Source organism: Apium graveolens, chromosome 10 (assembly GCF_009905375.1).
Source record: "Apium graveolens cultivar Ventura chromosome 10, ASM990537v1, whole genome shotgun sequence".
Classification (NCBI taxonomy): Eukaryota; Viridiplantae; Streptophyta; class Magnoliopsida; order Apiales; family Apiaceae; genus Apium; species Apium graveolens.
The window spans coordinates 174,843,890-174,915,978 of record NC_133656.1 but is presented as its reverse complement, the minus strand read 5'-3'; the positions used below and the strand labels follow the sequence as shown (position 1 = coordinate 174,915,978).

The following is a 72,089-nucleotide window of genomic DNA, read 5'->3' as shown; positions in this document are numbered from 1 at the left end:
TCAACGTTTTTGTGAAAATCTTTATCATCCATAAGATAATCATTAACCAGATATAAGTTGAAAAGATGAAGTTACAAGATACTCCAATATACTTATATCTTTTCCGAATACTACTTGAACTACCACCATTCAAGTTATAATTAGTTCATCCCATAGATGAAGCTACACGACAAAACTTGTATAACATTAATCTTTGAAATATCATCAAAATGAAATGAAGTTACGAGATACTTCATTTGATGAAAACATCATTTTGAAAATTTGACCCTGCCAACACTTAACAATCGCCCAGCCGTAGCCTTTCTATCGAAGTGCTCTGGGTAGTGTTGCAGAAATATCCAATTGGATGATGAACTCATTACGGGAGTTTGCCGCGCCAGGAAGACCACTTACGATGATCAGTCGCAGTAGTGCAACCCCACCATTTTCTACATGTAGAGGAGAACCTGTCGGATTTACTTGTCAACCGAACACTAGACTCCTAAGGAATGGACCGTCTTAGCGGAACTTCCAGGCCATTTGGGCCAATATAATAAGGCTGGGCCGGCGCCACTCGACCACTTATGCCACTCCTAGTTCAGATGAAATCCATGACTCTGAAACGTAAAGCTTGTCCCCCCTTTCCCAAGTAGAAACTTGTTAATACAGCTCCACCAAGAAGTCGTATCTAGTTGGAAAGGAAAACTCACCGATATTTCCCAGGCGGTGCCTGTTAATGGATTAACTTGTTCTAAGAATTTTACTTCCCGAGTGTTGGGTAAGTAATCAAAAACTCTTTTATCAAAACAGCAACCTTGTTGCGAATATAAAACACACCACAGAGCCGGATCCCTCAGGTTTTGAGCGAGTATTTAAATCCCCTTCGAAAGGAGGATCTTAAATATAAAAATGAGTTTTGGGATCCGCCCTAACCTTTAAAAATCATTTTGAAGACTCGAAAACATTTTTAAGAATGTTTGGAGTAATGCTGATTTAATAAAATAAATCAGTCCCAATATATTAGAAAATATCTGAATATTATTATTTAAATAATATTCCCGTAAAGAATAATCTTTATAAAAATAATTGAGGTAGAAGTTTTAAAACTCATACTTGAAATGAATAATAAATAACCAAAGATATACTTATACGAAAGTACGATCTTTATTTGAATAATCGAAAATAAGTTTGATTATCGAAACATTATTCTTTAATAAAATAAAGAATATTATTTAATAAAATAAGCGGAGTCATAAGTCCTCGAATGAATATTCAAAACAATATTCATTAAATAAAATAAGCGGAGTCATAAGTCCTCGAATGAATATTCAAAATAATATTCATTAAGTGAAATAAAGTTATCGAATAAACCTTATTCGAATAATAGTTTTGAAAACTATTTATATATATATAAATATATATATAATATACTCGGGAACATCGTCTCCCGGTTTAGAAAATATGTTCACCTTTGGGTCCCCTATACTAAGGGTATACGCAACTACTGCTTATCTCTAGCATAGGTATTATGCAACTTATAAGCAATTGAATCAACAATTAGATATCAAGATTACGAAACAGACATGCATATATACCATATCAGCATGCTCCAATATATCACAAAATTTGCTATTAACAATCATGCACTTATCACAAGATAATGCATATACATATATTTACATCACAACAACAGTATAACGGGTAGAAAACTTGTCTGAGCGACTGGGGGTGATAAAAGGCTTGGGACGAGTCTGGTAACCTATAAACAACATATAAGTTGGAATTAAACCAAAGTCACTTATGAATCTATACTTTAACCAATTAGACCCTAACGTTCGCTTTTGCGCTTAACGACTCACTTAAGTCGCTCGAGTACCCTCGGCTCCACCATTTTTAATAAATTAACCATTAAGGGTTTTAAGGCGATTCTTTCGCGAGTCCCCTACCAACTGCCTAAACTACTTTACATAATTGTTTCATACTCCAATTAGTCATTTAAGGGCCTTAACCAAGGTTTTAAAGTAAGGCGAGGGGTAATGGTTCGTTCGTGAAACACCGTTACTTAAAATGGTCGTTTCTCCTAAACCGTACATCGGATTCAAGCGAACCACATATCAAAACGAAGCTCGTAACATGAAATATCTAAAAATACCAAAGGTTAGAATCTTTCAGTGAGTTCACGGATCATAAAGTTAAGAACAGAACAGTTAAGGAAAATCGGGCATTATGACGTTTATGTTTACGCGATTTCCATTTTAATTAACACTCTAAATTATCATCAATTCACTCACAACCACCAATACAACAATATTCAACCATCATACTACAAACTCAGTCCCCAACTCCAAGTTTTACCAATTTATCCAACCAATCAAAGATCCAATATTCAAAATCAATACAAATCCACCAAAACTACTTATAATCAAAGATCAAGCCTTAATACTAACAATGCTTCAATAAAACTTAATGGAATCATAAAATCAAAGCTAGGGTTTGAAGTTGATACCTTCCTTGGTAGGTGTTAAGTTGCTAGGAAGCCTTAGGGAGCCTTAATCTAACCTCCTACAAGCTTTATCTTTCCAAAGAAATCAAGAACACAAAGTTAGGTTTTGAAGTTTTTAAAAGTCAGATTGAAATAACTGTCAAAACGAGGGTCTTACCATGCTTATTTCGATGAGACTTGTGAACAAGAGTTGTAGGCCATCTCAATACCTTTCCAAAGAGCTATAGAACATAATATTTGAGTGAGTATTGAAGGAGATATGGTAGTTTGAAGTTGCTGCTCTGGTTTTGGCCGAGAGCTTGCTTCTTTAAAATGAAAAGTCAAGTTTGTGTTTTGATTTTTTTGTTTTGTTTCTTTATTTATGGCTTGGCTAATTTTGAGGATTTACCATGGTAAAAAATGAATGGCTCACAATCAACCAACAACACACTTCTTTTTGTCATGCTTAGGTCATCATTCTTATGTCATCCAATTGCCACATGTCTCTTCCTTGTGGTTTGATGATGTCACAATCCTTGGCTTCTTGTACAAGCTTGTCTCTTGGTCGCTTATTTGTTTTACGGTTCGATTAACTTTCGTTCTCGTTCATCGTTTGAGGGATCATATCCGGGATCTTATTACTTGGGTTCCCCTAAACCTTTCTCAATATTTTATATTCCTTTTTATGATCCCCTCTTAAAATCCTTGAATTTAAATCTTTTTTATCCTGTCACCTTATACTCAATTCTTTCGGTATCTGGTGGATTTTTGGGAAAAAATCAAAGTGTTCGGATTTGGATTCTGACGATCTTTACATACACTTATTTACTTTATGGAGTACTAATACGATCTTAGAATTTCCATAACAGTACTCCTATATAGCGTGGTCTGATAATTTTCCTTAATCATCATCATCAGCAAAAGTTACTATTCATCTGTGTTTCAAAATTTTCCAAAAATTGGGATTATTACATGGATGACAAAGGAGTTAGAAGATTTTTCAGATTAGAAGACCAATTGAGCATCTCTAGCAATGAGACTCTTTTGGAAATGCAAGAAAAGCTAAATCTCTCAGAATCTGATGTGTTAGGTCACACACACTGTAGAAGGGGGTTGAATACAGTGTTTATCACAATCAAATCGAATATAAGAACACAGAGAATAGATTTTATTTAACACAATATGTTAGGTCACACACACTGTAGAGGGGGGTGAATACAGTGTATAATACAATCAAATCGATATTAAGTAACTGAAAACAAACTTTATTGAAACAATAAATTTTGTTACAGTGTGGAACTGTTACCTCTCAGTGATGAACAAATATCACGAGAGCTGCTAGGGTTACAATGAATAATCTTCTCGAATATGATAACACTTATAGTATAAACCCTATGTCTGTGTTTATATACAACACAGTTACAAGATAATCGCTAATTGATATGGAATATAATTCTGCTTCCTAAAATATATCAATCAGATATCTTTTCATCCAAGTATTCCATTCTTCACGGAACTCCTTCTTCATGCATATCTCTTCTTATGTTTATCTCGATCTTCTTTCCTTTAATCAGCTATTGTCCTTATCTGATCGTCCTTCAGCACTTAAGTTCTGATATCTAACTTCTGATGATTATCTCCTGATAATATAAGTATTGATATCCTTAAGTCCTGACTTCCAGTATAAGTACTGATCAACAGTTAAGTACTGATTTGTCCTGTTAAGTAAGATCTGAAATCTAAACATAAATTATATTAGCCATGACATTATCAAATATATCTAACAATCTCCCCCAACTTGTAAATTAGCATAATATACAAGTTTAACAGATATTTGATGATGTCAAAAATATTAAGTACAAATGCATGAGAATTAGACTAGATAACTACAACTTATAGTCCTTAAAGCTTTACCAATATTTAACTTCTGATAACAACTTCAGTTTGTACAAATATCAGAATTTAAGCAGTTGTAGATCTTCGACTTGGCTTCATCATCTGATCTCTCTGATGTCAGGAGTTGTTCTGAGATAGTTCTTCAACAAACATTTCTCAGCATATCTGAGTTCATCAATCATTCTCCTTTTGGCATCTTTAAGCTCTGCAGTATCTTCACCAGTTTGAAAGATTGCAGCTCTGAGATCATTAATCTTTGATTTTATCAACTCCTGATCTAGTCTTATAACATAGGCTTTGTCAGACTCCAGATTGAATTCAAGTCCCTTAATACCAAGATATTTTCTGATCTGTGCAGTATTAGGTTTCATATCAACAATATCACCATTGTGATCTCTGTACTTTGGAACATATGTGTTGTCAGACTTAACAGAATAAAGCCTTTTCTGTCTCTGAATCTGTTCTTTTAAATAGTTTGCAGCAGTCCTTGTTATTCTGTCATCCACTTGAAGTAAGAAAAGTACATGCCCCAATTCTTCAAAATACTTCAATGGAATGGCATTTTATCTTATATGATAAACCCTACCATCTGTCATGAAATACAACATGATGTATTCTTTCAAGTAGGTATGGTAAACCATCTGTACAGATTCCAGTTGATTCAATCTCTCAAGAGTTGCTCCAATACCTGGTTCACTTAAGGAAGTTGGATCATTGGTAGTGTTATGTATTCTCCTTTCATCAGCACTTTCTAATCCAGTTTTATCTCTTGCTTCCTTTCCAGTAACTACTCTTGCTTCAAAACCACTTGCAGTAGTCTTCAAAGGTCGAGTCTGTTTTGCTTTAGTGAATCCTGGTAGGAGTGTTTTTGGTCTATCTTCTGATATCAAGTTAACTTGAGCTATGTCAGAGGTTACTTGCTTCTTCTGAATATCAGAACTTACAATTTCTTGACTCTGAACAACTTGAGCCATGTCAGAGGTTGTTTTAAGAACTTTTCTTGAAGTCAGAGCAAGATTATCCTTTTCATCAGTAATTTCTTCATCCTCAGGAGGCACATAAACCTTGATAGGTTCACCAACTTTTTCTTTACCCTTGGATCTTGGATCTATCTGCGGTTGTGATCTAGCCAATGTTGCTTCAGTAAGTGTCCTTTCTTTGATCACAATGCCTTTGAGTTTTGGAAGTGGCTTTTTACCAGAAGCTTCAGATTTAGATGTGACTTTCTCTGATTTGAGCTTGGCTTCTTCTTTCATTAAACTCTCCAAGTCCATTCCTGGATTTTCCTGAAGAAATAACTGTCTTGACATTTCCTCATCAAGATCTAAAAGTTCATCAGAACTTATCCTTTTACCAGTAGCAGAACTTATTCTGTTCCCAGTATCAGAACTTGTCCTGTGACTAGCTTGTCTTGATGTGAATCCTCTACCTTGACTATGACCTCTACCCATTCCAGAGTTTCCTTGATCATCTTTTTCATTATCCTTTCCTGCCAGTGTCTTATCAGTCTTGCATTTGGACTTAATTACTTTCTCCCCCTTTTTGGCATCAGCAGGTAGTAGAAGAGAGATAAGCAATTCCACTGAGGATTGGATTTCAGTTAATTGTGATTGCTGAGAAGCTTGATTTTTCAGAATTTCATCAATCTGAGCTTGTTGATGATCTTGAGTCTTCTCAATATAAGCAATCCTGTCAATGGTAGGTTGGAAGAACTTTTTCTTATCAATTTTCCAAACTTGTTCCTGTTTGATAAAGTTCTCCTGAATCTTGTGGAGCTCTGCATGAGTAGTTGAATGAAGACCTTGTAGATGTTTAGTACTCAATGCAGTGACTCTAAGCTGGGTTTTGAAATCATCAGAATTTAACATTGCATCAGCTTTAGTCAAGTGCTCAGCAAGACGCTTTTCAGTTGGAACACAGGAAACTGAGTTCCATTCCTTAGTCCACTCCTGACCTGCAGGAGTTTCACTCCAAGGTACTGGTGCTTCTCCGGTAACAAACTTCTTAACCAGTTCAGACTTTAGAATAGTCTGTTGAGGAGCATGTCCTGAAGGACCTGCTGTATCATCTGCAGTTGGAGCAGCATCACCAGTATCTCCAGCATTTGCAGCATCAGAACTTAAAGAATCAGTATCTTCTGATAAGACACAAGACACAAGTAAAAGTTGACTGTTCAAGTACGAGTACCATTAATCCTAACCATAGTGACTATTAATCTTCCACTTCACATGTTCTAGATTGTACCGAGACTGTTATCAAATTTTATCCACAGATAAGTCAAGTAAAGAATTTAGACTGTAATATCAGAACTTAGACTTATTTCAGAACTAACAGTCATCAGAACATAATTTCTTAACTCGAAAAAGGAATGCCTATCTTAGTAAATCCTCATACAAGTGCTGAGTTATACTCTTCAGAACTTAATCGTCAGAATATGCAACCAGAACTTGTCCTCAGAGTTAGTGCAAAATGACACAATGACTGTTTATCTAAAACAACATAGACCACCACAGTAATTTTCATCATTCAGATGGAGTGATTAGTGTGTGCATCAAGCTAAATAGCAGACAAAGAGTAAAGTCTGATTCACTTCAGTATATCTTAGAAATAAGGCATAACTAAAATTTTGCTAAAGAGCTGTCATTATCCTGAAACCTACTGATGAATGAGTTCATGCTTGAGTCCACCTCAACTGTTTTGTGCTAATTTTATGCATCTTTTTAAATTCTATTTTACAGTGGCTTCTCAGTGTAAGTGAGTCACGATTGCTTATCAGAATTTATGCTATTATCAGAGTATTTCTCCAGTAATCATAGAGTGTCAAAAGTCACCAAGAAAATATTTTGCTTTTCTAATGCATATTTACTTAATACCAGCAATGCACTTGGGTCTTCCCTTCCATATTTTTGCTCTAGATCTCAAAGGAGTACCTGGTTTTTATTCTTTGATCCTTTTTCTTTTTATAAGTGAGGTTTATCAGCACTTAGTACATTCAGCAGTTTTACTAGTATCAGAACTTAACAGATGAGTAGCATTATTCTAATTTGTGACTTAGTAATAAGATAAACAAAGTAAACTCAACTAAGCTCAATTATCAGAATTTGCTTGTGTCATAAAATTTCCACAGAAATAATTACTTCTTACATGGGATCATTTGTTTATTAAAGACTACTAGGTCAGTATCTAGCACAGTTATCCTCATAGGACTGAATTGTTACTTAAACAGACAAATCACTTATCAGAGTTTAGAAACATATATCAGACAACAGTCAGTACTTAAAAACATTTAGCAAGTAATCACAGAAAGAGATTAAATTCGGTAAGTATTGATCATAAAGTCTGATAATACAGAACAATACTAAGCAGATTTAGAGAAAGAACCTGAAATCATTCCAAGTTCATTTACCAATCTTGTAAAAGTGGCTTCACACAGTGGTTTTGTGAAGATATCTGCTAGTTGTTGATCTGTTGGAACAAAGTGCAATTCCACTGTACCTTCATCCACATGTTCCCTTATGAAGTGGTACCTGATGCTGATGTGCTTTGTCATAGAGTGTTGAACTAAATTACCTGTCATAGCAATAGCACTTTGATTATCACAGTAAATAGGGATTTTGAAATATGTTAACCCATAATCCAGTAACTGATTCTTCATCCAAAGAATCTGTGCACAACAGCTTCCTGCAGCAATATACTCTGCTTCTGCAGTTGATGTGGAAATTGACTTTTGTTTCTTGCTGAACCAAGAAACCAATCTGCCTCCAAGAAATTGGCAGCTTCCACTTGTGCTTTTCCTGTCAATTTTGCAACCTGCAAAAACTGCATCTGAGTAACCTATTAGTTTAAAATCTGATTCTCTAGGATACCACAATCCCAGATCAGCTGTTCCTTTAAGATACTTAAGGATTCTTTTCACAGCTGTTAAGTGAGGTTCTCTTGGATCTGCTTGAAATCTTGCACAAAGACAGGTAGCATACATGATATCAGGCCTACTAGCAGTTAGATAGAGTAGAGAGCCAATCATACCTCTGTAGTCAGTAATATCTACTGATTTACCAGTATCCTTATCCAGTTTTGTTGCAGTGGCCATGGGAGTGGATGCACTTGAACAATCTTGCATTCCAAATTTCTTCAGCAAGTTTCTGGTGTACTTGGTTTGACAAATAAAAGTGCCTTCTTCATTCTGCTTGACTTGAAGGCCCAGAAAATAGTTAAGTTCCCCCATAATACTCATCTGATATCTTGACTGCATTAGTTTGGCAAACTTCTTGTAAAGTTTGTCATTTGTAGACCCAAAAATGATATCATCAACATAAATCTGGACCAGAAGTAAGTCATTTCCATGGTTGAGGTAGAACAGTGTTTTGTCTATTGTTCCTCTGTTGAATCCACTTTCCAGAAGAAACTGAGCTAAAGTCTCATACCATGCTTTAAGAGCTTGCTTAAGTCCATAAAGTGCTTTATCAAGCCTGTAGACATAATCTGGATGTTTGGAATCTACAAAGCTTGGAGGTTGTTCAACATATACCTCCTCCTCCAATTCTCCATTGAGAAAAGCACTTTTCACATCCATTTGAAAGACAGTAAACTTTTTGTGAGCAGCATAAGCCAAAAATATCCTTATGGCTTCTAACCTAGAAACTGGTGCAAATGTTTCATCATAATCAATTCCCTCTTGTTGAGAATATCCTTTTGCAACCAGCCTTGCCTTATTCCTTGTAATTATGCCATCACTGTCAGTTTTGTTTCTGAATACCCACTTTGTACCAACAACAGATCTATTCTTTGGTCTTGGCACTAGGGTCCAGACTTTGTTTCTTTCAAATTCATTTAACTCTTCCTGCATTGCTTGCACCCAATCAGCATCTTGAAGAGCTTCTTCCACTTTCTTTGGCTCAGTCTGAGAGAGAAAAGAATTGTAGAGACATTCATTTGAAGTACCTGTTCTAGTTCTGACACCTGCATCAGGATTTCCAATTATCAAATCAGGTGTATGTGATTTTGTCCACTTCCTTGCAGATGGAAGGTTTTCTCTAGAACTGGATGCTCCTCCATGATCCATGCTGTCTTCATTTTCATTATCTGATACTCCCCCTGAAACTATGCTCTCTGAGTTCGATTCTTCAGTATTTAGATTTTCAGCACTATCAGAACTTGGCTTATCAGAACTTGACGAATCAGAACTTGAAGAGCCAGATGTATGTTCTGATGTTTCTTGAGATGTGGTAGGATCTTGAGTATGCTCCCCCTGCATAGGTGCATCTTCCTTTGACGTAGTCACCACAGTTTCAATAACATCAGAGTTTAATCCATCAGAGTTTACAGTATCAGGACTTAGACTGTCAGGATTTTCAGTATCAGAATTTGAGTCTTCATTTCCAAATCTCAGCTGATCATGGTCAATGAAATCTTAAAGACCAGTAATCTTCTTGTCATCAAAAGAGACATTGATAGATTCCATGACCACTTTTGTTCTCAAATTATAGACTCTGAAGGCTTTTGTGGAAAGTGGATATCCAACAAAGATTCCTTCATCAGCTTTTAGATCAAACTTGGATAGTTGTTCAGGATGAGTCTTGAGAACAAAACACTTGCATCCAAATACATGAAAGTATTTCAGATTTGGCTTCTTTTTCTTCACCATCTCATATGGTGTTTTTCCATGCTTGTTAATGAGTGTTGCATTTTGAGTAAAATAAGCAGTCTGCACAGCTTCAGCCAAGAAATAGGTTGGAAGCTTTGCTTCTTCAAGCATTGTTCGTGTAGCTTCAATGAGAGTTCTATTCTTCCTTTCAACAACTCCATTTTGCTGTGGAGTTCCAGGAGCAGAAAATTCCTGCTTTATTCCATGGTTTTTGCAGAACTCTTCCATTATCAAATTCTTGAACTCAGTGCCATTATCACTCCTTAAAATTTTCACAGAATCTTTGACCAATTTATCCAAATGTTTGACATGATCAATCAAGATAGATGCAGTTTCACTTTTTGTGTGCAAGAAATACACCCATGTGTATCTGGTGAACTCATCCACTATGACCAATGCATATTTCTTCTTTGTAATAGACATGACATTCACTGGACCAAATAGATCAACATGTAGTAGATGATAAGGTTCAAGAATTGATGATTCAGTCTTGCTCTTGAATGAAGATTTTCTTTGTTTGGCCTTCTGACAGGAATCACAAAGGCCATCAGGAGCAAATACTGACTTTGGCAGTCCTCTCACAAGATTTTTCTTGACCAGTTCATTTATATTGTTGAAATTTAAATGAGAGAGTTTCTTGTGCCAATTCCAACTTTCTTCAATTGATGCTCTACTCATCAGACAGATTTCAGAACCATCAGTACTTGTTGAAAGCTTAGCTTCATAAATGTTACCACGCCTGTATCCTTTCAGAACAACTTTGCCCTTAGATTTACTCACAATTTCACAGTGTTCTTCAAAGAAATCAACATGATAACCTCTGTCACAGATTTGACTTATACTCAGCAGATTGTGTTTAAGTCCTGAGACCAGAGCTACTTCTTTAATTATGACATTTCCAAGATTGATATTGACGTATCCCAATATTTTTCCAATGTTGCCATCTCCATAAGAAATACTTGGGCCAGCTTTCTCCATAAAGTCTGATAGCAGGGCCTTATTTCCAGTCATATGTCCTGAACATCCACTGTCCAGAACTAGAATATTTTTCCTGTTGCCCTGCAATCACAAAGACCACTAATTATTAATTTTAAGGACCCATACTTGCTTGGATCCTTTGGCCTTATTAAGTTTGTTAACATTTGCAGCGGATTTAGCATCAGAGTTTATGTTAACAATTTTCTTATCAGAACTTACACTATCAGACTTTGAATCAGAATTTACACTAGAAGGAACAATGGAAACTTTCTTCAAAGAAGGTTTTATTTGATAATAATCACAGTACAAACTATGATATTCCTTACAAGTATAAATGGAATGCCATAAACTACCACAATGAAAATAAGGATTTTGTGGTTTGTATCTAACAGACTGACTCTTAACTCCTGATTTTGAAGGTAAGGAGTTAATATTCTTATTCTTCCTGCAAAAAGAAGCCAGATGGTTAGAACTTCCACAGTTATGACATATTTTCCTAGGAGCATCAGGAACAGGTTTATAATCATTGCTTTTATTCACACCTTCCTTTCCATTCCTATTTTTCCTAGGTGATTTTACCTTGTTTGCATTCTTGACATCTTTCAGCTTATGCTTAAGCTGCTTCTTTGTCATTAAGCCTATGTTCACTTCAGCTGTCTTTTCCTGTTTTAGTTTGTCAGAAGTTGATTCCTCTTTAACTTCTGATTTCTCATTTTCAGACTTTACAATTACAAGCTTAACAGGTTTTAACTTTGGCTTTTGCTTAACAACAGGCTTAATCTCTTCAGTTCCTTTATCATTCTTATCTTCTCCATAACCTAAGCCTTCTTTCCAGTTTCCACTACTTAGCAAATTTTGAGTTATTTTGCCAGAGTTAGTCCAAGTCCTGATAATCTCTCTTTCCTTTTCTAACTCAGTTTTTAGAGATTCATTCATTTTTAGTACTTCATCCCTAACATAAAAAGCATCATCTCTATCCTTCTGAGTTTGATGGAACATGACTAACTCTTTTTCTAAGAAATTATTTCTTTTCTTAAAAGCAAGATTTTCAGAAGTTAATCTTTCACATGTTAAAGTTTGATCTCTATAACTAACAAACATGGTTTTAAGATATCTTCTCAACTCATTAATATCATCAGTATGAAAAGCATAAGTAGTCTGAGGTACCTTTATTTTAGCAGCTTCAGAACTGCTCTCAGCACTTTCTTTATTAGCATTTGCCATCAATGCATAGTTCTCCTCATTTTCAGATTCTGAGGTGTCTGTCCAGCATTTCTGCTTTGTGACAAGAGCCTTGCCTTTGTCACCCTTTGCCTTCTTGCAATCAGGAGATATGTGGCCTTTCTCACCACAGTTATAGCATTAAACATTGGTATAATCTCCTCTGTCAGACTTTCCTCCTCTGCTTTCAGATCTTCTGAAATTCTTCTTGTCAGAACTTATGCCTTTCCTGGAAAACTTCTTTCCCTTCCTGAACTTCTTGTATGCAATCTTTGTGATTCCTTTCACCATAAGAGCACACAGCTTCATCATCTCCTCATCAGCATCAGTCTCAGGCAAGCTTTCAGAATCTGAGTCATCATCACTTTCAGAACTTGATGACTCAGTTTCAGACTTTATGACAAGAGCTTTACCCTTGTCTTTCCTTGAGGAAGCTGTTTTGGGGGATTCTTCTTCAGCCTTAAGAGCAACTGTCCTTGACTTTCCTCCTTTCCTCTTGCTTCTTTGTTCCATCTCAAGCTCATGAGTCTTGAGCATTCCATAGATTTCATCAAGAGTTGTTTCATCAAGATTATAGTTGTTTCTTATTGTCGTTGCCTTCAAATCCCAGCATTCAGGAAGAACTAACAGGAATTTAAGGTTTGAATCTTCAAGATCATACTCTTTATCAACCAATGACAAATCATTCAAAAGTTTGACAAATCTATCATATATATCATTCAATGACCCATTAGTCTTTGAGTCAAAATGTTCATACTCTTGAGTGAGTATTGTCTTCATGTTCTTCTTAATTGTGTCAGTTCCCTGAAACCTTGTTTCCAGAGCATCCCATATCTCCTTAGCAGTCTTGCAGTTGATTACCCTGTTTGACATTACATTATCAATGACACTATACAGTAAGTGTCGTACCTTAGCATCCTTAGCAATTGATGCTATATGTTCAGCAGTATAATCACTCTTCTCCTTTGGTACGGTCTTTGCTGCTTCACCTGCAACTGCAACAGCGAGCTTGGTTGGTTTGTGAGGCCCTTCCTTGATTCTATCAAGGTATTCTGGATCTGTTGCTTCCAGGAACATGGTCATCCTTACCTTCCATATGGGATATTCAGATGGTCTCAGTATGGGAACTCTGATGGTCTCATACCGACTCTGAATTTGTGTCTTTGGTGGTTCCTCAGTTTTGTTAGGCTTAGTTGGAGTTTCTGTGTCCGACATGATTGTGTTTGGATCTTTAACTGTATGTGTGTTAACAGATAGGCTCTGATACCACTTGTTAGGTCACACACACTGTAGAGGGGGGTGAATACAGTGTATAATACAATCAAATCGATATTAAGTAACAGAAAACATACTTTATTGAAACAATAAATTCTGTTACAGTGTGGAACTGTTACCTCTCAGTGATGAACAAATATCACGAGAGCTGCTAGGGTTACAATGAATAATCTTCTCGAATATGATAACACTTATAGTGTAAACCCTATTTCTGTGTTTATATACTACACAGTTACAAGATAATCGCTAATTGATATGGAATATAATTCTGCTTCCTAAAATATATCAATCAGATATCTTTTCATCCAAGTATTCCATTCTTCACGGAACTCCTTCTTCATGCATATCTCTTCTTATGTTTATCTCGATCTTCTTTCCTTTAATCAGCTACTGTCCTTATATGATCGTCCTTCAGCACTTAAGTTCTGATATCTAACTTCTGATGATTATCTCCTGATAATATAAGTACTGATATCCTTAAATCCTGACTTCCAGTATAAGTACTGATCAACAGTTAAGTACTGATTTGTCCTGTTAAGTAAGATCTGAAATCTAAACATAAATTATATTAGCCATGACATTATTAAATATATCTAACACAATAAACTATGTTACAATATGGAACTGTCCTCTCTCAGTGATGAACAATTTATCACTAGAGCTGCTAGGGTTACAATGAATAATAACTTCGATTATGATAACACATTTAGTGTAAACCCTATGTCTGTGTTTATATACTACACAGTTACAAGATAATCTCTAATTGATATTGAATATGATTTTGTATCCTAAAATATATCAATTAGATATCTTCTTTTCCAAGTCTTCTATTTTCCATAGAAATTTTCTTCATGCATATCTCTTCTTTATTTTGTCTTGATCTTCTTTCCTTTCAATCAGCCTTTCCTTAACTGTTCGTCCTCCCGCACTTAAGTTCTGATATCCATCTTCTGATAATTATCTCCTGATAATTTAAGTTCTGACTTCCAGTAAGTGCTGATTTCAGTAAGTACTGATATTTCCTGTTTGTTAAGATCTGAAAACTAAACATGAAACACATTAGACATGACATCTCAAATATATCTAACAATCTCCCCCAACTTGTAAATTAGCATAATATACAAGTTCAATATATATTTTATGATGTCAAAAATATTAAGTACAAATGTATATGAGAATTTGACTAAGAAACTACAACTTACAGTACTTGTAGCTTTTACCATCCTTAAAGTCTGATATCAGCTTTAGCCTATATGTTCTTCATAATTTAGCAGTTGCAGTCCCTGACTTGGCTTCATTATGTGATCTCTTTAATATCAGGAGTTGTCCTGAGATAATTCTTCAAAAGACATCTCTCAGAATATGCAAGTTCATTCAACATCCTCATTTTGGCTTGTTTTAGCTCAGCTGCATCTTCACTTATCTGAAAGATAGCAGCTCTGAGATCACTGATCTTTGCCTTTCTTATATCCTCATTAAGTCTGATATAATAGGCTTTGTCTGATTCTATGTTGAATTCAACATCCCTATAACCCAGAAAGGTAGTAACAATCTTTGTAGTGTTAGGCTTCATTTCAACAATTTTTCCATCATGAGCTCTGTACTTAGGATAGTATGAGCTGTCAGACTTTATCCTGTAAAGTTTCTTCTTTCTCTCAATATTAGACCTTAAGAATTTGGTAGCATCATCTATAGACTTGTTCTTTACTTGAAGCAAATATAGCACATGTTCCAATTCTTCATAGTACTTCAAGTTAACAACATCCTGCCTAATCTGGAATACCCTCCCATCTGTCATGAAATATAACATAACCTATTCTTTCAGTGCAAAGTGGTAAACCATCTGTACAGACTCCAATTGATCCAATCTTTCAGGAGTTGTGCCTATTCCTGGTTCAGACAGAGATGTAGGATCTAGAGTTGTGTTGCTTACTCTTCTTTCATCAGCATTTCCCAAACCAGTTTTATCTCTTGCCTACTTTCCTAGAAGTAATCTACTCTGAAAACCTCTTGATGTACCCTTCAGAGTTTGAGCAGATTGTTTAGCTTGGGTGAATCCTGGTAGAGTAGTTGAAGGTTTAACATGAGAAATATCAGAGGTTATTCCTTTATCTCCTGATGTCAAGCTAACTTGAGCTGTGTCAGAGGTTGCTTGCTTCCTTGTAGCATCTGAATTTACTAACTCCTGACTTTGAACAACTTGAGCTATGTCAGAGGTTGTTTGAGAATCTTTCTTTTTCTTCAAAATCATATCAGTATCTTCATCAGCATCTATTTGTCCATCCATAGTTGGCATGTAAACCCTTACAGGTTCATCAACTTTACCATTGCCCTTAAACTTTGGATCATACTCCACTTGTGATTTGGCTTTAGATGCCTAAGCACTTGTTCTTTCTTTAATCACAATGCCTTTAGCCTGTGGAGGTTTCTTTGCTGTTGCAGAAGCTTTAGACTTAGATTGTGACTTATCAATTGCAGCTTTCAGTCTAGCTTCTTCTTCTTCCAGCATTTCAAGATCCATCCCTGGATTTTCTTTAAGAAACAGCTTCTTTGAGATCTCTTCATCAAGATCTTCAGGATTGACTAGAACTTGTTTACCTGAGATTGATTTCTTGCCAGCATCAGAACTTAGCCTTTGACTTGTAGTTCTGTCTTTCTGTAATGAAGAGCCTTTGCTTTTTCTTTAACCTCCACCCTTTTCAGAGTTTCCCTGATCTTCATTTTCATCATCTTTTTCTTTCTGTGATTTAGTAGACTTGCATTTGGACTTAATTACTTTCTCCCCCTTTTTGGCATCATCAGGAAGAAGCAGGGAGACAAACAATTCCACAGAATTTTGAAGTTCATTGAGCTGAACTTGTTGAGCAGCTTGATTTTGTAAAAGATCAGAAATTTGAGCTTGCTGCTTGTCTTGAGACTTTTCAATATTTGCTAAATGATCAAACCAACCAAACGGAGTCATTGTTTGAGAGAAGAAAGAATTGGTTTTTACTAAAGGATTATCGGTCAGTTATATAGACAAGGGAAGACCAAGGGATGCAGGGAATGTAAAACGAAAATAAGTAAAGCCTCGTCTCCCTAGACCGATGAGTAATTATGACAGCCATTAGAAGCTTAAAACAGGAGTTAAAGAGCACATGAAACAAGTAAAAATTACTGTGCATATACGAGTCCACTAACCCAAATTATTTTGACTGTTTATATCTCACCCAAACATATTCTGATTTTAAATATGACTGTTTATATCTCACCCAAACATATTCTGATTTTAAATATGACTGTTTCAGATTTAACCACAAATAAGTCAAGTAAATAATCAGGATTTAATATCAGAACTTAGACTTATATCAGAACTTGACAGTCATCAGAACATGGCTCCTTAACTCGAAAAGTGAATGTCTATTTCTGTAATTCTTCACACAAATACTGATTTCGTTTCTTCAGAACTTAATCATCAGAATTTCCATCATAACTTGTCCTCAGAATTTGTGCAACTGACACTTGAACTGTTTATCCAACACAACATTGACCACCACAGTTATTTTCATTATTCATATGGAGTGTAAGTGTGTGATTTAAGCTAAATATCAGATAAAGATTAAAGTCTGATTCATTTCAGTACATCTTAGAAATAAGGCATAACTAAGAACTTTGCTCAAAATCTGTCATTATTCTGAAATCTACTATAGAATGAGTTCATGCATGAGTCCACCTCAACTGTTTTGTGCTCATTTTATGCATCTTTTGAAATTCCATTTTACAGTGGCTTCTCAGTGTAAGTGAGTCACGACTGCTTATCAGAATTTATACTATTGTCAGAGTATTTCTCCAGTAATCAGAGAATGTGAAAAGTCACCAAGAAAATTTTATTTTGCTTTTCTAATGCATATAACTTAATACCAGCAGTGCACTTGGGTCTTCCCTTCCACATTTTTACTCTAGATCTCAAAGGAGTACCTGATTTTTATTTTATTTTCTTTTCTTTTTCTTTTAATAAGTGAGGCTTATCAGCACTTAGTACATCGATCAGTTTTACCAACATCAGAACTTAACAGATAAGAAGCACTATTCTAGTTTTGGACTTAGTAACAAGATACACTAAGTAAACTTTAACTAAGCTCAATATCAGAATTTGCTTGTGTTAAAAGATTTCCACATAAACAATTACTTCATACATGGGATCTTTAGTATATTAAAGATTACTAGGTCAGCATCTAGCACAATTATCCTCATTGGATTGAATAGTCACAGAAACATGCATATCACTATCAGAGTTTAGAAATTCACATCAGACAACAATCAGCACTTAAGCAAATTTCAATTTAAGCACAGAATACACAAAGATAGTAATATTTGTAAATACTGATCATAAAGTCTGATGTATCAGAACATAAATTAAGCAGATTTAGAGAAAGAACCTGAAACCATTCCAAGTTTATTTACCAATCTTGTAAAGGTTGCTTCACATAGTGGTTTTGTGAAGATATCTGCTAGTTGTTAATCTGTTGAAATAAAATGCAATTCCACTGTACCTTCATCCACATGTTCCCTTATGAAGTGGTACCTAATGCTGATGTGCTTTGTCATTGAGTGTTGAACTGGATTACCTGTCATAGCAATAACATTTTGATTATCATAGTAAATAGGGATTTTAGAATATGTTAACCCATAATCCAGTAACTGATTCTTCATCCAAAGAATTTGTGCACAACAGCTTCCTGCAGTAATGTATTCTGCTTCTGCAGTTGATGTGGAAATTGACTTCTATTTCTTGCTAAACCAGGAAACTAATCTACCTCCAACAAATTGGCAGCTTCCACTTGTGATTTTCCTGTCAATTTTGCATCCTGCAAAATCTGCATCTGAGTAACCTATTAGCTTAAAGTCTGATTCTCTAGGATACCGCAATCCCAGGTCAGTTGTACCCTTAAGGTACTTGAAAATTCTTTTCACAGCTGTTAAGTGAGGTTCTCTTGGATCTGCTTAAAATCTTGCACAAAGACAGGTAGCATACATGATATTAGGTCTACTTGCAGTTAGATAGAGTAATGAGCCAATCATACCTCTGTAATCAGTAATATCTACTGATGTACCAGTATCCTTATCCAATTTTATTGCAGTGGCCATAGGAGTAGATGCACTTGAACAATCTTGTATTCCAAATTTCTTCAACAAATTTCTGGTATACTTAGATTGACAAATAAAAGTTCCTTCTTCATTCTGCTTGACTTGAAGGCCCGGAAAATAGCTGAGTTATCCCATCATACTCATTTGATATCTTGACTGCATCAGCTTGGCAAACTTTTTACAAAGTCTGTCATTTGTAGAACCAAAAATGATATCATCAACATATATCTGCACCAAAAGTAAGTCCTTTCCATGGTTGAGATAAAATAATGTTTTGTCAATAGTCCCTCTGTTAAATCCACTTTCCAGAAGAAACCGAGCTAGTATCTCATACCATGCTCTTGGAGCTTGCTTAAGGCCATAAAGTGATTTGTCAAGTCTGTAGACATGATTAGGAAATTTTACATCTACAAAACCTGGAGGTTGTTCAACATATACTTCATCTTCCAATTCTACATTGAGAAAAGCACTTTTCACATCCATTTGAAAGACTGTAAACTTTTTGTGAGCAACATAAGCCAAAAATATCCTTATGGCTTCCAATCTAGCAATTGGTACAAATGTTTCATCATAATCAATTCCCTCCTATTGAGAATATCCTTTTGCAACCAGCCTTGCTTTATTCCTTGTAATTATGCCATCACTATCAGTTTTGTTTCTGAACACCCACTTTGTACCAACAACAGATCCGTTCTTTGGTTTTGGCACTAGGGTCCAGACTTTATTTCTTTCAAATTCATTTAACTCTTCCTGCATTGCTTGCACCCAATCAGCATCTTGAAGAGCTTTTTCCACTTTTTTTGGTTCAGTCTAAGAAAGAAAAGAGTGATAAAGACATTCATTTGATGTAGCTGTTCTAGTTCTGACACCTGTATTAGGATTTCCAATAATTAAGTCAGGTGTATGTGCTTTAGTCCACTTCCTTGTAGATGGAAGATTTTCTCTAGAACTGGGTGCTCCCCCATGATCCATGCTGTCTTCATCAATATTTTCTGATGCTCCCCCTGAAATTATGCTCTCTGAGTTGGATCCTTCATAATTTGAGTTTCCAGAATTATCAGCACTTGAGTTTCCAGAATTATCAGAACTTGGCCTATCAGAACTTGATGAATCAGAACTTGAAGAGCCTGTTGTAGGTTCTGATGCTTCTTGAGATATGGTTGTATCTTCAGTATGCTCCCCCTGCACAGGTGCATCTTCCTTTGGCGTAGTCACCACAGTTTCAATAACATCAGAGTTTAATCCATCAGAGTTTGCAGTATCAGGATTTAGACTGTCAGGATTTACAATATCAGAATTTAAAACTTCATTCTCAAATCTCAGCTGATCATGATCATTAAAATCTTCAAGTCCTTTAATCTTCTTATCATCAAAAGAGACATTGATAGATTCCATGACAACCCTTGTTCTTAAATTGTAGACTCTGAAGGCTTTTGTGGAAAGTGGATATCCAACAAAAATTCCTTCATCAGCTTTTAGATTAAATTTGGATAGCTGTTCAGGATGAGTCTTAAGAACAAAACACTTGCATCCAAATTCACGAAAATACTTCAGATTTGGCTTCTTTTACTTCACCATCTCATATGGGGTTTTTACATGCTTGTTAATGAGTGTTGCATTCTGAGTAAAACAAGCAGTCTGCATAGCTTCAGCCCAAAAGTAGGTTGGCAACTTTGCTTCATCAAGCATAGTTCGTGCAGCTTCAATAAGAGTTTTATTCTTTCTTTCAACAACTCCATTTTGTTGTGGAGTTCCAGGAGCAGAAAATTCCTGCTTTATTCCATGGTCTTTGCAGAACTCTTCCATGATCAAATTCTTGAACTTAGTGCCATTATCAATTCTTATGATCTTCACAGAATCTTTGACCAATTTATCAAGTTGCTTGACATGATCAATCAAAATAGATGCAGTTTCACTTTTTGTGTGCAAGAAATACACCCATGTGTATTTGGTGAACTCATCCACTATGATCATAACATATTTCTTCTTTGCAATAGACATGACATTCACTGGACCAAATAGATCAACATGTAGTAGGTGATAAGGCTCAAGAATTGAAGATTCAGTCTTGCTCTTGAATGAACATTTTCTTTGTTTTGCCTTTTGACAGGAATCACAAAGGCCATCAGGAGCAAATACTGATTTTGGCAAACCACTCACAAGATCTTTCTTGACTAGTTCATTTATATTGTTGAAATTTAAGTGAGAGAGTTTCTTGTGCCAATTCTAGCTTTCTTCAATTGATGCTCTACTTAACAGACAGATTGTAGAACCATCAGTACTTGTTGAAAGCTTGGCTTCATAAATGTTACCATGCCTGTATCCTTTCAGAACAACTTTGCCTGTAGATTTGCTTACAACTTCACAGTGTTCTTCAAAGAAATCCCCATGATAACCTCTGTCACAGATTTGACTAACACTCAGCAAATTATGTTTAAGTCCTAAGACTAGAGCTACTTTTTCAATGATGACATTCCCAAGATTGATTTTGCCATATCCCAAAGTTTTTCCCATGTTGTCATCTCCATAAGAAACACTTGGGCCAGCTTTCTCCACAAAGTCTGATAGCAGGGCTTTATTTCCAGTTATATGTCCTGAACATCCACTATCCAGAACTATGATGTTTTTCCTGTTGCCCTGCAATCACAAAGACCACTAATGATTAGTTTTAAGGACCCAGACTTGCTTGGATCCTTTGGATTTATTAAGTTTGTTAACATTTGCAGCGGATTTAGCATCAGAATTTATATTAACAATTTTCTTATCAGCATTTACAGTATCAGACTTTGCATCAGAACTTACACTAGAAGGAATAATGCTAACTTTCTTTAAAGAAGGTTTTATTTGATAATAATCATAGTACAAACTATGATATTCCTGACAAGTATAAATGGAATGCCATAAACTACCACAATGAAAACAAGGATTTTGTGGCCTATATCTAACAGACTGACTCTTAACTCCTGAATTTGAAGGTAAGGAGTTTATGTTCTTATTTTTCCTGCAAAAAGAAGCCAGATGGTTAGAATTTCCACAATTATGACATTTCTTTCTAGGAGCATTAGGAACAGACTTATAATCATTACTTTTATTCACACCTTCCTTTCCATTCCTATTTTTCCTAGGTGGCTTTACCTTGTTTACATTCTTAACATCTTTCAGGTTATGCTTAAGCTGCTTCTTTGTCATTAAGCCTATGTTTACTTCAGTTGGCTTACCCTGTTTTGGTTTGTCAGAAGTTAATTTCTCTTTAACTTCTGATTTATCAATATCAGACTTTACAGCTACAAATTTAACAGGATTTAGCTTTGGCTTTTGTTTAACAACTATAGGCTCAATCTTTACAGTTCTCTTATCATTATTATCATCTCCATAACCTAAGCCCTCTTTCCAGTTTCCACTACTAAGAATATCTCGAGTTGCTTTACCAGAGTTAGTCCAAGTCTTGATAATCTCTCTTTCCTTTTTCTAACTCAGTTTTTAGAGATTCATTCATTTTAAGTACTTCATCCCTAGCATAGAAAGCATCATCTCTATATTTCTGAGTTTGATGGAACTTGACTAACTCTTTTTCTAAATAATCATTCCTCTTTTTATAAGCAAGATTTTCAGAAGTTAATCTTTCACATGTTAAAGTTTGATCTCTATAACTAATGAACATGGTTTTAAGATATCTTCTCAACTCATTAATATCATCAGTATGAAAGGCATAAGTAGTTTGAGGTACCTTTAACTCAGCAACATCAGAACTGCTATCAGCATTTTCCATCAAGGCATAGTTCACCTCACTTTCAGAATTTGAAGTGTGTGTCCAACTTTTCTTCTTTGTGACAAGAGCCTTGCCTTTGTCACTCCTCACTTTCTTGCAATCAGGAAATACGTGGCCTTTCTCACCACAGCTGTAGCATTTGACATTTGTGTATTCTCCTATGTCAGACTTTCCTCCTTTGCCTTCAGATTTTCTGAAACTCTTCTTATCAGAACTTGCACCTTTCGTGGAAGACTTATTTCCCTTTCTGAATTTCCTGTATGAAATCCTTGTGATTTCTTTCACCATAAGAGCACACAGCTTCATCATCTCTTCATCATGATCCATCTCAGGTAAGCTTTCAGTTTCTGAGTCATCATTAGTATCAGAACTTGATGATTCAATATTAGACTTTGTGATGAGAGCTTTTCCCTTGCCTTTCTTTGAGCCAGCTGCTTTGGGGGATTCCTCCTCAGCCTTAAGAGCAACTGTCCTTGACTTTCTTCCATTCCTCTTGCTTCTTTGTTCTATCTCAAGTTCATGAGACTTGAGCATCCCATAAATTTCATCAAGAGTTGTTTCTTCAAGAGCATAGTTGTCTCTTATAGTGGTGGCCTTCAAATCCCAACATTCAGGAAGAGCTAACAGGAATTTAAGATTTGAATCTTCAAGATCATATTCCTTGTCAACTAGTGACAAATCATTCAAGAGTTTGACAAATATGTCATATAAACCAGTTAATGACTCATCGGGCTTTGAGTCAAAGTGTTCATACTCTTGAGTGAGTATAGTCTTCCTATTTTTCTTAATTGAATCAGTTCCCTGGCATTTTGTCTCCAAGGCATCCCATATCTCCTTTGCAGTATTGCAGTTGATTACCCTGTTTGACATTACATTATCAATGGCACTATGCAGCAAGTGTCGTACCTTAGCATCCTTAGCAATTGATGAGATATCTTCAGCAGTGTTATCACTCTTCTCCTTTGGTACAGACTTTGTTGGTTCACCTGCAACTACAATAGAGAGTTTGGTTGGCTTGTGTGGTCCTTCATTGATTCTTTCAAGGTATTCTGGATTAGTAGCTTCCAAAAATATAGACATCATCACCTTCCATATGGGATATTCAGATGGTTTCATTATGGGAACTCTAATAGTCTCATATCGACTTTGGATTTGAGTCTTTGGAGGTTCTTCAGTTTTGGTGGGCTTGGTTGGAGTTTGTTCTTCTTCAGACATGATTGTTTTTGGATCTTAAACTGTTTGTGTGTTAATAGATCTGCTCTGATACCACTTGTTAGGTCACACACACTGTAGAAGGGGGTTGAATACAGTGTTTATCACAATCAAATCGAATATAAGAACACAGAGAACATATTTTATTTAACACAATAAACTCTGTTACAATATGGAACTGTCCTCTCTCAGTGATGAACAATTTATCACGAGAGCTGCTAGGGTTACAATGAATAATAACTTCGATTATGATAACACATTTAGTGTAAACCCTATGTATGTGTTTATATACTACACAGTTACAAGATAATCTCTAATTGATATTGAATATGATTTTGTATCCTAAAATATATCAATTAGATATCTTCTTTTCCAACTCTTCTATTTTCCATAGAAATCTTCTCCATGCATATCTCTTCTTTATTTAGTCTTGATCTTCTTTCCTTTCAATCAGCCTTTCCTTAATTGTTCGTCCTCCCGCACTTAAGTTCTGATATCCATCTTCTGATAATTATCTCCTGATAATTTAAGTACTGATATCCTTAAGTTCTGACTTCTAGTAAGTGCTGATTTCAGTAAGTACTGATATTTTCTGTTTGTTAAGATCTGAAAACTAAACATGAAACACATTAGACATGACATCTCAAATATATCTAACATGATTAACTGGAATTCCACAGACAACTCCAAAATCATATAGAAGAAAACAACAGAAAGCTTGAAAAGAGATCCAGATCTTCAAAGAATTAGATTAATCTGCTCAGGCTAGAGGAGCACCTTGAAAATGATTGTGAGCTAATCTTTGTGCATTTTGTTATTTGAATCACTTTACAGTTTTATCTACTTACTTTTAAAGTTGTATTTTTAGGGTGTTTTTTTATCATCAAGTTTCTCTTAATTTATGGATACAATTCCAGTATACATAAATTGGGGGAGATTGTTGTGGATATGTTGTGAACTTGATAATTTCATTAACAAAACACCTTAGTAGATGTTACTTAGTGAAAAATGTAGCACTCGACGGATAAGGAATATAGTCCCGACGGATGACTCAATATAGTCCCGAAGGATGATGATTAATTATCCATCGAGTGAGTAGCTTGTGTAATAATGAGTCTGTAGCACATTTCTGCATACACCTTGTTTAGATTCTGTAGTAGCACTCAAGTCGTGTTGACTTTAATTAGATATATGGAATAGGTTGATTAATTGTACATATATGATGTCTTGTAATTCTGCATAAATGAAATAAAGTCAAGTGCCAGATAGCTACCCGACGGATAAACAACAATGCCACTCGACGGATGAACAACAAGGCAACCCGACGGATGATCAAGTACCTGACGGAAACTCAGTTCAAACATTTGTTGACAGTGGCAACACAGTCACATGCGTCGAGTGTATGCAAAAGGAATGTGGAAGCCTATTCAACTGGGTTTTAGAGAACAAAGAAGCATTGTCATTTCCATACTATTATGAAGATATTCAAAGATGCTGGAATAGAGTAATGAAGCAGCATAGTATTAGACTTGATAGGTTTTGTTTTATTATCTTATCTTATTACTTTGTAATCTTGGTGATATATAAACCAAGAAGTAGCAAATAGAAAAAAGAGAACAAGACTAAGAACATTATCTCAGAGAAACAATTGTAAGCTGCATCCTTAGCATTTCTCTGTAAACTTAGTTGTTCATATTTGTAAGCAGCTGTGAGCTAATCTTGCTACACAGAGTTCTCTTGATATAATATATATCTCTGGTGGATACATTCAAATCCACCAGAAAGTTTTTAAAGACTTGTGTTTTTAATTACTTGTGTTTTGATTTTACTAACTTCTTCTTCCGCACTTTGCAAATCAAACACTTATATATTATTAAGATAGAACATTTTATATTTTTGAAAAAGGTTCAAGAATTTCATTCAACCCCCCTTCTATAATTCTTGTTGTATTGTTAGGGACTAACAGAATATTCTTTTTGAAGCATGTTAATCTCTACTTCATCTACTTGAATTGTATTTCTTGATGTTTGTTTTGATTAAAATTGTGGTTGCTAATAATTTGTGACGCTTTGACGAACAAATGTAAAATTTGAATCGACATATCCTGAGTTAGTCAAATCCTGACAGAAGAAAGGTCTCAAATACTGACGACAGGTCAGCACGTTCTAATTCAGATTATTAGTGTTAATTAATCTTTGAGTAAGCTTTATTATTGTAATTAATTGTCTCACTTAATTAATGATTAATGGTGGATTATCATATAAACAAATTTCTACGGTTGTGTCTTAATATAACTGTATGTATTTTATATTTACTTCCGTAATTTACTCCACCGTCAAACTCAATTACTCGGTAATTGTTTCCTGTTCGAAGTAAAATTCGCTAAGTTACCTCCTTTATACGAGTGTGTTAAACCTATCTCTGAATAGTGAAGCTATAAAACCAGAAGAAATTTTGTGACACAATTCATCATACACATAGTTTCACTGTGCACATCTCATACTTACTCTCTCTCACAAGCTATTCACATCATGACAACTTCTGAAGTCTCACCACTCTTCAGTCAAACCACAATCATTCATGGAAACACATTTGGCACTAAACTTAGCTCTGCTTACACATCAGCAACTACCATCATCTTTTCATTATATTCAGGATTTTTTCTTCTATGTCCAATTGGGTATGCTCTCACAAATCCTGTTAAGGTGTCATACAGGGCTGTCATGCAGGTCTGGAACACAGCTGTGGTAAATTTAACACATACCGGCTTTTCCTTTGAGTATAAGGACCAAAGATATGAAGTTGATGCTGAAATTCTGCTTCAAGCCTTGAGATTGCCAGCTCTTGATGGTGCTCCTGACACTCATACCAATGAGCAGCTGTTTGATATGCTAAGGACTTTAGGCTATCAAGGAGAAATCACACCATTGGAAAACTGGTCAGGACCAAACTGAAAAGAGAGTGGAACTTTTTCTTTGACTGCATCAGTAGATGTTTCTTGAATAAGACAACAAACTTTGATGCTCTTCCAACCACTTCCCTGAGAATTGGGTACTCTCTTCTTAACTCTGGTAATTTTGATTATGGTAATACTATATTACAGTTCATAATTGCTAGGAGAGCAGATGCTTCAGGAGTAATAGGGTATACTAGATTTTTACAACTGATTTTCAATTATCTATGCCCTAATGCTATTTTTGATGATGATGAATTACTCTCAGTTTTTCAAATTTCTGAAAAAGCAATCACTGATCATATTAAAAGGGATGAAAAGAATAAATTTTCAGGACCACCCTTTCTTCCTCGAGAGGTCAGGCAATTTCTGTTAAGAAATAGACCCACTCTTACACAAGTGCATGTAAATCCTGATGCTGGCACCTCTGTCACAGTTCCTGATGTTGAGAATCAAGAAATCACCCATCTTGCTTCTAACCCAAACATTTCTTTTTCCAAACAACAAACATAACAAGCCTCTAAATTAGCCTCCTCAGCTGTCTCTCAAAAGACATCAGTTGTAACAAAGAAAAGGATGATTAAGAAATCTGTCACATCATGATAGAAAACTATACAAGTCTCACTGAGTGAGAGTGAGAAGAAAGAAGAATGCTTTCCAAACAGGAAAAGAAGACTGGCCATACAAGAAGATTCTGAATCAGATGATCAGATGCCAATAGGGTCCCTGTCAAAAATCAAGAAGTCCATTGTAAAAATCAAGCATACAACTCTTCTCAGCCATCTCTTATTTATTTGCTATATGTGTGATTGAGCCTTTCTGTGAGACTGTGTGAAAATAAAAAAAAAAAATATTTTGAGTGGCAGTGTCTTGTACTGGAAAAAGGAGAGATAGTTTTGAGACAAGAATCTTATAAGTTTTTCTTTACTAATAAAGTTTCTTCTGTGAGAATAATGTTACTCTTAAAAGTAATATATTGTATGAGAGGTGATGAGATCACTTGAAAAGAACAGAGCGATTTAGGTGTTACCATGTTTCTGTTTCAGGATCCCATCAGCCACAAGAATCTCTTGCAAAGAATCTGGATAAAGGCAAGGCAATTCTGCCTGACTCTGCAAAATCTTCTGATGGCTTGTCTGATTCTGATAATGATAGTGATGCAGATGATTCTGACACAGCTCAGCTTAAAACTATGATTGATGCATCTAAGAAGTCCAATATTGGTTCTTCTTCGCACTTCACTGAAAATCCTTCTTATTACAATCCTGATGCTGAGTATTTTAGACAGAAATAATGGGATTATAAATGGAGACCTGAAAATACTTCTATCTCATTTGCTGCTGGCTTGCAACACATTCATCGTGCCTATGATGAAATTTAAACTCCTAATCTGAAGTTGCATCTTAAGGCCTCAACCATTTCGGTTAAAGGAATTCACTCAGAACTTGATGAAATAAAGAAGTCTCATGCTGGTGTCAAAGAGAAAATTGATGGATTTTTGCTTCACACACCTAACTCAGCTGAAATAAAAAATGTGAAAAATACCATCGAAGATGTTGTTAAATCTCAAGACAACATGGCCTATAGACTTTCCTCCTTAGAAGACAAGGTTTCTTCTATAGGTGACAAACTGGATGATCTGTTTTCTCTTCTTTCAAATATTGATGCCAAAAAGGGGGAGAAGATAGTTGCTACAAAATATACACTAATTTATATTCAGACAAAGGATAAAGATATTGATGATGATGGTGATAAGAATAATCCAGTTACAGATGTTCAAATTGCTTTTACTGCTCAACAACTTCAACATTTCAAGAAGAATGATTCTTCAGGAGAAAGGAAGTCTACTGGTGCTTATAAAGCCAAGCACAAGACTACTGTTGGTGCTCCTGAGGATGATGATATTATAATCTCAAATTTAGCAGATGCTAAAGGGATGTTCTTTCCTTACAGGCATAAGGAAACATGTGAAGATATTACCTTGTACTACAAAGACAAGAAGTTTGAGCAAAAGAATGCTATGAGTGCTCTTGGATATATAACTAAAGAATTTCCTGATCTAACACCTGAAAAAGCAGTTATAGAACAAAAGGAGCTTTTAGCTCAAATTGAAGCTGAAGCTAACACTTCTAAAGGAAGAGGAAAAATAGGTGGTAGATCTACAAGAGCAAGAGGAAGAGGAAGAGGTGGAATAACTTCTGAATCAAGTCAAGTGACTGCATTCAACTCTACTTTTTTGAATTTTCTATCCAGAGAAGGTTATGTTCATGTACAAGGAAATGAAGAAGATAAAGAAGTTCAGAAGCCAGAAGAGTTGATTATACCAAGGAAGAAAAGATCAGCCACTGACATCGATCAAGCTGATATAGCAAATCAGAATGTAACTCCTGATGCAGACACAAATCTTGAGAGGCTGATGAAAAAGAAAAGATTGATAGAAGAAAAGCTGATCAAGCATGCAAAGAATATTTACAGAGAGTTTTAAAATTAAAGAGGGAGCTATGGAATAAAGCAGAAGGGAAGAATGATGATTTGTCTTCAAACTATGCTCCTCTCGGCAAGAAGAATAGAAGATGGAAAGACATTCATATATTCAATTATTCTAAAGGGTTCAAGCATGTTGAATTTGTGTCAGCTGGGTTAAGAGATTTTATCTCAGAACAGGAAGATGTTGATAAGTCCATCAAGAAGCCTTCTTGGGTGGTATACAATGAAAAACTGAAACTTATCAAATCTCGAACCAGAGGAGGCATTGGTCATTCCAATATGGAGATTTTAGAATCTGATCTGCTGGAAACAAATACTCTGACAGAAAATCTTGGTGAAAGAATTTCTCAATCACAGCTTGAGAAAGTTGAAGTTGTGAAGATTGTTCATAGAAAGATAAATGATAATGATGTCAGAGAAGAGATTATGTACTTTTTCAGGGATGGTAAAGTAAAAAAATTTACATTGCAGCAACTCTTAATGAAGATTGTGATAGAATTGAAATACATTCACTATCTTCTTAGAGTTGAGAATAAAGTCACCAAAAACTGGTCTTCTATGATACTTGAAGTGATCAGAAGAAGAGTAATGATAAAAGATGATAAATACAATGGTGATTATGTTCCTGAGTACAGAACTTATACTGGTCAAGAAATGCAGATGAAAAAGGGAGCTGCAGTGCTACAAGTTTTTCTCAACAGTCCTCAGTTATCCTTCAATCCTGATCATGAAGATGTCAGTTTAAGCTTCATGTTGATTGGTGATCTTGAGATAAGCAAAAGCTCAATTTCTAAGTTAAGATCAACCATCTATCTGCTTGGAAAAGACACTGAAGAGAATAGAGAGTTGAAGAAAAAGCTTGTTAAAGTCCTACGAGACAGGGAGGAAGAAAGATTGAAGAACTTTCTTGGAACAACTGTTAGTTATCTAAAGATACTGAAGTAAGCTTTACTCCTTGTACATTTTATAAATTGGTTTTGGCATAATTGAGAATGGAATTTATGCTTCATTGCATTAAGCATAAATTGGGGGAGATTGTTGCATATTGAATTCTCAATGTTCAGAAGAAGCTCAGGATTTGGCTGTTCGGATGACATCAAGATCTGATGTACCGTCGGGATTTGGCATGTCATCAGTATTTAAATGTCATAAGTATTTGAAGACAGTCAGCATTAGATGATTTGTTTAGCTCCTTATAATATGGAGCAGATATCCGTTATATCTGAGTTATAGGACTTTATCTGTTTAGTTTAAGATATGTATCAGTTTCAGTTAGTTTTTGATAAAGCATATCTTAGATTAATTTATTGTAGCTGTGTAGTATATAAACACAGTTTAGGTCATCACTTAGTGTATCACACTCGAGGATCATTCGACCTAGCAGCTCTCAAGAACATCAGTATTTCTTGAGAGGATTTTGTAACAGTTTTTATCAGAAATATAAAAAGCTGTTATATTTTATTACTTGTTCGAAACATTTATACAATTGTATCCAACCCCCCTTAAACAATTGTATCTTTACTGGGCAACAAATTTCTGCAAGAAAATTACATAGCATCGTCAAAAAATTATCATAAACCACATGATTTGCAGAGAGAAATAAAAAATTATAAGAAGATATGAAAAGAGAGAGAGATGGGAGATTACAGAAAAAATCATAATGTTCCGAAATCAGCAATAAGCTTGAGATTATTATCATCAAATCATTCGTTGATTTACAGATATATGTAGATTGTAGATCAATTATAACCTGTAGAAAAAAAATCAAATTAGAATAAAAAAATATTACTTATACACTTTGATGCAGTGAGCAATTTTATAGACTAAATACACTTTAATTCAGTAAGCCAATTCACGTGTATATTCGTACTTTATCAAAAATTTCGTCAACTGCACCTATGAAAATATTCATATTTCTATCAAAAATTTCGTCAAACAAACATGTACACCTATACAAAAATTATATGCATCAATAAATCACTAAAAAACCAATTCACAAAAAAAAATATCAAAAGAAATAAGAGATACTATACTTTTGATGTCATTATTCAATGCTGAAAAACATATACTTGATTTGGTTAAAACCCATATGTAAAACCTATGATTCTTACTCACAAACAATTGTTCCAGCATTATAATACCTATATCATTAAAACAAATATTAAAACAATAATTATTATATATAAATGAATATTCCAAATATATATATACAAAAAAATAAAGAACATATATATAAGTATGAATATATATTTCTCGACAACATATATTCACAAAATTTCAAAGAAAAAAGGGAGAAGATTAACATCTTTGTAATATAATGGACCACCAACGGAGAGAACTATGTTGCTACCATATCTACATGTCATGCATACGAAGCAGCCATATAAACTAATGCATCCGCTATAACAGTAGGTTTTATTCCAAACTTGAGCTCATAGTATAAAAACCAAATTTCAGTTGGAAATTTCATCAAACATGTAAACCTCATGAACAAAATTGATATAATTATACTATGTTAAAGAAATTTTACCTGATTTTGTTGTACCCAGATATAATTTTTGATTTCAAACAATTGTTATCCGCCATAATCGTACCTGTACAATTAAAAAACATGAAAAACATAATCAAATACATATGATGAAAATAATTATGAAATATTTATTATGTATTCATGTGTATATATGTGTGGATGTGTATATATGTGTGGATTTATTTATAATCTTATGCAGTTTGATTCGTTTATTATCACATTCATCCAATACCAACGTTTAAGAAAGGAGGTAATATAATTATGCATATTCATACCAGGCCCGTTGTCTTCAAAGGTAGTAGAACTTTTACTCCCATTCATAACTTCAAGATTATGCAATTTGTCTTGCGAATTTTGGGTTCTGCAAAACAAAAAAAATTAGGTTTTGTTAAAACATGATTGGACCTCCGATTGCACAATAGATAACAAAAAACGTGTAATACAAAATCGATAACAGATGATGATGTATACAATTATTCATATTCATGTATATTGCCTGTAAAAAATAAAGAAGAAGAAGAAGATAATGATTATCAAAAAAAGTAGTAATGAATTTTGAATTTGAATTAGTAAAGACATGATTTGAGGATTTGTAATTGATTGGGTATAAAAATAAATCAATTTTAATAATATGTTTGATCTTTTTAAACTTCAAAAGTGATTTTTTAATAATTATAAATACCATTTAAGATATGGATAATTCATGGATCTTTGCATTTTTGTATAGGAATTAGTTGATCTAGGAATATGGGTCGACCCACTGGTCAAATTTTGAAAATATGGGTCAAAATAATTACAAAAGTACTATTCTTCGTACAAATTTTTAGGAGCCTTCACTAGTGCTCATTAAGGCTCTGTTTGGGATTGCTGTTAAAAATTGCTGTGCTGTTAAAAATTGTGCTGCTGAAAAAAGTGCTGTTGTAAAAATCAGATGACTGTTTGGTAATTTTTTTGATACGTATATGTTTTGATGCAAAAAATTAAAAATAATGATGTTTTTGGTAAGGTTTGATGGTGAAATCGGCATCTGCTTTCCGTAACAGCCGAAACACAGCTTTTTCTAAAAGTATGGGGGACTTATTTTCTCTAACAGCAGCTTTTAGGCCAAAAACCCTTTTCCGAAAAGCCGCTTTTAAATTTTACTAAATAATTTTTTAACTATTTTTTCAACGAAAAGCTGTTACTGTTGTTTTTGTTTGCAACACTAATACCAAACACATCCTAGAAGACGTAATAGATGACTCTTGCTTGTTAAATGCATTTTGCATTCAACTTCACAAAATCAGGTGAAGAAGGTCAAATTTGTAATCTCAACTTACTGCACGTGTCAAAAATTTACCCAAATGTAGTGATCATGAAAATATTAGACATGAAAATGAGCGGTCCAATTTCCAGACCGGACCGAAACCAATAAAAACTCCACACAAAACCCACACTTACATCTCCCCCAATCTCCATCGTTTACTAAACCCTAATGGCAACAGAAACCTACAACCCGACCGGAGCATTAACCAAAACACGATTCTCCGACCTCGAACCGCGCCTCTCTGAATCGGTTCTCCAAGCTCTCACTCAAAGCGGCTTTGAGTTTTGTACACCGGTTCAAGCCGCTACTATACCTTTACTGTGTACCTATAAAGATGTCGCCGTTGACGCCGCCACCGGGTCGGGTAAAACCCTCGCTTTTGTTGTTCCTCTTGTTGAGATTCTCCGTCGCGCTTCCACTCCTCCTAAGCCTCATCAGGTCCGTAGACTCTTGATAAATTAATATTTTTTCGTAATTTCGATGAATTAATTTGTTGTGTTTGTATAATGAGAAGTTTATTGCATTGTTTTTGTTATCGAAATGTTTTGTTTAGTTGTTTACGAGTTTAATATTGTTAGTTTAGATAAATAGAAGAGATTGGAAATGTGTTTAGCTCCGGACCTCCGGTTAGTGTAACATTGTTGCCTTTTATTGTAGCAGAACTCGTGTGTGTATTATATTGTTAAGTTATTTGCTATTCAATGTTGAAAATATAGATTGAGTTTCTAGCAGCTCATCTTATATAAAATTGCTCCATGTATCAGGTTAAGCAGAGAGGCTAGAAGGTTTCATATTTGTTTTACGACTGATTACTCACTCTAGCTAATTTTGAGTCTTCACTAGTTGGTCTTTAAATTTGAGGGGTCGGAAAATGTGTTATTATTCTGTCTGACTGATAAGATGTTGAATTTGGGACGTTATTATATTTGTGTGGTTTTTATGCATATGGAATTTAACTTAAGTAATGTTTTAGGTGTTGGGGATAATCATATCACCTACGAGGGAGTTGTCGTCACAAATATTTCATGTTGCCCAACCATTCATCTCTACACTATCCAATGTGAAACCTATTCTTCTCGTTGGCGGGGCAGAAGTAAAATCAGACATGAAGAAAATAGAGGATGAGGGTGCTAATTTACTTATTGGGACTCCTGGAAGGTTGTATGACATAATGGACCGCATGGATATTCTTGATTTACGGAGCCTTGAGGTAGTATGTGGATCTATGTATTTTGTGATGTGCAGTTATTTTCACTTGAAACTTAGCACTCCTATACGTTGCGAGCCTGCAAGGGAAAATTGAGAAGAATAATTAAAAATATCTCCAACTGTTCGAACTAGATATGTTGAAACATGGTTTCACAATCAAACAACTATGTTACATGTTCATTAATTGTGTGGTTATATATACCTGAAAGACATTGCACATTCTTATAAGTTATAAGCGTCTCAGCTCCTTTTTAAAAAAAAATGTAAATTAAGACTTTTACTTGTGTTTTCTACACAAACATACTCGTTTGCATAAAAAGAAAAACACAATTCATACATAAATGGAAGGAATAGTAATATCCTTCGCACTGTGAGCACTGAGCAGATAGAAAGTAGAAACTGGTATAGAATGAGATCAGTAATGTTACTTTTCAATTATCCTTATCTTGAAAACGTCAAATGTCTTTTCATTTCTAAAAGAATCTGCATAGAGTTCTTTGTGCTTGTTCTGTTTAGAAACAGTTTTATGTGGTTTATGCTTCGTGAGTGATTGGATGCTGAGAGCTCACGAACTAAATGAACGAGATACTTGTAGATTTTAGTTCTGTGAGAACATTTTTCACACCAAGTTGCTGTTTGTACAGATTCTGATTTTAGATGAAGCCGATAGGCTATTGGATATGGGATTTCAAAAGCAGATAACTTCTGTTATATCTCGGTTACCGAAGCTTCGCAGAACTGGTCTCTTTTCAGCTACTCAAACAGAGGCTGTTGAAGAGCTATCGAAAGCAGGACTGAGGAATTCTGTTAGAGTAGAAGTTCGAGCTGAAACAAAATCTATCGACTCTGCACCATCATCATCCCAGTCAGTTTCCTCTAAAACTCCATCAGGTCTTCTTCTTGAGGCATGTAAATTACTTTCAAGAATTAGTAAACCCATCAGTTTAATTGTTGTTTTAAGTTGTGCAGTTGCTTCAATATTGTGCTAATATGCATAAAGCCATCGTTTTAATGATGTCTTTTACTTTTTCAGTATCTTGAATGTGAAGCAGATAAAAAATCATCACAGCTTGTGGATCTACTTGTTAAAAACAAGTCCAAAAAAATTATTATGTATGTTATCCATCAATATTTTTTCTGAAGATAGTTAGTATTCGATAATTTTGGTATGAGTTCTCGACTATTGTCTCACATATGATCATTTTCATTTGCAGTTATTTTATGACTTGTGCTTCTGTTGATTATTGGGGGGTTGTTCTACCTCGTCTTGCTGCTTTGAAGGGTCGTTCATTAATTCCTCTGCATGGACAGATGAAACAGGTTCCTTTCTTTTCTTTTTGCAAATCATGATGTCAGGTTAATATCAAGTACCAGTTATTAGTATTATTCTCTCCCTGAAAATGCATTATTCTAAGATTGTACAAGATCCTCTGTTCCTGCTTAATTTCGAGTTCTTTAGGCTGCAAGGGAGAAAGCATTAGCTTCGTTTACAACTCTTTCAAGTGGCATTCTTCTATGTACTGATGTTGCAGCTCGAGGTCTTGACATTCCAGGTGTTGATTGTGTTATACAGGTAACTACTTCACTATTATAGGTATTGATTGTGTATTATAGGTGCCTGTTGATTTACTATCTAGTTTTTTTTGTGTATATCTGCAGTATGACCCCCCTCAGGATCCAGACGTGTTCATACACAGAGTTGGGCGAACTGCTCGGTTGGGTCGACAAGGGAGTTCTATTGTTTTCTTATTACCAAAGGTTTAATACTGATAACAATACATTCTTTAAAAATAATAATATGGCGGTTCTAGGAAAGGTACTTGTTCAGTATATAATGATTTTATTGAATTCATTTATGTAGGAAGAAGCATATGTCGAATTTCAGCGTATTAGAAGGGTTCCTCTAGAAGAAAGAAAATGTTGTGATGAGGCTTTTGATATTGTTCCCGAGGTGATTTTATCCACATAAATCCTTAATAATGTTGATTTTTTTAAGCTCTGTTTTGTGGTTAAACAATTTAAAATGAGTCCTAACAGAGCTTGCATAATTAACCAATAACAATACAATGCACTAGCTTTATTCAATATTTTTCTTGTGCAAAACAAGTGAATCTCATCACACAACTTAAATGGTATGGAAAATTGAGCTTCTAAACCAGATTACACTTCGACGTGTGTAAATTTCTTGGGTTAATTATATCGACGCTACTTTGTCAAAAAAAATTAATGGCTGTCAAGATCTAGCAAGATGGGGTGGATTTTCATGATTTTAATACCGCTATTTGACTTTGCCTATAATGTTCATTATAACTTAAATATCCATTTTGTTACAAAGATAGTCATCGACTATAGGACAGTAATGAATAAATCATCAAGATTACTGAAAAGGACAAATTTAAAAGGAACAATGAACATATTATCTAGTCTTAGTTTTTTAGTAATAACATTTATGTAATCATCATTGCACTGTTTTTGTTGTTGGTGAGCTTAGATTCTGTCTAAATAATAGCGAAAAACTGAAAATTGATAGAGTTCTCTCTCCTGAGACGAACTCCCAACATAAAAAAACAGTAGAACATACACTAAGAAAAAGGGGCCTGAATTAGCTTGAGATAAGTTGTATTGGCTCCTGTAGCTCTTCTGTCCTGTTCAAGTGCACTTGAGTGGAAAACTCGTCCTAGTCAATGAGTAGTAGTATTTGAATGAAACATAATGTGATTGATGCAGGATCTTTATATTCAGCGCTTTGAACTCTTATACAGAATAGCTCAAAGTAAATAATGGAACACTAAGTGAAGATGAACAAAATTATATGGAAAGAAAGAGAGAATAACTAGGCCTCACACCTAGATTACGTAGGTCTCACACCCAAGAAAATTAATAAACTTAATTCATTCAACTCTGCCTTGAACAAATAGAGTACAAGAATTTATAGTAATCTTTGGAACATTCTAGCTAGATAATATTTAATGTAGGGGACTTTCAAACTCCTAAGAGACTTCTGGACTTGTTTGACACTGTTAAGACTTTATGACTCCTTATAATGAACTTAATTATTTTCTGGAACCTTCTTCTGCCTTCTTGCATATATTTTTCCATACCTCCTTGAATTTGCATCATTTCTCCCCGGCTTGGAAAACTCGACTCCGACGAGTTAAACGAGTGATACTTGTTATAAAGATCTAAACGTTGAAATTCTTCATCGGAAATTCATGTACAATCAGACCACGGTTTATCCTTCCATTTGACCAAATATTTCTGATAACCACCATTTCGAGTAGAAACAATAGTTGTATCCACTATATCTTCAATCTCATCACGGACATTTGAAGCAGGTGGCAAGCGAAGTGGAGCAATAGATTTTGAAGAGTCACCATGTCCGTGATAAATGGTTAAGTCTTCAATATTGAAGATATTACTAATTCCCATGTCAGCCGGAAGATCTAGAACATAAGTATTTGAATTGATTTTATGATTGATTGTATATGGTCCAACACGTCGGTACTGCAGCTTCTTTAACTTGCTATTTGGAAAACGTTCAGGTCGGATGTGCACCATAACCTGATCTTCGACCTTAAATTCAGTATTTTTACGATGCAAATCTGCTTGAGTTTTGTATTTAGCATTACTGGCAGAAATTTTGTGACGAACATCGGCATGAATTTGCTGAATATGTTCAGCAAAAGCTTCTACATCTGCACTATGACGGCCAGATATAGGTAAAGGGGCCAAATCAATTGGTTTCTTAGGTTGGATACCTAACACAATCTCAAAAGGACTGCGGCCAGTAGTTCGATTGACAGAACTGTTGTATTCGAACTCGGCCATTGCCAAAATCTGATCCCAAGTTGTAAGTTTATCTTCAACTAAACAATGTAGTAAATTCCCCAAACTCCTATTAACAACTTCTGTCTGCCCGTCCGTTTGAGGGTGATAGGCAGAAGAAAATTTCAACCGTGTATTCATTAATTTCCACAAGGTTCGCCAGAAATAACTTGTAAATTTCACATCCCGGTCTGACACTATAGTCTTTGGCAGCCCGTGAAGTCGAACTACCTCCTTAAAAAATAACTTTGCGATGTGGACTGCGTCTAGTGTCTTTGAACAAGGGATAAAATGCGCCATCTTTGAGAATCGGTCTACAACGACGAAGATTGTCCTCGAGTTGTTTTTGGTAAGCCAAGTATGAAATCCATGCTTAAGTCTTGCCAAGGCTTGTGAGGAGTCGGAAGAGGCATATATAATCCTGAATTATTCTTTGTTCCTTTGGCCATTTGACAAATGCGACACTGAGAAACAGCAGCAGCCACATCATGTTTTAAACGTGGCCAAAAAAATCTTTCTTGAACCATGGCAACTGTTTTGTCCCTCCAAAATGACCACGGCCATGTAATTCCCAAATAATTTGTTCACGAACTGAAGTAAATGGTAGACAAAGACGATGCCCTTGGAATAAATAACCATCTCGTAAAGAGAAAGTAGAATGAACCTGTTGTCCGGTAGTCATGCTAGAATAAAGCTCTTGAAAATCTTTACATGATAGATAGTCCTCCTTAAGCCTTTCAAAACCCACCACCTTGACAGATAATGTATTCATAACATAAATTACCCGACTAAGAGCATCGGCTGCTTTATTCTCCACCCCAGCCTTATGTTTTATAACAAAAGCATATTCTTGCAAGAACTCTATCCACTCCCCATGCTTTTGGTTTAGCTTCTTTTGACTTTGAAGATGCTTAAGAGCTTCATGAATAGAATATAGCACAAACTCTTTATGAATAAGATAGTGACGCTAATATCGAAGTGCTTGTACTAATGCATAAAATTCTTTCTCGTAGGTAGTATATTTCAGCTTAGCTTCATTGAGCTTTTCACTAAAATATGCTATCGGATGTCCTTCTTGGCTGAGTACTCCTCCAATTCCTACATGTGAAGCATCACATGCAACTTCGAACACCTTTGTATAATCTGACAGCCTTAGAACTGGAGCTTGAGTCATGCACTCCTTAATCTTTGCAAATGCGTTAGAAGCTGCCATTATCCACTTGAATTGCCCTTTCTTCATACAATCTGTAATTGGAGCCATAATAGTGCTGAAATTTTTAATAAAACGCCGATAAAAGGTTGCCAATCCATGAAAACTCCTGGCCTCGTGTAATGATTGTGGTAATGGCCAATTAATGATAGCTGCCACTTTCTCGGGATCTGCTGCCACACCTTCAGAAGATACAATAAATCCCAAAAATACAACATTAGATGTCATGAAAGAACACTTGAAACATGTTGATGTAGAGTTTCTCTTGTCGTAGAACTCTTAGAACTCGTCTTAAATGAGAGAGATGCTCCTCCTTGGTCTTTCTATATATTAAAATATCGTCAAAATATACGACCACAAACTTACCAATAAAAGGCTGAAATATTTGGGTCATTATCCTCATAAATGTGCTAGGGGCATTACATAACCCAAATGGCAAGACCAGCCATTCATAAAGGCCATCTTTGGTTTTAAATGCAGTCTTCCATTCATCTCCGGGCCGAATCCGGATTTGATGGTAGCCACTTCTTAGATCCACCTTTGTAAATATTGTAGCACCTGTCATCATATCAAGCAAGTCATCGAGCCGTGGTATCGGAAAACGATACTTAACAGTAATTTTGTTAATTGCACGGCTATCTATACACATGCGCCAACTTCGATCCTTCTTTGGTTTTTAAAGAGCCGGCACAACACATGGACTTAGGCTTTCTCTAATGAATCCTTTTGACAAGAGTCCTTCCACCTGCTTCCTTAGTTCAGCATGTTCAGAGGGATTCATTCGGTAGACTGGAAGATTTGGAAGTTGAGCTCCTGGGACAAGATCAATTGCATGTTGTATCTCGCGCATCGGAGGTAAAGCATCAGGTAGTTCGTCGGGAGCAATATCAGAGAAGTCTTGCAACAATGTTTTAATTTCATCTGGTAATTTATTTGTTGTCGAGTCCTCATTCTGATTTACTCTCTTGATCACCATTTCATAGATAACTCCAGTTTCATTGCTTTCGCGCAAGAACTTCTTCTTTGTTAGAAACTGTAGGACCTTTTTTTCCCGTTTAAATGGCTGATCAGATTTATTAACTGCAGAATTTGAGTCGAGTAACTTCTGATCTGTTGTAGTTTCTGAAGCTTTTGGCCTGATTTTCTTCATTTTCTTCAGTTCCTCGGAACTTTTAGGATAAATTGTAATTTTATTACCTTCCCAGAAAAAATGAAAGGTATTCTCCTTGCCACAATGATATACATCATAATCGAATAACCATGGACGTCCAAGTAAAATGTGCGTCACATTCATAGGAACAACATCACAATGAATATAATCTTTGTAACGACCACACGTTATTGGAACTAGGCAGCGTTTACTTACCGGAATGGATGTATTATCGATCCAAGCAACATGATAGGGCTGAGGATGTGGCTCTGTAGGAAGTTTTAGTCGTTCGACTGCCGAGGCTGAAAGTACATTCATGCAGCTTCCGCCATCAATCACCAGCTTAAGTAACTCATTTTTACAAGTTACTAGTGTTTGAAATATTGTAGTCCTCCTCCAATCCGCTTCCTTAACTTTTGGAGCAGCAAGTATGCGTCGAACAACCATATTCAAAGAGTTCTCCTCGTCAGAATCAGCCAAGTCATCAGCATTGAATCACGGAGTTTCTTCACCATCTTCGTTTTCAGCCATTTCATTTTCTTTTGGCTCTTCTTCTGAAACACCAATATGCAGATTGTTCCTGGTGGGACATTGATAAGCTTTATGTCCCTTGCCTTCAAATCTGAAACACCGATCACTATTGTCCACACCCTTTCCTCTCCCTCCTTTCTTATTTGTAGTGTATTGTGGCTTCGATACAGGGCTGGTGACATTAAACTTTCTCGTTACTGCCTCTTTCATTTGAGCAGAACCTTTAAGAGTCGTTATATTCAAATATTCCTCCAAGTCAAGTGCAATTTGGAAAGCATTTTCCACGCTATACTGAGTGTATCTCAGCATTTCCTTTCTGATTTCAAATCTGAGACCATATTTAAATCTTGCCAAGCTATGGCGTGGATCTTCAACAATCTGACTTCTTGTTTTTAATTCATCGAACTTTTGCATATACTCTGCTACCGTCATTGTTCCTTGCTTCAAATTTACAAGCTGTTCACAGAGCTTATCTTCGTAATTTTGAGGCATGTATTTTTCCCGCAGCCTTGCCTTCATCTCCTGCCGGGTCACTATTGGAGGTAGCCCCAATCTCCGCATGTCTGCTTCAACACCATTCCACCGGACCTTTGCAAGATTAACCAATTTCATTTTGGCAAACCTCACACGTCGCTCCTCAGACATGTCGTACCAGTCAAAATATTCTTCAATTGCAGAAATCCAATCGACAAAGTTTGTTGCGTTAAATCTTCCGTCAAAGTCTGGTACATCAATTCTCACCTTCTTTGTGATATCCCAGCTGGGTCATAAGGGGCATACGGGCCTCTGTTGAAGTTTCCTGGCACATTAAACATTTGTGATATCCCAGCTGGGTCATATGGGGCATACGGGCCTCTGTTGAAGTTTCCTGGCACATTAAACATGAGTGGCTGTTGCATCCATGGAAGTCCATTATTCAGTGGTTCCCGCCTTGCATTTTCTTCTTCATTTGGCTGTTCGTTTCCGCCATTATTTGCACCAGAAGACTCTCCTTCAGGAATCCACAGTTGGATTTGACTTTGTTTCAATCTGCTTAACTCTGGCATAAATGTTTTCAATCCGTTGATTTAAAACAATAAGACTTTCCATCATTTGTATCAGCACCTATCTCGTTCAACATCTGTAAGTCGGCCTCGGAATGAACGTCCCGTGCGTGTCGTCATAGTGCTGCCTTGCTCTGATACCAATCTGATGCAGGATCTTTATATTCAGCGCTTTGAACTCTTATACAGAATAGCTCAAAGTAAATAATGGAACACTAAGTGAAGATGAACAAAATTATATGGAAAGAAAGAGAGAATAACTAGGCCTCACACCTAGATTACTTAGGTCTCACACCCAAGGAAATTAATAAACTTAATTCATTCAACTCTGCCTTGAACAAATAGAGTACAAGAATTTATAGTAATCTTTGGAACATTCTAGCTAGATAACATTTAATGTAGGGGACTTTCAAACTCCTAAGAGACTTCTAGACTTGTTTGACTCTGTTAAGACTTTATGACTCCTTACAATGAACTTAATTATTTTCTGGAACCTTCTTCTGCCTTCTTGCATATATTTTTCCATACCTCCTTGAATTTGCATCAGTGATCCATCCTAACATACTAGAAGCGGGACAATAAGTACTGGATGGGATAGAATATAGACCGATGAACTGGTCTTCCGTATCACAAACTTATTTGAGATTAAGATGCAGTGGATATCTAATTAAGTTAAATGAACTCACTAGATTCAAATTAGTAATAGCCTTTTGTCAGGAGCTAGGGTTTTGAAATGTGCTTTTTTGCATGTTTTTTGGCCTGTTGTGAGATGATTACAAGAAATACAGTAGACTTAAGCTAGAAATGAGGGAGATTTAGAGATTTAGATAGAGAACTGAGTTTGAGAGAGAGAGAGAGACATTAGAAGTATCTTGCAAAAGAAGATATATTCCCTTTCTGTGATTTCTAGCTACTATTTATAGCTCTCCAGTCGGTAAATAACTCTGGAAAGACTAATATACCCTTACAGTACTAATTCATAATACTACTTTACTATATTGCCTTTTCACTATCCTACACTTTTATTGAGACAACTTACAATAGAAAATCAGAATTTAGTATAGGCGTTATATATATTAAATTAAGGTAGTATTGACAAGTGACAACTTGCTCACATACTAGCTTAGAATAAACCAACTGTAAAAGCAGTACACATCAGAATTTGGTTCAACGTACTTATTTTTCCACCTTGTCTCTGTTCAGAATCCAAACTCCTGGTAAACGGTAGTATTTTTCTTCAAGGTAGTACTTTTCCACCTTATAATAAACCAACTGTAAAAGCATTACACATGTGAACAGTACTCCTGGCCCTTCTAGTCCAATCACAGCAAACAGCGGTCTCGATGTACCGATTGAGAAGACGCAACTGTTTCCATGGCAGGCGGTGAAAAAACACGCTGACTGCAGCAGTTCCGATGAGAAAGAGGAGCAGCGTGAACTCAGGCGACTAGTGGCAGAAATCCAAACTCCGGCCTGTCCAGGCACGTGTTTCCCTCTCCAATTTGAATCTTCTTCGTTTCTGGCGTGTTCTTGAAGATAGAGATGAATAAAGTTGTGGCAGCGGTGATTAAGGGTCTCTTTCTTTCGGTTTTAGGGTCTGAATAAGATAGGGGTTGGGGTTATTTCTGATTTGAGAATTAGGAATTTACAACCGGGCCGGGTATGGTCTCGGTGCAATTGGGTCTGGACTGAATTAGGGATTCACTATTTTGGGATTAGGGTTGAAGCGGTGTGTTGAAGGGTGAACAGTGGCTATATGGTGGCTGTGGACTGATGTCTAGGCAGCGGCGAATAGTAACTTTTCTGGTCGTGAACAGTGGGGATGAACAGTAAAATAATAATCAGGAGTTCAGGAATTAGGCTCTAATGCCAATTGATGCAGGACAAGATTTAGAAAAAACTAATAAGCAATGTATTATACGATTCCCTAGAATAAATCAAATACTATTCCCAGGAATTTTCTATATTCAAAGCTAAGTAATAATGTGGGGATTACAATGCTTATATAGGGAATAAAATCCTAATTAATAACCTAATGGAAGGGCCACAAACAATTGGGTTTTATTATAAATAAACTACGTAATTAATAAACTTTTAACCCCACATATAAAATATATTGATAAATATATTATTTTTCTTTACAACAAATCTATCTATACTATTATATTAAAGACGAAACAATGAAAGTTTGGTTGATAGTCGGCCTGGTCACCGTAATTATAGTAATATTTAAAATAAAATATTTTCTAAATAGATAAATATTCATAACACAATTATAATATGTCTAATAGTTTTCGTTAAAACAAAAATAATATATAAAATTCACCCGGCCGGGCTAAACAAAATTATACTATTGATCCAGTTTTTTTTTAAAAAAAACTGCATATAGTTAGTGGGATTTGAAGAATCAGGCTAAAATAAAATAATAAATATTATTAATCCCGCTAAAAACATTATATTATTGGGCCGGCAAAATAAAAATTTGAAAGGAAATTTGTGGGGTCGATATAATGCCAATCAAACTAAAACAAAATAATACATATTATTCATTCGGTCTAAAATAAAATAGTAATCACCCCGTGCTAAAATAAAATTAAACAAAATAGTAAGTATAATTAGTTGGATTTGGTTGATATAACGGCCCTCAAACTAACATAATTTTTTTGCCATTGACAAATAAAATTTTACCATAGATTCGAGTTTAAACATATTAAACTAACATAAATCTGAATATAGTTAGTTGAATTTGGTCGGTTAAAAGACTAATGACAATTCGTATACTATTGATCTCGGCTAAAATTTACCTTTTAATTAAATAGAATAATCTTTCGTACACACCTATAAATATCAATAAAAATATAAATATTAATGATTACATTATTTTTTTTAAACTGTAGTATCACTAACTTATACACCTACTAATTTATACACCTATGGGTATATTAATAAGTTTTATCAAATCATATTATTAAAATTTCAAATAAATAAGTTTCATAACTTAAAATTTTTACTTCAAATTAAATTCAAAAATTTTATGTAACATTAAAAATAATCCTATGCAGGGGTTTTAGGCTAGTACATATAAACTAAATAATATCAAATAGATTAATTATTTACTTTCATTCCTTATCATTCTATGAATAAAAATTATAGGCGAGGCTGGCCCTGAAAAAAGAAGGTATCTTTTAGGAAAAGCATGCAAGTCGCGTGTACCCTGTACAAGAACAAATGAGGAAGTATTTATATCAATTGGGTTGATAAAATATTAATCATGCCATACACAATAATACACAGCATGGATATTATAGAATATATATGATACACCAATTTATATGTTAATACTTAATAGTGCATTTTTTGGCTTCAAGGATTCACTATATAATACAGAGATTTATGCAAGTGGCTTCTAGTGCCATATAGTCTACCATTGTAAAATTCGAAATGCTCTTCCCTCTAGGAGGGAGTTTAAGAAAGGTGAGTAAAAGATTAAAAGAAAAGCTTTGAAGCATACATTAGATCTGACTTGTAGGAACTGATGACATTTCCGTTTCATCTTAGCTCTTAGTTCAAATGCATTTTATCTCGAAATTATGGCGCCCACTCTACATATATGTGTAAACTTCACTTGGTGATTTGCTTTATTCCATTGTCTCCACATATTTTTTAGGACTAGGTCCATCAAGGTCCAAATATTGGTAAATGATTTTTCTCTGAAATAAGTTAAAATTTCTTTCAGATTCGTAATGCTGCTAAAAACGACCGTGATGTTATGGAAAAAGGACTTAGAGCATTTGTGTCTTATGTACGTGCTTACAAGGAGCACCATTGCCCCTATATATTTAGGTAATATGCAGATTTTGGTGACATTCCTCATTTGAGATTTTTTTATTAATTCTGTTTGACTAATTTTCTCTGTGTAGATTTAAAGAACTAGAAATTGGGAGGCTTGGTATGGGATTTGGCTTGTTGAAGCTTCCCTCGATTCCTGATGTGAAGCATCATTCAATTTCAACCGAAGGTTTTATACCAGAGCAAAACATCAATCTTGAAGATATCAAGTTCAAGTGAGTTTTTCAAAATTATTTCACTGCATTGGCTCCTTTGCCAAGAGTTACATCTATGTTGCCTTCCATTTATGTGCACTTCATTATAGAGTTATTGAGGTTGTAGAAGTGTTTGTTTCTTCTTATGAAATTGAAGTTTGAGGGGCCATTCATCATGTGTAGAATATAATAAATCTGACTTTTGTTGTTGTCGGTGCAACATGTGAACCTATGTCAATGTACATTCTGTTTAGTGTATTCTCAGTTTAAGCATCATATGACATCTAACCTGGAAACTTGATTATTAAGGGACAAATCTCGTCAGAAACAAAGAAACAAGAAACCTATGTCAATGTACATTCTGTTTAGTGTATTCTCAGTTTAAGCATCCTATGACATCTAACCTGGAAACTTGATTATTAAGGGACAAATCTCGTCAGAAACAAAGAAACAAGAACCTGCAAGAGAAGAAAGCTAAGCAAGAACTAGAGCCAAAACGCCAGAAGCCCAAATCGTCATTAAAAAATGCTACTACCATGAACAGGAAAAAAACCGCCCAGCAAAGAAGAGCTGTTCAGACAGCTGAAGATGAAGAGGAACTGATGAGGGATTATCGCCTGTTGAAGAAGCTGAAAAAAGGAGCAATTGACGAAAATGAATTTGCGATGTTGACAGGAACTGAAGATCTCTGAAACATGTTAGGATTTAGGACTGTACTATCCAGTTCAAGATGTGTATTATAGGCTAGCTCCAGTTCAAAATCATACTGGAGAGAAGATTCCAACAATCCTTTACAAACCCACAAAGCTGTTGCTAGTTCCAGGAAGATGTTTTCGGCTGGTGGACAATTTTGCTTTCATAAAGTTTCTGTTTGTATCCATATCAAAGATTACATTAAGATATCAACTCCAGTTCATGATCATTTCCAATTTGCTGCAAGTTTATTCTTTATACAGTTTCAATAACATAACAAATCATCTAAATTCTTTCATCCTCTTTTGGATACTTGTAGAATGTACAATAGGATAAAATTCAAGTTCTCTTATACCATGTTTCATATATCAGTTAAAACAGATAAATATTAGTATTGCATATACCTGCATCGAAGGAGAGAGGTATTGATGCATGCAACTTCGTTGATACCGCTGACCACATAAAACTACAGTCTGAGAGTCCTATACTGAACAATATAATTTTGGTTTGAACGATTCTATACACACATTCTCCCAGCTTGTTACTTTCATATTAACTATTTTTTGTCTGCTTTCAAGTCAAGAGTCACCTCTAGAAACCTTTCAAGGCAGCAAAAGAATGATTTACAATCACTCAATTAAATTTATTCGTTTCCCCCTTTCCACTTTATTCAAAATATTTCACATGCAAATATTCTTAAATGCGTCAAGGCGAATCGTGTTCCAAATTCCAAATTATTTAATATTGCTTGGAAATTGGAATATACGGTAAATGTAGATGTCATTATTTCATTTTACTGTTATTTGAAATTATAAGCTTTTATTTTATAATTTATCGGTGGCGTGCTTACATACATAATTAGAAATTAGATTGGACACCTGTATGCACAAAAATTTTAAACTGGACAAACCCAATTAAGATTCGTCAAAAATGACTTCGTAGTTTGAAAAATTCAATGGTCTATAATATTTAGTAAAGAGTATACTGAGTTTATAGTTCAAGATCCCATTAGAAACATGAATTTGGTTGGAGATTGTCCGGACTCGAACTACTCGAAATCAAGTTGTGTTCAACTCGTTTATTAACGATTGATCTCAAAATTTGATTAAAAATATTGGTTTGGCTCGACTCGATTTATTTTAAAAAATTCATAATTTGACTCAACTTTATACTATCCATATCCATATGACGCCCATAATTTTATAAAATTGCGATGCAATATTAAAATGCATTTCCATCGATCTGAAAGATACTCCATCAATCTTGTCTTGGGGAGCCAAATCTGTGATTGTCAGTTCTCAGTTGTGCTAAAACAAATGCATGGTGCTAAAAGAAATGTATGGACAGTCTGTTACGTTAGTATTAGAGTACACTAGACCCATACCACAAAACACACGCAAGAAAAAAGAAATTATTTTCCAGTATTTTAATTGTAATTTTTTATTGGAGTATTTTCTTGTAAATTTAAACTTAAAGCAAAAAGTGTACAAAATTCGATAATCGGAACTAATCGAATAAGATATCAATTTGTAAATTATCAAGTAATTTTTGAAAAATCAGATATAATATTAGCCATTTATCAAATAGATAATATAATTTTAACTCATTTTTAGCGATTTATGGGGTACATGGACCTTGTTAAATACTTTAACACAGTTGCTTAAACACTTGAAGTAAACTAGCACAATTTCAATGCAGATTCCATTTCGCGCGTATATAAACCGCCAAACTCTGATCACACTCAAGAACATCTACACTATTATACACACAACAATTATATCTATCTTTCCCCCAAAAATGACTACACCTTCCCCAACTCCACCCCCATTCAATCCAACCGAACCCTCTTCACCAATCTCTTATCCAATTAAAACCCTCGAAGAACTCGAATCAAGGTCCTATTTTGACTCATTTCATTACCCTTTTAATAAATCTTCAGTTTGCTTACAAGGTGTTCGAGGAAATGCCGCACAGAAGTTTTTGCCAATGAGGCCTAGATTGTTGGTTTGTCATGATATGGCTGGTGGGTATAGTGATGATAAGTGGGTACAAGGCGGAGATAATCCGGATGCGTATGCGATTTGGCATTGGTATTTGATGGATGTGTTTGTTTATTTTTCGCATAGTTTGGTTACGTTGCCACCTCCTTGTTGGGTTAATGCTGGACATTTGCATGGTGTTAAGGTTTGTTTCTTGTAATTTTTGATGTGCTATTTTGGATGTTTCAAGCACTTACGGTATAAATGATTGTTTTTTAGTAAAGCTTAGAAGTAGCACCTATTCTTAGAATATCGGATGGATGAAAATCGAACCTAGAACCTGGGATCAATAGAGGTTAAGTCTTACCAACTTGGCTATCCTATCACACCCCGTGATTGGCTTTCTATTTAAGTAATTTCGAACTCATTTGTATAATACTATAAAAAAATGATATACATTTGATAATATTATATAAACTCAAAATAAAATTATGAAAAACCCGTGCATCGCTCGGGAGCGATAGTCGGATGTAATATAGGGAGGACAAATGTAAATATTTTTTCCCCTCTCTAGCACACTTTTCCTTTTAAATTAATTTTGGTATTTCACTTATTCTTTAAGATTATAGTTTTGATATTTTTTGTATTATGTATATCCTCAATCTAATTTGTTCACTAATGAAATGTTTCTGATTTTAAGTTCTTATGTTATAATATGAAATTAGGTGTTGGGAACTTTTATTACTGAATGGGATGAAGGGAAAGTTATTACTCGTAAACTGCTTGAGACAAAGGAGTCTGCTCAAATGTATGCTGAGCGGTTGACTGAGCTTGCTATATCTCTTGGTTTTGATGGGTGGCTGGTAATTACCTGTCCTTTTTGATATATTTGAATTGTTTGTTAATCTGACTGAGTGTGTGACTTTTGACATGATCTCTAACCGCCCTTTCTGATGGATATTTCGTTTTTATTCGGATGTTATAACCATTATGTCACTTGGTTAATTAACTATTAAGCGTGTTGCAAAGCCAAGTACCTCTTGTGGAAGATGAAAGAAAGATGTGTTGGAGTTTTAAAACCAAATTAGGATTGGATTAACTGAAATCCAAGTGTTTCTTTTGGGTTGTCATAATGTAAAAGGCATATGTCTATGCTTCCTTAAATCAATGCATGGTTTCTTACATATTATAACAGCGCTGTCAGTTTTATTTTTAAATAAACCAGACTTTCATTGAGATTGGATTGATGTAAATACTCTATTTGAGACTTTTTTAACTTCCAGTAATCTTTCTTGACTGTACATTTCAAAGTTGAAGACGTCTTCCTCTCTTAACTTTTCACAAGTCTTTCATTAAGTGTCCATGATCCATATATTTGCAGATCAATATGGAAGTTGAAGTGGACATTGGACAAATCCCTAACTTAAAGGAATTTGTTAGCCACTTAACTCGTACTATGCACTCTTCAAAGGCTGGATCCTTAGTCATATGGTTGGTTCAGTTCATTTCCTGAATTAAGTTTTTAAGCCGTCATCTGTAGTATCCTTGTTTATATAGCATTGACTGTATCTGATTCAGTCCTATGACTTATGCCCTTTGCTGTAGGTATGATAGTGTTACCATTGATGGCAAACTTGAATGGCAGGATCATCTAAATGACAGCAACAAGCCCTATTTTGACGCATGCGATGGCATTTTTGTTAACTATACATGGAAGGTAATTAGCTGCTGCTAATTTTATAATGTTCATGAATTTGCCTTTTAATACTTCTTATTAAGTATTTCATGTGTCATATGCAGGCCAATTATCCTAAGCTGTCAGCTGACGTTGCTGGTAGCAGAAAATATGATGTTTACATGGGTATTGATGTATTTGGAAGGGGAACCTATGGTGGTGGACAATGGACAGTACGTATGTTTGAAGTTTTTGTGTCTTTCATTCAACCAGAGGCCTTGCTTGTCAGATATATTTGCACTATAATGTTGTGTTTAGTGTTTACTATAGAAACTAGCACACACGTTGTTTTTGGAGATGTAAAGCGAAAATAATAGCTTCATGGCTTCATGCAGTACCCTATTAACAATTTGGGTTTAGAATATCAAATATTTGAAAAACGAATTAGATAATATATAAACCTATGTAGCCATGTTCTGTTCCAATGATAGGTATGTTATACGCTTAAGAGATTTCTAATTCAAATCTTAAATTGGTTGAGGTATTTTAGTCTTTATGTAAATCCCTAACTATAATCCATACTTGTGGTCACATTCAACCACAGTTCATGTTAAATGACGTCGGACTTCATCAAGCAAAACATTAACATTGACGCCTTGTGTTCGTCTATAATGTAGTAAACCTTTGTGTTGCTTGTATATTAACATTCAAGTGTATATATTCCTTCACGATGCTATTCATCATTTTAATTCAAAATTGGTCATGGCAAAAAGATTTCTTAGTGAGTAGTAGAAGTAGAGTTTCCTGTAATATCATGTAAGATATATATATATATTATATTTCCTTTTAACGAATTCTTAGCTTTAGAAAAATCACTTTAACTCAGTTAGAGATTGACCAGCTTTTCAATTGCTAACTTGGTGTCACTTTGTCTCGTACTAAGAGGAACATAGTAATTGTAAGCTCAGAGAAACTGAAACACAAACGTCATAAGGTCCATCAGGGATGGCAAATTTACTCGACCCAGCAGATACCCGACCCATTCCGATCCGTTTGGATTTATCCGAATCTGAATTTTTGGATTTGGATCCGGATCTGGATCTCATTTTTAGACTCGAAAGAGTTTGGATCTGGATTTGGATCTTAGGTATACCAAAACGATACCCGACCCGAAACCCGAAATCCGTTCCAAACCCGATCCGAACCTGAAACCCGAAAAAAACCCGATAGCATATTCTTATCTTGCATAATTTTATAACAATAATACCTGATTTGTATACATAAAATATTTAAGTCTAATGTTATAATAGGGACGTTGGATAATTATCGATTATTAAATTTATTATGTTTCACGCTAATATTGAATTATCTAAATATACAGAGTACTATTTTTTTAGTTAAACAAACGCACATGCATGAGTGAGTAGAACTTTAACCTACATTTAGGAAAGTAAAACCTCGACCACTACACCTACCCTTTATTAACAATATATAAAGTACCATTTTTGTATTCTTAACCTTGAAAAAATGTGTTACCTAACATATTTTTATAATAAAATAAATTTATTTATTTTTAAGCAGTTACTTTTAAAGTATCCCAATTAGACCCGAAACTCGAAAAAACCCGATGGATCGGATTTGGATCTTTGTTTTTAATATCTAGACCCGAACCTGATCCGAACCGAAACATAATGGATCGGATTTGAATCTTACAAAACCCGATCCGATCCGACCCGTTGCCATCCCTAAGATCCATTGCATGATTTATACAATATTACCAAGTTACTGTAAAGGGTCAGTCATTTTTTTTGCTAGAACAAGCAAAAACCAAGTTCGAGTAATATTTTTTTCCCAATTCAGACAAATGTTGCACTTGATGTTATAAAGAAAGACAATGTGTCTGCTGCTATATTTGCACCTGGATGGGTACTTGAGACAAATCAACCACCCGATTTTCAGACTGCTCAAAACCGGTAACTTTTACTCATCCTCTTTAGCTTATTTCAGTTTGCAGCATCTTCATGTTTAACACTGTGCTGAGTGTTTAAAGTAGTATACTTAGTTATGTGTCATATCAGGGATCCTCTCTCTACCTATACATTATTCATTGAATGCCAGTAGTTCGTGTCCTTAAAACTATAATTTCCTGCTCGATTTACTCTTTTAGTCCTATGTTCGGTCTTGATATGTTGAACAGGACCTAATACGATTAGTAGAAAGATGTTCACCATTTTCTATATTGATTCACAACATTTTTGGTAGACCTTATGAATTGATGTTTGGATATGTGTTGGATATGCAGATGGTGGGCCCTTGTTGAGAAATCATGGGGAGTGTCGCAAAACTATCCTAAATCACTTCCATTTTACTCAAACTTTGATCAGGTACTAATTCACATGAAACCTTTATGTCCTTTTATTTAAAAAAAATTAGTAGCCATCTAAGCTCGTTCCACCCAGCTTGGCAATTAATTTACTGGAGCTTTTGTAGTTGGTCTGATTCAGAGGTATAATATTATTAAAGTAGTGACTGACACTTGCATATGAAGCTTATGTGAACCTATAATACAGAGACTGGATAATAGACTATTTATGCATTGATTTGGGGCATTTTAAATAAGAAAAAAGCATGTGGAGTTTACAAATTATTGCACCTTTGTTGTATATTGTGGATCTCTGACCTTCCTGACCATGAACGGAAGGGCAACAAAATTTACCTGATAGTTAATAAAAAAGTAGCAGACAGTGAGGGACATGTTGAATTATTATTGTCATGGGTGTTTCCTGTAGCATTTTATGTTGAAATGATTTGTTAGTTAATATTTTCAGTATACATATCCAATGCAACTATAATGTGGCAAAGGCTTGAAAAACGTTCCTCCAACACAATTTTTTTTATTCCCTGCCCTTTTATTTTTCAGGGTCATGGTTACCACATTTTCATCGACGGAAGGCAAGTATCAACTAATCCTTGGAACAACATCTCTTGCCAAAGCTTTCAGGTATGCGGTAGGCACCAATAATCTAGGACTTATTTAGTTTTGATCCAAGTCCGACTGTGCTAGGATGTACTGTCAGTTGTCCTATCATAGTGTAGCATATATAGTCAGATATCACTTGTATATAATAAAAATAGAGTTTGATACTGGATGAGTAACCTTAATGTCCATGATTTGAAGATGCATTTTTGGTAACTGGATGAGGATGAACAAGTAGAATCACCTAAATATCCATGTTTTAAATATGCAGTGTTAAAAACTAGAATACAGTGAACAATTAGAATCCACATGTGTTAGTTGGCCAACTAAAAGAATGCCACTGAATGGATCTTATAGTACTTGATAACACTAATTTGTAAGCCCATTTCTATGATTGAATAGTGCATCACTGGGAACCTATCTTTTGGGGCAAGAAGCAACTTTATTGTTCAGTCAACTCTTGACAATATTGGAGGTACATGAGCGTAAACAGTCGAACTTGGAACCTCTCAGCAAACCAAGATACGATACCATATTAGATGAGCAGCTCTACCAAGACCTTCAATTGACCCCATACTCTTGACAACATGTATCTAGGGATGGCAAATTAATCCGATCCGAAATTCGAAGTTTTGGATATACCGAACCCGAAATTTTGGATTTGGATTTGGATTTTAGTGATATCGAACCGATACCCGATCCGAAATCCGAAACCCAATCTAAACCCGATCCAAACCCGAAATCCAATTAATACCTGCTCATGAATATATAATATATTATATATAATATTTTACATTTGAGACATAGAATTTACGTATTTTTTATTGTATTATTTGAGTAGTAGATTAATGTCAAAATTGCTAACCCTTTTTTAGTGAATTATAGCTCTTCATTTCAATCTCAACTTTTATTATTTAAGATGTACTTTTTATATGTTCCAAAAAATATCATTTATGATGGAATACCAAAATTATATTTATTAACATATCTTAGATTTTACTCACCATATCAATACGTGCAATATAATGTGCTTGACTACTTATTGATATATGTAGTTTAATATTAGATACTATTTAAATGTAATTAATGATGTTTGCATGTATTAATAATATTAAATTTGACTATATTTTTCGTAATCTTGGATACTCGAAAAATACCCGATCCGATCCGATCCGAAACCTGATGGACTTGGATTTGGATAACCCGAAAATATTTGAATTTGGATTTGGATTATACAATAACCGATCCGAACCCGACCCATTGCCATCCCTACATGTATCTTCGTAAAATGTTTAAATTAATGGGCTACGAATATATATTTACATTTACAGCTATATCAAGTTCACAAAGAAAAAAAAAATATATATATATATATGTTTACAGTTAATTTAGGGTTTTTTTCCAACTTCTTGAGCTTTTGGGGGAGCTGGTAATCTATATGGAATTAGATCTTAGGTATAACGATAAATCTCAAGTTCGACCTCTGATACCTCCTTCAGAGACCAAAATTTTTAAAAATTAAAATAGATGCTAAAGTCGATTCCCCTTGTTGATTTACTTTTCATTCACGAATATAGACCATCTATTGAGGGCTGTGTTAAAGGTATAATACTCATTTGGTGTTTTTTTCTAAAATCTTAAGGTATTGAAAGAGTTAGTAATCTAATAAGGATGTACAGGAAAGGAAAAGGATCTGACTATATCTTCAGTAATCCGATGGGTAATCATTTTATATGTCAAGTTACCAGCTCCCTTAAAATCTCGATGTTTTAGGAGGGATTAATTAGATCATATATTATGTTAATATTCTATTTATGAATTGAAGATTGAATCACTAGGAAGTCATCTTGGGGCAATACAAAACTTAGCATCCTATTAAATATTTGACAACATTGAGGGTAGAATGGTTGAACTTGTGACATCTCCTAATCTAAGCTGTGATACCATGTTAAGCCATGAGCTTTTTTTAAACCACAAGGTTTAGGCGGACTTACTTGGATCGTAAATTATTATGCTAACATATCATGTAGTTATGTCTAAATGTCTTATTCCAGTGTTAAATCCTGACATCTTGCTATTTTTGCCATATTGGATCGGAAAAGTTATAAGCTCTATTCATTTGATCTTCTAATATTAACTAGTTTTAACAGCCTCTTCTGGAGTATTCTGAAGACCTCAGACCAAATGCAATTCAGGTTTCTATGAAGTAAGCTCGATCTACTATCTATCTTTACACTATGGGTATCTATCAGCAATGTCATATAAAAAGTATGAAATTCAAATGATTGTATGTATTGTGAAATTTATAATGGGGGTTGATATAAATCTTTTTCAAGGACCTTTCAGAGTCTGGGGGATGCAAAGCTTCCCCAATCTCCACTCATACAAATAAAATGAATTTGATAACTAAATTGGCAAATTCTGAGATTATGTTAGGAAGTGATTTGAATCAATTGCTACATGGGAACCAACATGACAATGTTTCATATCAATTTACTTTTAGTCTATGAACCATTTACTGTGATTTAACTGTAAATAATAGTGTATACTCTTTTGTTTTACCTTTTTCCGTTATCTATTCAAAGACCTTATAAACCTGCGGGACATCAAATATCTAGTATGCCTGTGATCGTATTAGTAGTAGTTTGACATTTATATTGCATTTTAGAGGCAATTTTCTAAATTTTCTCTATGATATTTTTTAAGCGTCTTCCATATGCCTTGATTAGATAGACTTATGTATCTTTTTCCAAATCGTAGTTTTGATGAAGCATCTTATAGTGGAGGTGGAAACATCACACTTAAAGGATCTCTAGACGGTGACACTTATTTTACAGCAAGGCTATTCCAAGGAGAACTGCTTTTTGGGAACTTGCCGGTCCTTTTTACTTTTTCTGTAAGGCTTTCTCTTAATTTTTTTTATTGAAATTTAATTTTGGTGTTGTCTGACAACTAGATGTTTAACTATTTTGGCAATGTTATTGTTTCTATGAATATCCTTTCTGCTCAACTCTCTTTTATTGAGTGGCTTTTTTGATATTGTCTAGCAAAAGTTTTTGAGATATGCATGCTTTAGGTTCTAGCAGGTCATGCAAACTAAGAATATAAAAAACATAACACATACAGACCTCCTATTGGAGTTTATGCATAAATGCTGAAGTCTTTAGCTGCTGATTAGCACAAATTGTGTCAGGTGAAATCAGATGTGAGCTCTATGGTAGGCCTTTTTCTTGAGTTATCTTCTTTGACGTTGGAGAAGACATCAGTTCTACTTGCTTCTCGGGGAGCTACCGTGCTAAATACAAAACAGTTCTCGAGCAAATTTAGTAGAGTAATTCTGCCACATCAAGTGAAAAGGTTCGATGCCCGTCCAGGATGGGTAATACAAGAGAGTCGTCTTGCAATGGAGGGCTACACATTAACAGGAATTCATATCGTTTGTTATAAATCAAAACCTGATCCAGTTAATCATGAGATAGTAACTCAAGGTCCATCTGAATATTATGCAGCGCTTGGGCATATCGAAATAAGAACTAGATCAACGAACTCAGATTTCCCACCAGATGCAGCATGGTTAGTTGAGAGTCAATTTATAAAATGGACCCCAGGTTCTGAGGCTTCGAAGACCCTCAGTGTTAAGATAATGTGGAAATTGAAAGATGGAACAGCTTCTTGGTTCCCTAGTTACAATATTTATGTTGAGAGAGAAGACATAGGTGGAAATTCAAACTCCCTGCTTGAGGAAAAGCTAGAATATCTTGGACTTGCACGGGTGGAAGCTTTTTATATATCTAATCTTGTTGTTCCTTCTGGTATCTCTAGACTTAATTTCATCATTCAAGTATGCAGTCTTGATGGCACTTTGCAGAAGCTGGATCAATCACCATCTTTCCAGGTGAATGTGGAAGGTTAGTGAAAGATGATCCTCTGTGCTTAAAGGAGGGCCTGCATGGTATATATAATGAGCATGTTGTAACTTGTACAGAGATATTTTACAATTGTTGTACCTGACAATAAAAAGTAAAGAGGTATTTGCAATTTCACCCCAGGTATTTTAATCAAATTTACTTTGGTACTAATAGTTTTAAGTACACTCTGCATTCCTTAATTTCAGACCTGTGGCTTCCAACACCCTTTCAGCTTAACTATACTTTTGATCAAGGGTGAAGTTGGTATATAAGTGTTTATCATATTCATGAGTAAAAATATCACATCTGTATGTTCAGCCTTTATTTCTCTTCTTCAGTGGAGCAAATGCCGTCTCCCATGGCAGAACTGTGCTTGTGTCTGAAACCCTCATTGGTTGGGGTACATACGGCATGGGCATCTTCAAACGCTGGTCGTCAATTTTCTGGTTGTGCTAAATGTAAATGTCACTATTTCCGTTGGGTGGATCCCCCTCTGTGTGCCCAGCTAATCATACGAGGTAATCACCTAGAAGAAGAAAAGCAGCAGTTGGAAACAATTAATTTGGGGAAGAAGCAAAATGAAGCAGCTGGGTACTTGGAATGCAGCACAACTATGACGATGCTACTTGTGACATGGCTGCTAATTATCTCCTCCTCCTACATCTTTTGTAACAAAGCATGAGATACGAGTCCTCCAGTAAAATTTATGTCATCTCAAATTGTTGTACCGGGTCCATATGTTCAAATTGCAAGATCCGGTATTGTGAAAATCAGGGTCTGTCACTGACACTAAAGTATACAACCGAACAGTAAAACATGGTATGATCTAACAGATGTCACAGAACCAGAATTTCCTCGCCAATGCAATTTGTATTCCCACAACCTTAATTTACCTCGTGTTTCAAAAGTTACGAATCTAAAAAACTAAGGAACGAAATTGTGTTGGCAAATTATCATTGTTTTGGTGAAAGAAGACAGGAAAAGGGTACTGAGGCCACTTCAAAGCCTAGCTCAAGTTGAGTGGTTGCAGAAAAATTTAAGAATGAACTTAGAAGCATAACAGAAAACAACAGAATTCAGTTCAACACAACTACACTTTAAAATGCAAAGACTATAATTAATATTAACAGCATCATCTTTTAGTGTTAACTAAGGTGACAGCAGACGAAAGACGGAAAGCTAAGTTTAAATGAAACTGAAATATAGGAGGATTGTTTCTTCTCGAGCCCTCAAAAGAAAATACGGTTCTAAAACAAAATTACAGCAAACTCCAATGTTGATTTGTACTATGTAAAACTGTTTTCGACTTATGTTAGAAGTATATACTATATTTCTATATTTAGTGTTTTATACTAATCATCACAATATTTATTAACATTTTGGTGTGTTATGTAAAACTAAAATATATTTATAATAATTTTTGATGCAACTCAAAAAAAAAGTGAAAAAAATTTGCACAACACATAAAATATAATTATAAAACATAATAATTCTCCGGAAACTAGTTCTCATTTGAGGGTGACCCATAATTTATACGTAATTAATAATTATTTAGCACACAATTGGCCCAGTTTATGTATAAAATACCTATCTTATGAAATGAATTCCATATAAGCAACAGATGATATTACTATAGACTTCATGTGAAATGATTTTTGAAATCCCGTGAAGCTTCTTTATCACGAACTTGTAGTTTACACTTGCGGGTTATGTCATTATAAAAATGACATTCGAGCTTTGTGTATATAAGTACGAAACAAAGTCATGTTAGAAGGGTTCAGAATTATGTTTAAGTTTTAACTACTATACGAGTTCGGGTTAAGTAGAATCTTGTTAAACTATGGTGCTCGCCAGAGCCCTATTGAATTCCAACACTATTCCACTAGTCCTAAGTTATGTTTGTCGTTTTAAATATAAATTTAATAATAAATTTAAATTTCACGGAAGAATACAAATTTTTATTTAACATACAAGCAAACAATTATAGAAGCGACAGGACCGTTGCCGCACAACTGTTTTTATTACGTAGAAGTTAAAACTTATTGACATTTTAAATGATATATAGATTTGTATATGCTAGGCAATGTAAACCGACAATATCCAGATTACTTGTTTTCTAAGTTGACTTTACCAAATGTAACCACGTTAGTAAGACTGTAGTTCATGCACGAATCTGTGGAAGTCTCTTAGGAATAGCGAAATATATAGACATAACTTTTTTATTAAATATAATCATTATTTAATGACAAACTATAATATATAGTATAAGCCATTGGTTTGCAAGTTGGAGGTAGCTAGCTAGTTCTACCTCATTACCACCAGAACTTCGCTAGGAAGCAACATTTAGAATATATGTCTGACATTGAGGAAAATGTATCAATGCATTTGAAACAATTAAATTTGTCAGGGCATCATTAACATATACTGAAACAAGGTCTACTTGTTTAACCATTAAACTAATTTACTTAACAGAAGAAGCCCTTTACCCAAGGCATGCTGTTGTTGACTCAATTACTCATTTTTTAAGATAGTAATTCTAGAGTGCATTAATCCTAAATATTCCCACCCTGTCTTTTTCTTGATTAACTGTTTTTTTTCATAATTATTGACTATTGTCAAGAAACCATGCATTAGTTATATTTCTCAGAAGCTAGTACATGTGAGAGCATTGTTGCTAACCATCCGTTCGATACAACTTTCTGTGAATATATAGGCAAAAATCCTAGAATTGGTGAATTAAGCACGGACACAGAAAACATGATCTAACTACTGAATTCACAACAGTTTTTAGTGTTAAACTTATTACCCAAAGTTTATAGGGGACATATCTCATCTTTTTTTTATTTGTATATAGTCACTTGTGTGAGTCATGTGCTCAGGACACAAGTCTAGTACATGAGTAGTTGACGTTATTTTGCTTATTTGCTCCGTGGTAAAATAACAATGAATCTGATGATTAAATAATCAACATTATGGAAAGCATACATTAATATTTTAATACATAAATTAAGAAACATGCATGTCATGTCCGAAGAAAGACTCTCTCTTGAGAGAATCATGGATAACATTGTTAGAATTAGAGGATGAATAGTTGAGGTACTGAGGGATCATGTTATTCTCGTAAAAGATAGATTTGTCGTTGTCGATAAGATCATGATCGCTGATTGCTTCCATTGAAGGTGGTAGCATTGGTGGTTGGTCTTGTTGCATTTGGATGCAGAGTATCTCTGCTTGAGCCACTGCTAGCTGCATTTGAAGCTGAGACACCTGGTTCTGCAGGTATGATATTGCACCTACACATCCGTACACCGGGTCTCTCACCCTTGCGTTCGCTTCGTATACCAGACTGCTCACTGCATCTGCTCTCTGATGTACCGGAAGCTCCTGAGCATACATAAAACCACAACAATTAAGTAATTAAATATGTCTTGGAAATACACACTCACATTCATTCATTCGTGTTTTTCTTTTTCCGTTTTTAGAACCAAGAGTAGAGACACTGTTTCCGCAATTTTGGAACACCAGTGCAGTGTGTAAAATTTCCAGCTAGTTGCTAACACACTACAAGAAACGGGGTCTTTTTGGACCGACATAATAACGACCCGCTTGAAATAGGGGTAATATAGACTGAACTTGACAGTCAGTTGTAATTCTAAAACAAAAAACTAACTAGAGATAAAGTTAAGTTTTAGAAGATGTTTCTCAAGTCAAAATACCACATCTACATCAGCTATTATAAGTTGGATGCAGGATGCATCTCATTTATGAACTAATGAATAAGGATTCAAAGCAATCTGTTAATTTACCATAAATGTTAGTGTATGTATGTCAGAATCAACTACTATCTGTCTACAAGCTTAAAGACAGTAGCAGATAATTAACTAATGAAACCCACACGAGTGTAGGCAATACAGAGACTTAAAAACAGAAAAGAGAGACAGATGAGAAGAAAAGAAAAACCTGCAACATCTTGTTAATATTGCTAGCACCAAAAACTTTGTGAACAATGGCAAACTTGTGGGGATCATCGGAAGGGAAGTAAGGAGCGAAAGTGCAATCCTTGGTGCATCGCCGCCGGAGCAGCTTGCAGGATGCGCATGGAGAGTGTCCACTTCCCATTTCCTAAATGTGTTACGGTGGAGAAATAAGGCTGAGAATGTTAAAGGTTTAACTGCAAGGGAGAGGATTAGGTATGGTGAGGTGAAAAGGAAGTGTAGTAATAAGTATATTTATAGCGCTTTTGAAAGGTTTTTAATAAAATATCACATGTAGAAAACACTGTGATTAATTGAGCTAAAGTATCAGTACAAATCTCACTAACGGCTGGTTTGGTTCACCTATATCATATATTGTATGAATGAATTTTATTCATTTGAAACCTATACCTGGTTTTTTTTTCCAGAATTTCTTTCCTCATATATATCTCAAATTTACCAGAAATGGGTTTTTGATATTTTAGAGGAGTGTATGAAACATAGGCAACAGGAATCGACTGTATTTTTCATTTTTTATATAGTTATGTGTTAGTGTTTGATACAAAATTAAATTAATAATTCAGAAGAATATAAACATATTAATTATATTTATTAAAAAATAATTAAAATTAATATTTTATAATAATCATATTCATTTCAAAATTCAACCAAACACAAAATCATATCAAGCAGCATACCAATTACTTAATTAAATCTCTTACCAATAAACCAAATGACCTCTATTAATATGCAACATCTCCAGCTAGCATAATATGTAATTTTTTTTTTCTTTTATTAAATCTTACATATATTTTTGGTTTTAACAATAAAACCGAAATTTAACATGGCTAATGATTAGTCAAAAATTTTTTTGTATACATTCAACCCAAATGTAGTAAGTAAATGATTGCATCGTATACATTGCCATGTGTCACACCAAATTTTTACCTATTTTTATAGCTTTATTTTTTTTTCTCTAATAGTAATAAGCATAAAATTAATCAAAAAAAGTTATAAAATAATATGGGATAGTTGAATTTGATGCTATTTATATGAATATATGTGACCCAGTTTAGTTGAAATCTAACATATTATTTATTGCAAAATTTTATATTCAATTTCATGAATTCAGAATTTTTGAATATGTTATCATAATTAGCTTATAGGTCCAGTATTATTTTTAGTGTATCGTTGAATTTGTTCAATTGCGCTGGAAACACCCAGCATTGTACGTACCATCACATAAATTGATTTGCAACTTGCAAGGAATGCATGTAATGAACAATCTAGCTACATCATCTCAGTTCTCTAATCTTCCAAACAAATTATGATTTGTCTCGTGCTAAATTCTCTCATTAATTTTCCCAACGACGTGAATGCTCCAGAGATCCAGACAATATTTTAGTTCACATCTTAGGGTCCCGTTTAAATTTTAACGGTTAAGATCAATAGTACTCCCTCCGTCCCTTTTTAGTTATCACATTTAATTTAACCAAGTTTATTAATATTTTATAATTGAATAAAATAAAAATATTACATCACCGGAAATTAGATTTAATTTATATTAATATATAATTTTTAGTTTTTTTAAGTAATATAAGAGTAATGTTTAATCTGCGGTAAAAAATTGGTCAATTTGACTTCTATAAAAGGAAATGTGACAACTAAAAAGGGACGGAGGGAGTAATATAAAAAGATTTAAAAATCCTAAATATGTAGTCATAATTTAGATAAGATATCACTCTAGCTTGAAACCCGTGCGATGCACGGATCGCATATTTTTTTTTTAATATTTATATATTTTTTTAAAAATAGTTTGAATTCATTTCTTAATTTTGTTTATTTAAAACTTTAAATAATATGACTTCATGATAATTATATTAGTAAACATATATGTTCAAAACATTATAGAACATTTAAACTTATTTAAAGTGATAGCATTGGTAGGGGAAATATTATTATTATGAAATTATTATTTTATTGAGAGTAAAAATATAATATCTCCACATTGTTGAGACCTTTAAAAATATTATTTTAGCATGTTGATTACTTAATCGATTAACTATAACTCTATAATAAATATTTGAAAAAGACAATATTACAGATTGAACAATATAGTTTTATTGATAATTTTATGTGTATTTTTTTAAAAAATAATTTTATGTTTTAATTAAAATTTGATTTCTAGTTCACATCAATAAGATACGAATTTTACCTTGTCTAATATAAATTTTATTTATCTCGAATCAGTGATTTACATTATTTTATTTTAGCCTGATGTCCAATACACCGATCAAATCAAATTAATTATTTTTAGTTTAATTTTAATTTTTTTAAAGTCTGGATCAATAAGATAATTTTGTTTTAAACTAAATAATTAGTATATATGATTTTATTTTTATTGGTCTAATTGTATTTTTATTTTAGTTTTGTGTAAGTCTGAATCAATTGTATGATGTATTTTTTTATCATAGATAAATAACATATAATATTTTATTTATCCAAGTTCATTAGTATAATTTTTTAGGATGATTGATAGTATTGTTATTTTATCTTAGCCCGAGTTATATGATATATCAACTAAATCTTAATAAATATATTTAGTTTGCTTAAATTTAATTTAGTCCGAAGTAACAAATTAGAATAATATAGAACTCGATATGAATTAAAATATAAATTGGTAGAAGAAGTTGAATTTAATATAAATTATAATGACATAGAGTTCGATATAAAATAAAATTGAAATTGATAAAACAATAGAGGAAGTTGACTTCAATATCAATTAGAATTAGAATTGATCGACCTAATAATTAAAATTATAATAATTAAGTAAGGGTAATTAAGTAATTTCAGCAAGTACCGACCTGCCGACTACCAAACTTTTAATGTTTCGTCTATTATAATATAGTATATATATATATATATAAAAGGTATTTTATAAAAAAAACTTACAAATATTATTACACCTATATCAGTAATTTGTATTACATATTCATATTCATATTCATATTCATATATATAATTCATATATATATGTTTCATTTTTTGTAAATCAACAATTTTTTTAAAATAACTAGATTTATGTAACTTACAATACATGTGTTCAAATAAATTTATAGTCCGAGTAAGAATCGAATTCTAAATTTGAGACAATAAATATTTACCAAAGTCATAGTTTTATCTCATCGGCACGTCGGCGCTCTTTTATGAACAATTATTAGTTGCTCATTTTCATACTCCAGTCCTGTTTTATTTCGCTTAAATGTCTTTCTAATCATGGCTAGAAGAAAATTTTGTGCCATTTATTCTTAGCTCTATAGTCTATATTCCATATGGTGTTTATATTTTCAGGCACATGACTGAACGTTATATATATTGCCCGCATAAATACAATCACAGACCATTTTAAGTCTTAAGAGTACAATCAGCTGCAACTCAATTAGTCCCCACCGGATATATATGTACCACGTTAAACGATATAGTCAAAAGAAATTATTTGTGTAATTCGATTACACAAATTCATATTGGGAGAATCTTAATCTGAAGACATTCCTTCTAGTTATGCATGTGCATTCAAAGTTGAAAACTATTTAGTTTGACTACAACAATTACATAAAATTTATACTTACAAAGGTGCACATAGCGATTCTACATGAGTTCAAAGACATGCTATATAGCTGCGAAAGGGAAATAAGTTTTCGATAAACAAAATATGCACATGTTTTGGACACAAATAAAAAAAAAAGTAATTTGTATTTTATTGTTAGTTAAATATATAGATTATATTCGGAAAAACTGAAAATTACATAAAATTATTTAAAAAAAATTAAGTTTAAAACTAGTTCTATTTAAATAGGTTAATTTTTATGTTCTAAATTATATATTCATCTAAAGTGTTTCACGTATTTCAAACTGTATTGAATGTTGGGTTAAACCCAATATGTGATATGAGTTTGATGATACAAGACATAATTGAATTGAATAATAACTGTATGTGTCGATAATTATTATCATAATAAAAATGGGTAATAATTGTATGAGGAAACAATTATTATTGTAATCAGATTAGATATGTCTTGTTGGCTAAATTTGTGATGACTAGGGCTGAGCAAAACCGAACCGAAACCGAAAAACCGAACCGAACCGTGCTAATTCGGTTCGGTTCGGTCCTGATTTTTCAGAAATTTCGGTTTATTCGGTCTGGACCGAATAGACCGAAATAAAATTCGGTTCGGTCCGGTTCTTTTAAAAAATATTTCGGTCCGGACGGAATAGACCGAAAAGACCAAATTATAAATACTATAATTTTATTTTATATACATTTTACATATATTTTAAAGTTATAATCATAATTTTTAATTTGTAATTATATTTTTACACTCTTATTACTCTATATATCACCTTACTTTAATTATATATTAGATTTTATAATTTTTGGTTTAAAATTTTAATACAATTTTATTTTTGAAAAAAAATCGGTCCGTTCGGTCCAAACCCGGACCGAACCGAATTATTTCAGTTTGGTTCGGTCCGGTCCATATTATAATTTCGGTCCGGTCCGGTCCAAGAAAAAATACTAATTCGGTTTTTCGGTCTATTCGGTTCGGTCCGGTTTTGGACCGAACCGACCGAATGCTCAGCCCTAGTGATGACTATATATACATAATCATGTTATTATTTTGATATATGCTTAAGAGATGTAGTTGTTTTAGGTATCGTGTGAGAGATGCTTGAGTATTGGTTGGTTCAAGTATCAGTTTGGGACACTATTGAAAGTATCAGTTTGGGACACCATTGAAGTGTTATGTATTGATGTATTATTGATAATTATTTTGATTTAATAATACATGTTGGGACTTGGGTTTTCCACGTCAAATATATTATTGTGTGTTTGTGTGCGTACTCTGTATTGGTAGAATTGAATCTCGAATGTGAGTATTTCCTCCTAACAAGTGGTATCAGAGGCAAGGTTCGGGTTCGTGATGAATTGTGCTGGAGGAAAGTTCGAGGTTCGATTGGTATGGTGCAGTACGTTGATGGATTTGCTGACAAATTTACGTGCGGTATGACGGTGGACTTGCACCGTGGATCAATTCGTTCGGACTCGAGGTGGAAGATGAACGAGATCATTGCAATAGTTTCGATGGTTTGATGGTTGATCAACCAGGTGAAATTTTTTGGATGATACTCGTGATGTTCTTTAAAAGAGGTCGAAGGATTGTGAAAGTAAGGATCGGGTGACTCAATGCTGAAAGGAGGCACTCATGGTTGATGCACGTGATATTGTGGATGGATATGCCGTTAGCATGAAGAACGATAGTTTGGACTTATTGGAGGTCACTATACGGGTCTTAGTGATTCTCAAAAACTGGAATATTGAGATGAATGGATTCTTGTTCGAGGGGAGGCATCGGAAAACAGACGTTGATGTTTTGATGGTTACCATTCAACCTGATCAGGAGTATTGAGTTGAAGGGGAGGATTGTTGGGGTTAAACCCAATATGTGATATGGGCTTGGTGATACAAGACATAATTGGATTGAGTTTGGATTGTGTTAGGTCCAAATATACATACAGAGGGGGGGTTGAATGTATGTTTTTCGTTTTTCGTTAATTAATTGCAGCGGAGAATAAACCTCGAAAACAAAATAAACAAACACTAAGAGATTCACGGAATATTTATTTTTATTAAGAAATTAGACCGTAAAGGTTTGCTTACAACTCCGAATATAAATAATTCGAAGCAACAAATATAGAGAGAACCAAAATAATAACAATCAATTTGGGGTTCTATCTATCACTCTAAAAATTCAAAGCTTTTATCAAAAGATTTTAAATACAATCAAGAGAGCTTTAAATAATGAGTGTTACAAATTTGTAAGGCTTTAATGGTTTGAAATAAATTGGGCAGCACTTCTCTCCTTAATTTCAATAAATGAAATCAACCCACTCTACAAGAAAAATTCTGCAGAGCTTTAATGGTGTTTTACTGAGAAGTGTTGTTTTCCAATTTGCTGTAAATTGGTTTTGTAGTGGTAGAATTGTAGGAGAGATAAAGTGAGACTACGTGGCTCAATAATATCCAAGTATTCAAATTTGTAACAGCTGCACTTTTAATCTCTGGCGACCAGAAGTATAAATTTGATTTAGAAATTATTTTGCAACATGTCTCTGGCGACCACAGGTGAGCAGAATTTTACTTAATATTTTCTTTTTGTGGCGACTAGCAATATGTAGTAGAGAGCTCCTGCCTTAGAAATATTTTGCACAACTCGATTTCTGTGGCGACTACAAGGTAGCCACCTTTGCAATTTTTGTTCGTCTGTGGCGATCGGTGTGGTTCAGTGCACCGTTATTTTTGCCTTGAAAAATTCTTTCTATGGCGACCTTTAAGGAGTAGAGGAGTAGTACTGAGTTGTACAAATAAAGAAACGAACATCCTTGCTTTGGTTCTTTAATATTGTTGAATAAACAACACATGCATGCATGGCAGGAAGGCTGTACGCGGAAGAAACTGAGACGCGCTAGAGAACTGTGTGCGCAACGCGTAGAGAAAAAAACAGGGGAAGCTGGGTAGTGCGCGCACCCGCGCGTCGTGTGGCTGCCGAATCAGGAGAACCGAGCAAAACACTTCCTTTTGTTTTTCTTTTGCATGTGTTTTGATTTCTTTGATTGTACAGGTTGTATGGTTGTGGGACCCGCGGTTACATCACAGAAGCACAAAACCAAGCTGCCAAATTCTCAATATTACTTTGCAAACTCAGTAAACATACACATCTACTCTTCCTTACTTAAAACCACAATGATTTGAGTGAATGCATGCAGACAACAAATAAACCAACTGGCAGTTAAAAAATAAAATAAACATTTGCTTTTAAAATAAATAAATAAATAAACTTTGAATTTATTTATTTAAATAAAATTCAAAAAGTTAATTTTATTTTCCAAAATTAAATATTGATAATGAATTAAATAAATAATTGTTTTGAGATTTATTTATTTATTTAATTAAAAATCAATTTTTAATTTATTTATTTTAAAATCAAATGTGATATTAAATTGAATAAATAAATGAATAATTTTTTTTCATTTATTCATTTAATAAACTTCAGTCATTGATTAAAAAATAAATCCAGTAAATCCTTGGGTTGTACTCTTCTGAATCTTCATGCCTTCTAATCTCCGGGATTTTGTACCTCGTAATATTACCAAACTCCTCGAGTACAAAAGCACTTAACAGTGTTCCTAAAAATAATACTTTGTTTCCTTTCACGGATCACTGACGTCTCGTGCACGGGTCTGGTTCACAGACGACTAGTTCCGCTCTCAGGCATTCGTATTATACATGTATAAACCATTGTTAAGTCTTCTACCAAATACAACCAACTACACTAGGAATCCTTGAGGTCTTCACACTGATTCTGACAACTGCTTCGAATGACTCCAACCTTATTCCTCCGATGTCTCAACATATTAATGAACTTCATACGGATCACTGTTGACGTCTTCTTCACTGTAGCTAACAAAACCTTTTGTGCATATACCCAATAAACAATCTGTACTGATTCCAGTGGAACATAGATTATTTCAAAGTCCTTGTTCTATGTTGAGTTATCCAAACAAGTATTGTTGAGATAAACATACAGCTACAATCTTGCTCAACAATCTCCCCCTATTTGACTGTTACACCTGATGGTCAAATAACAATGGAGAAACAACAGTTTGGAGGATAATGCAACTAACCTTATCCAAAAATCTTCAATCAGCTTTCAACTTTCAATCCTGGACTTGGAAATAATACCATCTTATATCTATCACATCTTCTAAGCATTCAGCTTCAGCAGAGAACATATTTTTCTCTCCCTTATGTAAAGTTGCAGATAGATATGTCTTCCAAATACTGTCTTCAATCATCTTCAGATCTTCTTATAAAGCACATAGACAACATTTTGGAATCCAGAACCAAAGCCCAATAATCTCTCCCCCTAAGATGAAGAATCCCGTCCTTAGTATAATAAAGTTAGAAACTCTTCTTCTTAGTTACAGAAAGACTATCAGTCCATAATCTCTTTATAATCTCTCCCCCTTAGTTGAGTAATCCTTCATAATGTATTCAGAGTAAAACCTTAGGATCAGCCAACCAAGTGAAGAGACTATTTGGTAACCATTCCTCACAGTGCAAGTGTGTGATTTCTGTTTAGTGATCTCACATTGTGTTTCACTCCACTCTACACTCAAGTGTTTGTCACTCAGTCTCACAGTGTGTCACTCACTCAAAACGCCAAACATCCAAGTGTACCTGCGAGAAAATCCTTTTCATAGAAAAGTTGCCTTCCACCTTCTAGGATGAAAACTCTCAGTCAAGAGATTCAGAAATGTTCCTTCTGAGAGGGGAAATTAAGATTCTTTTTAAGTGGCAGAATTCCTGATATCCCTCAACTTCCATTAAGAAGTATACCTTATAAACTCGTCAGTTGAAATCTGAGTCCTCATATCCAGATTTGAATTCTGGGAAGATAACCAATGATCAATGATATGCCATTAGGGATCAAAGAATTCTTCTGAAGTCTGTGAAGACTTATCAAAGTAACCAACCAAGATCACATGTTCTTATTTATAATCAGAGATAAAGATTAGAACATGATCCAGGATTTCAACCTATTGCCATTGACCTTGATATGGTTTGACAATGATTGTTGCGTCAATACCTTCCTTGTGTGTGTGAATCTCACATATGCATTGGAAACATTTTAACCAAGGGGTAGTGATTCTTATACAGATGCCCTGGCTAACAGGCGAATTTTCAATATTATGTTGGGAGAATGCACCTAGTAACTGTTTATATGCCTTTTTCAGCTCTATATTCTTTTAAGAGAATACAAATGGGCTTACAGATGTCTCAGGTTATAGATACTCCACTTCTTTGTAAGAGACAGAGCTGTAGGGCTGACCTTTCCTTCCTTATGTGGTGCTTCTTGGCACTATCTCCCTTATCCTCAACACAACTCCAAAACCATGTGGTAATTTTATCTGATCACTGAGTTGATATCTCAAGAAAATTAAGTGAATCGGAACAAAATTTGGGGGATATATCAGAGTAAGGTAATGGAATACTGTTTGAGAAGTGTTTGGTTCTAATGACTTGGGTTAGAACCTATGCGGTTTGATAGGCTCTTAGTAAGTTCCTAAAACCACTGTGGGTGTTGAAGATCACAAACATCCGAAATACAATATCAGAGAATTTGATGATCAGGAACAGAGTGATTTCAGAACCAGAGATCTTTTTCCTTTACTTATTACAATATGGATTCATGAAGGATGTCTCAGATGATCATAGCTTTCTGATTCTTTTGACAGTGCTACTTAACAAATCTCATCAACTCAAAACAATTACTATTGAGGAAAGAGATGAACATTGTTCTAAACTTATAAGACTTGCATAAAGTAATCAGAGTGTAAGGAATATATCAGGATCAAATATTCAGAACAAATTATAAGCATAGCAAGATCATCAGAGTTACATAAATGATCAACCTATAAGTCATATAAGCCATTAATTATGTCAGGAGTGTATACAACAAGTATGCACCAATTGATTAGACATCACAAGACTGAACCAATTTAAAATCTACTCCTAACATAATAATATCAATATCAAGAGTGTGTGCATCAGAGTAAACATATATCATGTAAACATTCAAACAACTCATGTATTGCATTAAAAACTCTAACTTACTTGCCACTAGCATATAACATGTAACACATGGTAATCAGTTAGCTTCAAAATAAGTTTACAAACATGGGCATATATATAATGAATAGACATGTAAACTTACTTTCCCCTCAAAGCATCATCATTGGGGTAGTAAAGTTTACCCGCACCAAATTACATTTGTTGATTTCCAATTAATTGGACAAATTCAACATGCCAAGTTCACTGACCAACTTGTTGAAGGTAGCTTCATCAAGTGGTTTCGTGAAAATGTCTGCAATTTGGTCCGTTGTGGGAACATAATGAAGTTCCATAATTCCATTCGTTATATGCTCTCGAATGAAATGATACCTTATATCAATATGTTTGGTCCTTGAATGCTGAACAGGGTTGTTTGAGATTGCTATGGCACTTGGGTTGTCACAATAGATATGAATATTCTTCAAATCAAGTCCATAGTCTCGGAGTTGGTTTCTCATCCAAAGAAGTTGAGAACAACAGCTACCAGCAGCAATGTATTCAGCTTCAGCAGTAGATGTAGAAACTAAATGCTGCTTCTTACTAAACCAAGAAACCAATCTTCTCCCAAGAAACTAACAGCTTCCTGAAGTACTCTTCCGATCAATCTTACAACCAGCGTAGTCAAAATTTGTGTAGCTGATGAGATCAAATCCCGTATCTTTAGGATACCTGATACCTAGATTAGGTGTACCCTTCAGATATCTGAAAATTCTTTTAACGACTATCATATGATATTCCTTCGAATCAGCTTGGAACCATGCACACAAACATGTAGCAAATATAATATCTGGACGACTCGCAGTCAGGTAGAGTAATGATCCAATCATGCCTCGATAATAAGTGATGTCCACCATCTTACCAGACTTATCTTGATCAAGTTTTGTGGCAGTTGCCATCGGAGTCTTTGCAGGTGTTGATTCTTCCAACTGATATTTCTTTAGAAGATCTCTGATGTACTTCGTTTGACAAATGAAGATGCCATCTGATTTCTGACTCACTTGTAATCCAAGGAAGTAGCTCAACTCACCCATCATACTCATCTCATACCTACTCTGCATAAGCTTAGCAAACCTTGCACAAAGTGCATCATTCGTAGACCCAAATATAATGTCATCAACATAAACTTGCACAAATATGGTATCATCTTAATGATTCTTATGAAATAGAGTCTTATCTATAACACCTCTAGTGAAACCATTTTCAAGAAGAAATTCTGAGAGAGTGTCATACCATGTTCTCGGCGCTTGCTTTAGACCATAAAGAGCCTTGAAGAGAAAATA

General features: G+C 34.5%; 3 protein-coding genes across 3 annotated transcripts; 2 read left to right on the top strand and 1 right to left on the bottom strand.

The window, feature by feature from the left end:
- Positions 1-32,934: 32,934 nt before the first annotated feature.
- LOC141692506 (DEAD-box ATP-dependent RNA helicase 18) lies at positions 32,935-46,863 on the top strand. The gene is made up of 11 exons (XM_074497372.1): positions 32,935-33,297; positions 33,833-34,069; positions 34,713-34,973; positions 35,102-35,181; positions 35,283-35,388; positions 35,528-35,641; positions 35,728-35,826; positions 35,930-36,019; positions 45,564-45,670; positions 45,748-45,891; positions 46,295-46,863. The coding sequence occupies exons 1-11, from the start codon at positions 33,028-33,030 to the stop codon at positions 46,560-46,562; spliced, it is 1,776 nt and encodes a 591-aa protein (XP_074353473.1). The 5' UTR covers positions 32,935-33,027; the 3' UTR covers positions 46,563-46,863.
- A 1,352-nt stretch (positions 46,864-48,215) lies between these two features.
- LOC141692505 (cytosolic endo-beta-N-acetylglucosaminidase 1) lies at positions 48,216-57,984 on the top strand. The gene is made up of 12 exons (XM_074497371.1): positions 48,216-48,747; positions 49,268-49,405; positions 49,924-50,033; positions 50,148-50,259; positions 50,343-50,450; positions 52,078-52,190; positions 52,520-52,601; positions 53,138-53,218; positions 55,345-55,400; positions 55,955-56,090; positions 56,388-57,102; positions 57,441-57,984. Exons 1-12 carry the CDS (start codon positions 48,256-48,258, stop codon positions 57,782-57,784), a joined length of 2,487 nt encoding a protein of 828 aa, XP_074353472.1. The 5' UTR covers positions 48,216-48,255; the 3' UTR covers positions 57,785-57,984.
- A 2,124-nt stretch (positions 57,985-60,108) lies between these two features.
- On the bottom strand, positions 60,109-61,268 carry LOC141691333 (LOB domain-containing protein 12-like). The gene is made up of 2 exons (XM_074496065.1): positions 61,063-61,268; positions 60,109-60,486 (listed from the first exon to the last, which is right to left on the bottom strand). The coding sequence occupies exons 1-2, from the start codon at positions 61,219-61,221 to the stop codon at positions 60,109-60,111; spliced, it is 537 nt and encodes a 178-aa protein (XP_074352166.1). The 5' UTR covers positions 61,222-61,268.
- Between the last annotated feature and the right edge of the window lie 10,821 nt (positions 61,269-72,089).

Bases quoted from the DNA above. Each gene is read 5' to 3' on its own strand.
- LOC141692505 (XM_074497371.1), top strand. From the start codon at position 48,256: ATGCAGATTCCATTTCGCGCGTATATAAACCGCCAAACTCTGATCACA. The intron at 56,091-56,387 runs GTAAGGCTTTCT...AAATTGTGTCAG, and splicing joins CGGTCCTTTTTACTTTTTCT to GTGAAATCAGATGTGAGCTC. The intron at 57,103-57,440 runs GTTAGTGAAAGA...TCTCTTCTTCAG, and splicing joins TTTCCAGGTGAATGTGGAAG to TGGAGCAAATGCCGTCTCCC.
- LOC141692506 (XM_074497372.1), top strand. From the start codon at position 33,028: ATGGCAACAGAAACCTACAACCCGACCGGAGCATTAACCAAAACACGA. The intron at 45,671-45,747 runs GTAATATGCAGA...TTCTCTGTGTAG, and splicing joins CATTGCCCCTATATATTTAG to ATTTAAAGAACTAGAAATTG. The intron at 45,892-46,294 runs GTGAGTTTTTCA...TTGATTATTAAG, and splicing joins CTTGAAGATATCAAGTTCAA to GGACAAATCTCGTCAGAAAC.
- LOC141691333 (XM_074496065.1), bottom strand. From the start codon at position 61,221: ATGGGAAGTGGACACTCTCCATGCGCATCCTGCAAGCTGCTCCGGCGG. The intron at 60,487-61,062 runs GTTTTTCTTTTC...ATGTATGCTCAG, and splicing joins ATATTAACAAGATGTTGCAG to GAGCTTCCGGTACATCAGAG.